Source organism: Trachypithecus francoisi, unplaced genomic scaffold (genome assembly GCF_009764315.1).
Source record: "Trachypithecus francoisi isolate TF-2019V2 unplaced genomic scaffold, Tfra_2.0 Contig01440, whole genome shotgun sequence".
Taxonomy (NCBI): Eukaryota; Metazoa; Chordata; class Mammalia; order Primates; family Cercopithecidae; genus Trachypithecus; species Trachypithecus francoisi.
The window spans coordinates 9,573,828-9,638,997 of NW_022681431.1; the positions used below are offsets into that span (position 1 = coordinate 9,573,828).

The 65,170-nt window shown below is 57.4% G+C and overlaps 5 protein-coding genes across 45 annotated transcripts in view; 2 read left to right on the plus strand and 3 right to left on the minus strand.

Annotated features, from left to right (window-relative positions):
• Nucleotides 1-3,166, plus strand: part of DMTN (dematin actin binding protein) — a 34,026-nt gene extending 30,860 nt beyond the window's left edge. For 23 of the 32 annotated variants that reach the window (XM_033227594.1, XM_033227488.1, XM_033227618.1 and 20 more), the window contains 6 exons: nucleotides 829-893; nucleotides 1,061-1,109; nucleotides 1,268-1,275; nucleotides 1,455-1,520; nucleotides 1,763-1,843; nucleotides 1,995-3,166. In XM_033227594.1, the coding sequence (XP_033083485.1) occupies nucleotides 829-893; nucleotides 1,061-1,109; nucleotides 1,268-1,275; nucleotides 1,455-1,520; nucleotides 1,763-1,843; nucleotides 1,995-2,108 (383 nt within the window). In that variant the 3' untranslated portion in view covers nucleotides 2,109-3,166. The remainder of the gene's footprint in view (nucleotides 1-828; nucleotides 894-1,060; nucleotides 1,110-1,267; nucleotides 1,276-1,454; nucleotides 1,521-1,762; nucleotides 1,844-1,994) is intronic. The other 9 variants (XM_033227550.1, XM_033227542.1, XM_033227681.1 and 6 more) reach the window with 1 other exon arrangement.
• Nucleotides 3,167-8,148: 4,982 nt separating this feature from the next.
• FAM160B2 (family with sequence similarity 160 member B2) lies at nucleotides 8,149-23,266 on the plus strand. 3 transcript variants are annotated; one of them, XR_004440987.1, is made up of 18 exons: nucleotides 8,149-8,301; nucleotides 13,247-13,325; nucleotides 15,130-15,302; nucleotides 16,304-16,408; nucleotides 16,506-16,628; nucleotides 16,857-17,099; nucleotides 17,212-17,408; nucleotides 17,733-17,841; nucleotides 18,075-18,151; nucleotides 18,495-18,684; nucleotides 19,394-19,539; nucleotides 19,648-19,776; nucleotides 20,309-20,399; nucleotides 20,577-20,720; nucleotides 21,046-21,186; nucleotides 21,399-21,499; nucleotides 21,664-22,055; nucleotides 22,830-23,266. XR_004440987.1 is itself a non-coding variant. In XM_033227411.1 (17 exons), the coding sequence occupies exons 1-17, from the start codon at nucleotides 8,257-8,259 to the stop codon at nucleotides 21,800-21,802; spliced, it is 2,232 nt and encodes a 743-aa protein (XP_033083302.1). In that variant the 5' UTR covers nucleotides 8,149-8,256; the 3' UTR covers nucleotides 21,803-23,266. The 3 variants fall into 3 exon arrangements, 1 of the variants encoding a protein (XP_033083302.1); XR_004440990.1 differs by having other exon boundaries at nucleotides 22,955-23,266; XM_033227411.1 differs by having other exon boundaries at nucleotides 21,664-23,266.
• Nucleotides 23,267-25,778: 2,512 nt separating this feature from the next.
• On the minus strand, nucleotides 25,779-28,435 carry NUDT18 (nudix hydrolase 18). The gene is made up of 3 exons (XM_033227717.1): nucleotides 28,036-28,435; nucleotides 27,037-27,250; nucleotides 25,779-26,801 (listed from the first exon to the last, which is right to left on the minus strand). The coding sequence occupies exons 1-3, from the start codon at nucleotides 28,195-28,197 to the stop codon at nucleotides 26,206-26,208; spliced, it is 972 nt and encodes a 323-aa protein (XP_033083608.1). The 5' UTR covers nucleotides 28,198-28,435; the 3' UTR covers nucleotides 25,779-26,205.
• Nucleotides 28,436-33,273: 4,838 nt separating this feature from the next.
• HR (HR lysine demethylase and nuclear receptor corepressor) lies at nucleotides 33,274-51,816 on the minus strand. 5 transcript variants are annotated; one of them, XM_033227740.1, is made up of 20 exons: nucleotides 51,696-51,816; nucleotides 48,866-49,485; nucleotides 47,001-47,648; nucleotides 45,484-46,276; nucleotides 44,038-44,188; nucleotides 43,767-43,960; nucleotides 42,098-42,265; nucleotides 41,240-41,329; nucleotides 40,953-41,068; nucleotides 40,066-40,147; nucleotides 39,521-39,684; nucleotides 39,172-39,414; nucleotides 38,799-38,964; nucleotides 38,561-38,630; nucleotides 38,216-38,346; nucleotides 37,956-38,075; nucleotides 37,742-37,857; nucleotides 35,702-35,866; nucleotides 35,128-35,256; nucleotides 33,274-34,610 (listed from the first exon to the last, which is right to left on the minus strand). In XM_033227740.1, the coding sequence occupies exons 3-20, from the start codon at nucleotides 47,604-47,606 to the stop codon at nucleotides 34,548-34,550; spliced, it is 3,567 nt and encodes a 1,188-aa protein (XP_033083631.1). In that variant the 5' UTR covers nucleotides 47,607-47,648; nucleotides 48,866-49,485; nucleotides 51,696-51,816; the 3' UTR covers nucleotides 33,274-34,547. The 5 variants fall into 5 exon arrangements, with proteins under 5 accessions (XP_033083631.1, XP_033083642.1, XP_033083623.1 ...); XM_033227751.1 differs by lacking the exon at nucleotides 51,696-51,816 and having other exon boundaries at nucleotides 42,098-42,262; nucleotides 48,866-50,301; XM_033227732.1 differs by lacking the exon at nucleotides 51,696-51,816 and having other exon boundaries at nucleotides 48,866-49,627.
• Nucleotides 51,817-56,745: 4,929 nt separating this feature from the next.
• Nucleotides 56,746-60,636, minus strand: REEP4 (receptor accessory protein 4). 4 transcript variants are annotated; one of them, XM_033227800.1, is made up of 8 exons: nucleotides 60,139-60,633; nucleotides 59,316-59,388; nucleotides 58,862-58,938; nucleotides 58,653-58,773; nucleotides 58,102-58,215; nucleotides 57,613-57,748; nucleotides 57,329-57,483; nucleotides 56,746-57,242 (listed from the first exon to the last, which is right to left on the minus strand). In XM_033227800.1, exons 1-8 carry the CDS (start codon nucleotides 60,168-60,170, stop codon nucleotides 57,177-57,179), a joined length of 774 nt encoding a protein of 257 aa, XP_033083691.1. In that variant the 5' UTR covers nucleotides 60,171-60,633; the 3' UTR covers nucleotides 56,746-57,176. The 4 variants fall into 4 exon arrangements, with proteins under 4 accessions (XP_033083691.1, XP_033083669.1, XP_033083680.1 ...); XM_033227778.1 differs by lacking the exon at nucleotides 57,329-57,483 and having other exon boundaries at nucleotides 60,139-60,635; XM_033227789.1 differs by lacking the exons at nucleotides 57,329-57,483; nucleotides 59,316-59,388 and having other exon boundaries at nucleotides 60,139-60,636.
• Nucleotides 60,637-65,170: the final 4,534 nt, after the last annotated feature.

Sequence of the window (65,170 nt, forward strand, 5' to 3'; positions counted from 1 at the left end):
CTACTGAGGAGGCTGAGATGGGAGAATCACTTGAGCCTGGGAGGTTGAGGCTACAGTTAAGCTATAATCACACCGCTGCACTTCAGCCTGGGTGACAGACTGAGACCGTATCTCAAAAATAAATAAATAAACAAATATGAGTACTAGCTGAGCAGGTGGCCCGTGCCTGTAGCCCCAGTACTAGGGAGGCAAAGGCAGGAGGATCACTTGAGTCCAGGAGCTCAGGTTCAGCCTGGGCAACATAGTGTGAGACCCTATCTCAATCAAAAATTTTTGGCCAGGTGCAGTGTATTTTTTAATAGAGACAGGGTTTCTCCATGTTGGTTAGGGTAGTCTTGAACTCCCAAACTCAGGTGATCTGCCCACCTTGGCCTCCCAAAGTGCTGGGATTACATGCATGAGCCACCATGCCTGGCCAAAAAAAAATTTTTTTTTTTTTTGGATTTGATTACTAACATTGTTAATAATATTATAATAATGTAATGATTGTGATTCCATTTTAGATTTCTTTGTGTATCCCAGAGGTTCATTTTCTGATGTGAGCCTTGGCTTCGGCTGACTCAATTTTCACATCAGGCATTGGGCCCAATTGTATATTTGGGCCACTTCTAGTTGGGATGGTGGTAGAGACAACTGAGAATCGCCAGCACTGTATTGCTTGCTGAGGGTGACCAGTCAGAGCTGGGAGCTAGCAGAAGCCTGCCAGGTTCCCTCCAGCGTGACCCCTTCCTGCCCTGCCCCAGGTGTGGAAGGCCAGTGAGGGAGCTCTCTCAGAAAGGGCTGTCAGGGCCAAAGGAACTGAACCCAGGACCTTTTGCTCTCTTCCAGCCTTGCACCAGGGAACGTCTAAATCTTCCTCTCTCCCCGCCTACGGCAGGACCACCCTGAGCCGGGTAAGGTCTCGGGACCAGAGATATAGACTATGTGGGAGGGGCGTGCATATGGGGTGCTGAGAGACTGAGCCACTTGGGCACCCTCAGGGAGCGGGGAGGCCCCCAAAGTGAAGGGGACCAAAGGTGAATATCCCCAACTGCCTCTGATTCCTTTGTGTCCTTTCTAGTTACAGTCCACAGAGTTCAGCCCATCAGGGAGTGAGACTGGAAGCCCAGGTGAGAAGTGGGCCCTGGTGCTGGCATCTGGGGAAGGGACTTAACGCGGGTCCCTGGGCATCCGGGGTCTGGGCTGTGGGCAGGGGTCTGGTGAGGTCAGATGTGTTGGCCTGCTGACCTCAGAGCTGCCTCTGAACCATGCCCGTTCTCTCCCACAGGCCTGCAGGTGAGTGCCTCCTGGAGGGGAACAGGCGGAGCACCAGAAGCCGGGTCCTGGCGCCTGGAAGTGTCAGGGGAAGGGGGGTGTGGGGCCACAGAGTTGCCTGGTGAAGAAGAAGAAGTCGGGGTAAGGCTGGGAAGGTCTCCCTGCCCCACTCTGGCTCACTGCGGCTTTGGTCTCCCCAGAACGGAGAGGGCCAGAGGGGGAGGATGGACCGGGGGAACTCCCTGCCCTGTGTGCTGGAGCAGAAGGTGAGGGGCAGGGGACCCAAGCGCCTATAGCGGGGCGGGAGGCTGGGGAGATGCCAGGCAAGTGGAATGCGCTGCGGGGTCTTCCTGGTGTTGAAGATGGGAGGGATGGCAGGGAAGTTGGGGGAGACAGAGGGCAAGATGGCATGAACCCCAGTGGCCTCTGCAGGTTGATGTGGGGGGCCTAGGGAGTCAAAGGACAGGACATTCTATGAACCTAAGATTGCCCCTCCCCCCACTCCCAGATCTATCCCTACGAAATGCTAGTGGTGACCAACAAGGGGCGAACCAAGCTGCCACCAGGGGTGGATCGGATGCGGCTTGAGGTAGGCAAGGAAGATGCCCCGGATGGGTGCGGGGCTGTCCACGGGCACTCTCCTGCCTGGGAGAACACCCGGGGCCTCTTTGAGTGAGTGTCCCCTAGGTCACTGGGCACAGCCCCCACCCCACGCTGAGCTGCCCGATTCCCCCATGCAGAGGCATCTGTCTGCCGAGGACTTCTCAAGGGTATTTGCCATGTCCCCTGAAGAGTTTGGCAAGCTGGCTCTGTGGAAGCGGAATGAGCTCAAGAAGAAGGCTTCTCTCTTCTGATGGCCCCCACCTGCTCCGGGACAGCCCCCTTACCCCTGCTGCTTCAGGGTTCTTCCCCGGCGGGTTGGGAGGGGCAGGAGGTGGCGTGGAAGTAGGGTGGGTTCCTTTCCTCAGGTAGAGGGGGGGCCAAGACCTCTGCAGTCCTGGGCAGTGAGCTACGGACTTTCTTCCCCCTCACAAGCCTGGGGGTCTCCTGCTCTCGTCCCTGACCCTCCCTGCACAGGGCAAAGCCAGTCGGGGTTCCGGCACACAGAGTTCATGTTTGCACCATCTCCCCACCTCTCACCCCACAGGGTGAGGAGGAATGAGGGGCATTGGTGGTTAGGCCTGTTGGCTGTCTTGAACAGCTGGAGGGAAGATGCAGGGGTGGGAAGCGGCCAGGCAGAAAGAGCTCCAAGCTCTGGTGTCGCCCACCCATCCCTCCCACACTCACTCCTGACAGCTTTCCCGCACTGCAGCCTCCTGCTCCTCTGATTCTAGTGGGAACAGGCCCCAGCTCAGCCTCCAGCAGGGAGGTCGCCTCCCCACTTCAGCTTGCCCTGACCTCTGCTCGCAACCCCCGAGCTTCGAAGCCTCTTGCTCCAGCCCTGCGGCTTCCCCAGAAGCCTGGACTTAGGGTGGAGATGCCGCCTACACATGACCCTGGCCCTCCACCTGCCTCCGGGCCACGAAATGGGAATTCCAGCACCAAGCCAGGCACCGGGCAGAAGCTGGGCCTTCCGCCTCCCTTGGATGGGGTCAAGAGGCCAGGCCTGGCACATTTTGGAGTGTCCTGGCTACCAGCTCTCACCCACACCCACGCACCCCCCACACACTATGCTCTCTCAAGAATGTAATTTATTGGGGCCCCCCAGCTGCTTTCCTCACCTGCCCCTGCCCTACCTTACACCCCCAGCTTGACTTCTTTCCAGTCCACGTGTGTATATAATGATATCTATATTTTTGCCCAGGTCTGGGTATTGCTCCTGCCCAGACCCTGGCATCCCTTTCCACTGTGTGTGTGACCATGCTGGGGGAGGGGACTCTGCTTGGAATTAAAAGGTTGCATTGGGTCCCTACATCTGTCTTTTCCTTATGAGCCACTAGACCTGGGTGAACAAGACAAGCCATATCAGGCGGAGGGAAGCCCTGGGAGTCAGGGTTCCAATGCAGGCGCCACCTAGGGCTGGAGGGGTGGAGACGCAGTCCCTCAGTACTCTTCCTCCAAGCCTGGGCCCAGAAGCAGGGGCCATCTAGACAGACCTGTCTGCCTCTCCTTCAGGGACTCTGTGATGGGGGCAGGAGCCCTTGAGTTTGGGGCCAGAGGGAACTCACACCTCAGGGAGGGGCCTGGTAGAGAACTGGCTGGGAGGAAAGACTGCCCCAGCGCTCCACCAAATCCCAGCATGCTTGCTTTGGTGGCCAAGCTCAACATCGGACATGGTTGTCCCTCCCAAGGGACAGGGTGCTCATGGTTCAATGGGGAGGCCAAACACAAAAAGTCAGCAGATATGAATGTGTGGTGAGCTGATCCCCAAGAATCAGGCAGGGGCAACTAAGGAATGGAGAAATGGCAGTTGGAGGATGAGTCAAGTGGAGGCCAAGGGAGGAAGACGGGAATCTGGTCTTGGTTGACTTGGCAAGGCCTCCCAAGGGGAATAGACAGGGAATTGCGTGTTGCGGGCGGGGGGTGGCAGAGGGGCTGCAGATCGGACGTAAAGACCAGAAGGAGGACTGCCTGCAGCTGTGGGTGCTTATGTGGAGAGGGGCCGCCCCCACCTGGCTGGAGCAGAACCATGTGTGGGCACATGAAGAAGCGGTAAGAGGGACCAGGTGAGTTGGAGGGCACGCAACTTGTGAACCTGAGACTGGAGTTGCGGCCTGGCCTGAGTCCCCTAGTTGAGTTCCTAGCCCCTGCAGCTGAAATAAGCAAAGTCGATAAGAATCCCTCAAATGTGAACGATTATTTTACATTGTAGGAGTTCTGTTGCATCCACAACATCATTTTATCCCTTCAGCAAACCTGTGAGGTCAACAGGACAGATCACTGTCATCTTCTTAGCAAACGAGAAAATGTTGGGACAGAGACATTTCCTCTGAAGCCCAGCACAGCAGGAAACCAATGAGTGGAGAATGGAGACAGCATTCAGGTTTCTAGGACTTTCCCAATAGGCACTGTTGTCTGTGAAGGAGAAGCAGAGGAGGGCAGACTAGGAGGGGCAGAAAGAGAGAAATGGTTTCTGCACACATACCCAATACTAGGCATTCAGAAACTGCTGGGGGCTTACCCTGCTCTGAGCATGGGGAACACAGCAGTGACCAGGCTGGCATGCCCCTTGTCCACAAAGAGCTCCCAGGCTGTTCGGGAAAATGTCAAGGTCATTGAACCCTAAGGGGTGCTGGAGACAGGGTTTGGGAACCGTATATAATAGGGGCAGGTTTGACCCTAGGTCCTAAAGGATTTTCAATTCATGAGAATTTAGAGCATATATATGATGGGATACTACTCAGCCATAAAAAGGAATGAATTAATGGTATTCGTAGCAACCTGGATGAGATTGGAGACTATTATTCTAAGTGAAGTAACTCAGGAATGGAAAACCAAACATCATATGTTCTCATAAGTGGGAGCTAAGCTATGAGGATTCAAAGGCATAAGAATGTCACAAAGGACCAGGCGCAGTGACTCACGCCAGTAATCCTAGCACTTTTGGAGGCCAATGCGGGAGGATTGCCTAGGCTCAGAAGTTCGAGACCAGCCTGGGAAACATGGCGAAACCCCATCTCTACTAAAAATACAAAAAATTAACTGGGTGTGGTGGCACACACCTGTAATCCAAGCTACTCAGGAGGCTGAGGCACGAGAATCGCTTGAACCTGGGAGGTGGAGGTTGCAGTGGGCCGAGATCATGCCACTGCACTCCAGCCTGGGCGACAGAGCAAGACTGTCACAAAAAACAAACAAAAAGGCCGGGCGCGGTGGCTCAAGCCTGTAATCCCAGCACTTTGGGAGGCCGAGACGGGCGGATCACGAGGTCAAGAGATCAAGACCATCCTGGCTAACACGGTGAAACCCCGTCTCTACTAAAAAAAGTACAAAAAACTAGCCGGGCATGGTGGCAGGCGCCTGTAGTCCCAGCTACTCGGGAGGCTGAGGCAGAGCTTGCAGTGAGCTGAGATCAGGCCACTGCACTCCAGCCTGGGCGACAGAGCAAGACTCCGTCTCAAAAAAAAAAAAAAAAAACCCCACGATGGACTCTGGGGACTCGGGGAAAGGGTGGGAAAGGGTCGAGGGATAAAAGACTACAAATTGGGTACAGTGTATACTGCTCGGGTGATGGGTACACCAAAATCTCACAAATCATTACTGAAGAACTTATTCATGTAACCAAACACCACCTGTTCTCCAATAACCTATGGAAAAAGAAAAAACAAAAAAAAGGCTAGGCGCGGTGGCTCACGCCTGTAATCCCAGCACTTTGGGAGGCCAAGGCAGGTGGATCCCCTGAGATCAGGAGTTTGAGGCCAGCCTGGCCAACATGGTGAAAACCCATCTCTACTAAAAAAAAAAACAAACAACCAAAAAACTTACAGCAGCTCAGAGTGGAGTTCTCTGTCCCTAAAACAGGAAGTGCCTCTCAGTGCCTTCTCCCCACAATACATACATAAATAAAAAATAAAAAAATTAAAGTGTGAGCAAATTCTTTCACATTGAGAGTCATTGACTATATGGCTTTTTTTTTGAGACGGAGTTTCTGTCTTGTCACCCAGGCTGCAATGACAATTAATGCTAATTAATACAAGCTAAGTGCTAATTAATACAAAAAATTAGCCAGGCGTGGTGGCAGGCACTTGTAGTCCCACCTACTTGTGAGGCTGAGGCAGGAGAATGGCATGAACCCGGGAGGCGGAGCTTGCAGTGAGCAGAGACCACACCACTGCACTCCAGCCTGGGTGACAGTGCAAGACCCCGTCTCAAAAAAAAAAAAAAAAAGAATACATAAAACCCAGTTTACCATGAAATCGTCTTCAAGTCTTCATTTAAGCTAATAGGAGAGGCTTTATTCAAAGATCTTCCCCTAAATGGGCTAACCTGACATCTGAATTTAATAAAATTTAATAAAACATCACGGTCTCTGATACTTCTGGAATATAACACATGTAGTGTGTACACTGACTTTTATTAGAGTTGTTAAAATAACATTTAAAAAGTTAAGTCGAATAAAAGGTGATGAACTCCTGATGTACTTTCATTATCCCCTAGAGTCCTCTGAGTCATGCTGAAGGGAAGCAAGCTGATTTGATCTATCCAGCCTGCGTCCTTTACCTGTGAGGAGGTGGGCCTAGAAATCTGCAGAGACTGGGCTGGAACTCACACCTGTCAGAGAACTGAGGTCCCAATCAATTCTCACTCGGCCTGGACTTGGCCGAACCCTGGCCCTCCCTAGGGCCTGAGGCCCAGACCCTGGCCACCCTGGCTCAGAGTCTGGACTGCAGGCTCCACACCACAGCACAGAGCCCACTCTAGGCAACTCAGCATTTCCTGTGTCTCGGCACCACTGGGTCCTAAAAGGTGAGGTGGGTCCTGTGAAGCCGGAGACCCCAAAACTCTAGATTCTATAATTCTGACAGGGGCTATTCTTCCTTCCCAAGGGAAAATGATTCCTTTCCTTCTCGTCATATGTCAGTGATTAGCAGAGACACTATGTTTTTGTTTTTGTTTTGTTTTAGAGACACTATCTTGCTGTCACCCAGTCTGGACTGCAGTGGCACGATCATAGCTCATTGCAGCCTCGAACTCCTGGGTTCAAGTGATCCTCCTCCCACCTCAGCCTCCCGAGCAGCTTGGACTACAGGCGCATACCACCACACCTTGCTAATTATTATTATTTTTTTTTTTTTTGTCGAGACAGGATCTTGCTATGTTGCCCAGGCTGGTCAACAGTCCTGGCCTCCTAAAGTGCTAGGATTTCAGGCTTGAGCCACCACACTCAGCTGCAGAAACTTTCTTTTTCTTTTTCTTTTTTTTTTAGACGGGGTCTCACTCTGTTGCCCAGGCTGGAGTGCAGTGGCATCATCTTGGCTCACTGCAACCTCCGCCTCCCGGGTTCAAGTGATTCTCCCCCCTTAGCTTCCCAAATAGCTGAGACTACAGGTACTTACCACCACGCCTGGCTAATTTTCTGTATTTTTAGTAGAGACGGGTTTCACCATATTGGTCAGGCTGGTCTCAAACTCCTGGCCTCAAGTGATCAACCCGCCTTGGCCTCCCAAATTGCTGGGATTACAGGTGTGAGCCAACGCCCACAGCTCATAAACATTTTCTGATAGCCATGTCAAAAAAGTAAAAGCAACACGTGAAATTAATTTTAACAATATACGTTATTTAACCCAACACATCTAATAGTCATTTCAATATGTAATCAATATAAGCCATGATTATTGCAGTTTCACACTTTCCTTTCTTACTGTATCTTCCAAATCGGGGTGTGCTTGGCATTGCACATCTTGGTTGGGACCAGCACATTGCAGGAGCTCATCAGCCCATGTGCCTGGGGCTACCTGAGACTTCAATTCAGGAGGAATTGTAATTCCTCCTCGAAAACACCCCCCTTAGCTCCCGCCTTAATCCCAGCTACTCAGGAGGCCCTGGCAGGAGGGTCGCTTGAGGCCAGGAGCTCAGATCAGCCTAGGCAGCACAGTGAGACCTCCCCTCCTAGGAAAAAACTAAAACAAAAACAATTGGCCAGGCGTGGTGGCGCGCCTGTGGTCCCAGCTACTCTGGAGGCCAGGGTTGGAGGATCACAAGAGTCCAGGAGTTGGAGGCTGCAATGAGCGGAGATCGCGCCACTACACTACAGTCTGGGCAACCGAGTGAGACCCTGTCTCGAAAGAAAGGAAATAAAGAAACAAACAAACAAACAAAAAAAACCCCTCCCAGCCAACTCTCAGGGCCCACCGCTGGCGGTCCCCAACCCCCTTCCCCGGCCCGACCCGGCGCCCCCAGCCCGGCTTAGCCAGCGCCACGCAGCCGGGCCGGGAAGGGGCGGAGCGGCCGGGCCCCGCCTCCCTTGCCGCGCCGGGGCCGCCGGGGCCAAGGGGCTGCCTCCTCCGCCTAGAGCGCCGCCGCCGACGCCTTCGCCCAGGAGCCGGAGGGCCGGGCGCCATCATGCTGAGCCGGCTCGGGGCGCTGCTGCAGGAGGCCGTGGGGGCGGTGAGGCCGGGAGTGTCAGGCCGCCGGGGGTCGCGGGGCTAGGCTGGGCCGGGCGGGCGCGGAGCCGGGCGCGGCCGGCGGGAGGGCGGGCGGGCGCGGGCCCCCTCGGGCAGGGACACCCGGGCCGCGACGCCCCTTCCCCGGCCTCTCCTCGCCGGCCGCGCCCCACTTCCCCTCGCTCCACTTCCCCTCGCTCTTCCCAGTCCCGCTCCCAGACTCCTCCCGACCGCCCCACCTCCCCGGCCTTCTCCCGCGTCGCTTCCTGTCTGTGCGTCCTGGCCGCGGAGTCTCCCAGTTCCCGAACTCGCCTTCGCCGGGACGCTCCCTGTCACCCCTTGGGGTGTTTCCTGCCCCCTCGGGCCCTAGACCGCCTCCCCTAGTACCAGTGGGCCTGCCTCTTTCCTCCGCTCCACCCCGCCTGGGCTTGAAAAAATCGCCGCCCCTTCCCCTCGGTCTGATCTCCCAGACAACTCCAGGACCTTGTTGGGGTGCAGGACGCCCTTCCCGTCACCCCGGGGCACGAAGTCCCCACGAAGGGTAAAGACCCGGGGCAGGCTGGTGGGCGCCCAGCCGGGGAAACCGCCTTCTGCAGGGTGCAGATGTTTCCAGCGTGGCTGTCACCCCTCACAAGCCAAATTGCCTTTGAGTTAGGGACAGGCCGCCCGTGGTGGGGCCTGAGTGGCCTGTGGGGGGAGGAGAGTCCGTTGATGTTTCACATGCCGTCAGAGTTTGTGTTTTTGCCATTTTTTGTTGGGGCTGCAGGCTGGCAAGCAGCCCACTACTAGGGTTCCTTCAGCAAGATGTAGTGCTGTGTAGGGAGGGCGGGGGTATTCCTGGTAGGGTGGGGGGGGGGGGTGCCTGCTGTTGAAAGTAACTCTGCCAAGAAGCTGTCTGTAAAGTCAACAATACTTTTCTGCCTCCAAGTATAAATCTTCCCCCAATTGATGCGTTGAGTATCAGATTTTCTCAGGAGAGAAAGCCTTGGGTTTCACCCTCCTTCCTCCCCACCACCTCCTCCCCCACCCTCATGGGAGCGCCTGTTGAAGGAAGTTTGCCTTAGGCAAACTTGGGAAGAAAGTCAGAAACTACGACTTCCTACACCTTCCCAGCCCTGCTGTTGACCCAGGTCCAGGGCCTTGGGGCATCCAGGTAGAGAGGGTTCCAAAATGATTTTTCCTCCCCTTCCCTCATCCCCAAAACAGCTGTCATCTTAAAAAGTGATCTGATAAACTAATTCATACCTCTGAGGAACACTCCATTTACAGGAGGTGAGACAGGCCAGACAGTTCCTCAGTCCTGAGGAGTGAATTTCTTTTTCTTTTCTTTTTATTATTATTTATTTATTTCTGAGTCCAGGCTGGAGTATAGTGGTTCGATCTCGGGCTCACTGCAGCCTCCACCTCCTAGGCTCAAGCAATCCTCCCACCTCAGCCTCCTGAGTAGCTGGGACTACAGGCATGCTGCACCACGCCAGGCTAATTTTTGTATTTTTTGTAGAGACAGGGTTTCATCATGTTGCCCAGGCTGGTCTTGAACTCCTGGTCTCAAGCGATCCACCCGCCTTAGCCTCCCAAAGTACTGGGATTACAGGCATGAGCCACTGCGCCTGGCTAAGGGTCAATTTCTAAGGCTTCCAATGAGGGACGTACACGCATCAGTGGCAGGAGGAGATTTTGGCAGTGGAGGGACATCTTTTTAGCCAAGTGATCTTCTGGGCCCTTTAGTATTGAACATATCGGCTATGTCCAGGAGGTGTGGCTGGCCCTACAGGGAGACGGGAATTCCTCTTTTCTGCTCTACCCCCAGGTCTCCAGTCTACGTCTTTCCGAAGCTTGGGTCACCAAGTAATGTGTGATCCCAGAAGTCAACTGACTCCTCATTGAGGAGGAAGAGTGCTCCTCCCCACCCTCTTCTGATCCAACAGATTAGGAATCATTATAGCTCTTTTTTTTTTTTTTTTGGACTACAGGTCTGCGCCACCATGCCCAGCTAACATTTGTATTTTCAGTAGAGACGAGGTTTCACCATGTTGGCCAGGCTTGTCTCAAACTCCTGACCTTAAGTGATTGACCTGCCTCGGCCTCCCAGAGAGCTGGGATTATAGGTGTGGGCCACCACTATGTCCGGCCACTAATAATATCTTTAAAGAGAAATTGTTGGGTTCAGTGCCTTTGGTTTGGAGTTACCATAGCCGGTCATGGAGTCAGGTAAAGATCACACACCTGTGCCACCAGCTCTCTAATGGCTTGTGCCGGTTAACCCGCCTCTCCCATGTCTCCTGTCGTACTGGAGTGTTCTTTTTGGTTAAAGCCCAGCTCAGGGTTTTCAAAGACTAAGTCAATTTTGAGGCTAAAGGAGACCCCATCACAGAAATGAAGAGGTAATTGTAGGGCTGCTGAAGGGCCAGAGGACTTTCTGAAACAAGGAACTAGGGAGTGAATGTCTCCAGGAGTTTCCTGAGATATTTGGTAAATATTCATGGGGATTCGCTATGCGCTGAGCCCATCGACGGCAGGCTAGCTGTGAAACACAGAACCCTGGCTCTCAGGGAGCTCATCGTCTAGCAGAAGAGACGACTGCTCAGCACAGCAGGCACTGTCACATGGAAGGTGGTGAGATGCCATCACTCCACAGGGATAGAATATTTGGAATAACTGTGGGTGGTGCTGCTTTTGAGAAGGGTCATAGCCCCTACCAAGTAGCTTTGAAAGAAGACAAGATGCCCTGGGGACCGTGGGGAGTTTCCAGTTCTCTGAATGTCGTCCCTCCCCGTGTTGCAGTGGCCTTCTAAGCATATTCTTCCTACCTTTACCTCCTCTCCCAAGCTCAACTGCCAGATGAATCGTCCTAAAACACTGCTCAGACGGTGCCAATGGCTGGGTGTGGTGGCTCACGCCTGTAATCCCAGCACTTCGGGAGGCCCAGGCGGGCAGACCACTTGAGGTCAGGAGTTCGAGACTAGCCTGGCCAACATGGTGAAACCCTGTCTCTAATAAATACAAAAATCAGCCAGGCGTGGTGGCACACATCTGTAATTCCAGCAACTTGGGAGGCAGGAGAATCACTTGAACCCAGGAGGCGGAGGTTGCAGTGAGCTGAGATGGTGCCGCTGCACTCTAGCCTGGGTGACAGTGAGACTCTCTTTTTATTTATTTATTAAAAAATAAAAAAGCTGTCATTGACCTGCTCCCTGCTGCCTGCAAAAAATGATAGAGGCTCCAGAGTCTCACCAGCCCTTCCCCAGACACACTTTGCAGAGTTCCTTCCGGTTCTTCAAGTTTTAGTTCAGATGTGATCTTGGTAAAGCCTTCCCTGTTCCAGCCTGTTAGAAGTTACCCCTTTTTCTGAGAGGTCACCACTTTCCACCTTTCCTGAGGCCTCACACTACTTCCTTGTAGCTTCATTATTCAATGCAATTTCAATGCAATTTTATATTGTCTTCTCCATGGCACGTTTCTTGACTGGGTGTTAGTCATCCTCATGTTGCTTGTGGCATCCAGCGTAGTGTCTTGTACATAGTGGGCGCTTGGAATGAATGAATGATTTCATGAGTGGCTACTCAGCTCTGTGGTGCAGTGAAGTGTGAGGTCAGAGAGAGGTGTGGGCAGGCAGGGACACTGGAGAGGGCTTGGTGGAGCTGCTGGGGACTGAACCTCACTGGGGACTCTCAGGATCCAGACAAGTTATCGGGATACAGTGCACCTTGGGCAGAGGAGTGGCCCCAGCAAAGACCTAGAGGCAGAAATGCACAGCTGTGGGGAGGGATGATTAGAATTCTTTCTTTTTTTCCTGAAAACATTTACTCTGCAAGAAAAGCGAAGGAATGGTTTTGTTTGTTTTGTTTTAGAGAAGTTTTCAGGGAAAGTGGTTGTTCTCAGTGCAAGGCCAGTATCAGCCATGGTGTAGAGATGGAGAGAGCGCTTATGGAAAAGGGGGAGGTTAGGGGCTTTCCCAGAGCAGAACCAGAATTTTCCAAGGCTTAATAGAAGGAGCCAGTAGAGGAGGAAACGAAAGCAGCACTGGCTAAGGAGTTGGGGTTGTGCAGGCTCAGGCTTTGGACACAAGATGAAAGCATGTTAGAAGGAAGGCACTTTGTTAATATCACGCTAATGATGTTACCTACCCATCAAAATGAACAGAGCCTGTGGTGGTCTTGAACAGATTTTCATAGACTCTCAGATTGAGAGGAATGGGAAAGCTTTGTCTTTTTTTTTTTTTTTTTTTTTTTTGAGATAGGGTCTCACCTTGTCACCTAGGCTGGAGTGTAGTGGTGCAATCACAATTCACTGAAGCCTTGACCTCCCCGGGCTCGGGTGATCCTCCCACCCCAGCCTCCAAGGTAGCTGGGACTATAGGCACACACCACCACGTCCTGCTAGATTTTAAATTGTTTATAGAGACAGAGCGTCATCATGTTGCCGAGGCTGGTCTCAAACTCCTGGACTCAAGCCGCCTGCCCACCTTTGCCTCACAGACGGTTGGGCTTAGGGGCCTGAGCCACTGCACCTGGCCTTTGCCACATTTTCCATCTGTATCATTTTGCTTTTCTTTGGGGGACTGCGTTCCTCTATGTTCCTCTACTGTAGTGTAACCATGCTGTGTTGAAATAATCTGTGTCTGTTTCCCCCAGCAACATTCTTAGCACCTCCACGACAGAGACGGGACAGGATTGTGACATATAGCAAGAAAACAGCATTTCCAGGAGGGAGGGGTATTTAGGGAGAAGTGCCTGTCAGGAGATACTTGGCTAGATATGGAGACAGCGCCAGTGTGGCTGGGAGGAAATGTGTTATTCCTCCCTTTGAAAGGCAGGGAGCAGGGTGCCTCCTCATGAGGAGGCCTAGCATGAACCTGACACTCAGCATGGAATGTCTGTTCCCATGAAGGCAGGGACTCCCTGGCCTTTGTGGCCCTCACCGAGGCTGTATCTCTGCCCTCTCCGCAGCGCGAGCCCAGCATTGACCTGCTGCAGGCCTTCGTGGAGCACTGGAAGGGCATCACGCACTACTACATCGAGAGCACAGGTGCGGCCTGGCCCTCCCCAGCCGGGGGACCCTGGAGGGAGCGGGGAGGAAGGAGTGTGCAGAGTGTCACCATGCAGGTGTCCATGCCCACTCGTGCAGAATTGGAGCCGAGTTCATGGAGACAGAGAACCAGACAGACAGAAGACCCAGAGGCCTGGGCCACTCTGCTCCTGATGATTTAGCTGCCGGTCCCACCCTGACCTTTCGGAAAGGGCTGTGTGAGGGAGGAGTAGCCTCAATGGGGGTCTCACTGGCCTGACTCTGCAAGGAAGAGGTGGCTGCACTTCCCCCAGCTTCCAACTCCAGGCCTTCAGGCCCCAAGAGCATGTACCTAGGGTTTACTGATCAAAAGAAAAGAGTTTAACAACCTCCCCTGTCCCCTGAGCCAACTTAGGGGCATTTTCCTTGTAGAGATCTGGGGTAGGAGGAGAACAAAAACCAAGGTGGGTAACATGCCTGGGTCCCTCTCCCCAAGCTAACACCCCAGAGAGCCAAAGCCTTGGGTCACCTGGTCCCATCAGGATCGCTCACTGAGGGGACGGCATCTAAGTGGCTGCTCTGCAGTCATGATGCTGCCATGGGCGGATACAGACTTGTTGTCAGGTAACCATATCCTGCATCCCTCACTTTCTCCTTCCTGGAGTTCAGACTGGGGCTTGATTCCAGCCCACACCTTTCCTACAGGCTTTCTTTCCAGCCCGGGCCAGCCCAGGAAATTCAGAAATCTGTGGGACCCTCTGAGGGTTCTGCTAGATCAGGTTTCTCAATCTTGGCACAGTTGGCATTAGACCTGGAGCCTTCCCTGCGCGGGGCTGTCCTGGGCAGTGTGGGATGTGCAGCAGTAATTCTGGCCTCTACCCACTAGGTGCCAGTAGCACACCCCACCCGCGAATTGGGACAACCAGCAATGTCTCCAGACATTGCCTCATGTTCCCTGGGGGAGAAAAGTCCGCCCCCGGTTCTGAACCACCTCTTCAGGCGAAAGGTCTCTTGAAGGAGAGCCTCAGTCCACCAGCTGAGTAAGATCAGATCAGAACTGGCTTAAATTCACCTGAGGCTCCCCCACCCCCAGCCCTTTCATTTCCTGAATGGTCCCTAGACTAGAAGGCTTGGAAGTGCCTGGGGCAGGCCACCCTACTCAAGCTCCTGTTCCTTAAAGGAAAGCTAGGGGGTGCTCCAAGGCCAGTCCTGGAGCACCAGAACTTTCTTTAAAAGACACACTGAGACTCTGACTGCAAAAGCCCCAATAAGTAGCTTCCCTGTCAGGGCCTTGGTACAGAGAGCAGGACTGGGTCAGACCTGAAGGTGGTGATGCAGATTTTTTTTTCTCTTTGTGAAAAACAGAGGCTTGCCTTCTCTGAGTGTCAGTTGGGGAGGCCCCGTGAGGTTCTCTCTCAGGCAGCTGCTGGAATTACAGCTTCTAAGTTATGTGACAAGAGCCCTGAGCCCACAGCGTCTCACTCAGGCCCAGAGCTGACAGCAGCCTTCTGTGGGCCCAGGACCACGTGTGCCTGTCTCTGTACCTATCCCAGGATTTGAAGGAAGCTGATGCTACTGCCCCCAATAAAGTGCTGGGCATGCATGCGTTTTCAGAGGACTGTGTCCTGAGCCTGGAAAGACTTTTGTCTTCTTAAATATTGAAGCATCCACTGTCAACTTCCATTTCCCAGTTGCCCGCAGCTCTCTCCCCCACCTCTCCCAGACAGGACCTCCCCTTTCTGGGCTTTGGCAGGAGACGGTGAAGTTTTCAAGCTAGGGTGCCCCTCTTCACCCAACTTACCCTCGTTTCCCAAACATCAATTAGATGAAAACACCCCCGCCAAGAAGACAGACATTCCCTGGCGGCTGAAGCAGATGCTGGACATCCTGGTGTATGAAGAGCAGCAGCAGGTGGCCGTGGGTGAGGCAGGGCCCTGCCTGGAGTACCTGCTGCAGCACAAGATCCTGGAGACTCTCTGCACACTGGGCAAGGCCGAGGTGGGAGGCCCTCTGCGCGCTGGGCCAGGCCGAGGTGGGAGGCCCTCTACGCGCTGGGCCAGGCCGTGGTGGGAGGCCCTCTGCGCGCTGGGCCAGGCCGAGGTGGGAGGCCCTCTGCGCGCTGGGCAAGGCCGAGGTGGGAGGCCCTCTGCATGCTGGGCCAGGCTGTGGTGGGCAGCCCCGGGCTCCCTGGATTCCAGGCTGAGGTGGGCAGCCTGGGGTTCCCTGGATTCCAGGCCTTTCTGCCTGTGCTCTTCCCAGTCCTGACACTGAAAGTGGCAGCTGGGGGGAGAGGAGCAAACAGGACAGGCACTATGGCTGTCTCACTTAGAACACTCCACCATCCCAGCGCGCCTGTTCCCAGTTCACTCCACAAAGATGGGCCTGCCACGTGCCAGGCTCTGCTCTAGATGCTGGGGACACAGTAGGGCTTCAGACTGACAAGAGCTAGGCATGGTGGTGCGCGCCTGTAGCCCCAGCTACGTGGGAGGCTGAGGTGGGAGGATTGCTTGAGCCCAGGAGGTGGAGGCTGCAGTGAACTGTGATCATGCAACCGCACTCCTGCCCAGGAGGCAGAGCAAGATGCTGTCTCTTAAAAAAAGGAAAGAAAATCCGACAAGAATCCTAGTGGGAGAGGCAGGACCATCCTGTGATGGATCAATAATGACCCAGTTATGGAGCACAGTGACGCAGGAAAAGGGGTTGCGAGTGCCAAGAAGGCCAGTTTCGAACAACGTGGTGAGGGAAGCAGGCCTGTGAGAAGGGGCCCTCTGAGCCAGGATTGAGGGAGGAGTTGAGCCTGGGGCTCTCTGGGGGTGCAGCGTTCCAGGTGGGGGACACACCTCTGACAGGAGCTCCTTCCCTGGCCTCAGTCCCCCCAAGACTTGCGGCAGGCAGGGGACATAGCCTCTGACAGGCACTCTGTCCCTGGCCTCAGTGCCCCCCAGGCATGCGGCAGGCGGGGGACACAGTCCTGACAGGCGCTCTGTCCCTGGCCTCAGTACCCCCCAGGCATGCGGCAGCAGGTGTTCCAGTTCTTCAGCAAGGTTCTGGCGCAGGTGCAGCACCCCCTGCTGCATTACCTCAGCGTCCACAGGCCTGTGCAGGTGAGGGGCCCAGAAGCCAAGGGGTGTCTGGGTGTAAGGCCCCGCTCTCTCCCCCGCCACACCTCTCCCCAATGTTTCTGTCCTGCTACTCTTCCAGAAACTCCTCCGACTTGGTGGGACAGCTCCCGGATCCATTACAGAAAAGGAGGAGGTGCAGTTCACTACCGTTCTCTGCTCCAAGATCCAGCAGGACCCAGAGCTGCTCGCCTACATCCTGGAAGTGAGCACTCCCATCGGGAAGAGGAGCGGGAGGGCCTGGAACCCCAGGGCAAGCCCCCTCGGCCCTCCTGAGGAGGCAGAAGCAGAGAGCAGGTACCCAGGAGGCACGCAGGCAGCTTCCCCTCCAGCTCCAGGCTGAGGCCCTGCCAGCAGCCCACCCTGCAGTCCCAGTGGGGGACCCTGGGAAGTGGTCCCCACCAGGCCTGGCCTCATCTCACCCTCTTTGCAGGGTAAGAAGATTGTAGGTAGGAAGAAGGCATGCAGAGAACCCACTCCCCTGCCTAAGGACACAGCCAGCCACAGGGACAAGGACTGCTCCCACGATGGTGCTCCTGCCAGGCCCCAGCTGGACGGGGAGCCCTGTGGGGCCCAGGCCTTGAACAGCCACATGCCTGCTGAGACCGAGGAGCTGGATGGTGGGACTGCAGAGAGCAACCTGATCACCTCCCTGCTTGGGCTGTGCCAGAGCAAGGTGCTGGCAGCAGAGATGGAGAGGGTGGGGGCGGGGGAGGGGTGGGTCGACGGCCAGGAGGTGATTTGTGGGCTCACATTCATGTCCCTGAAGTCGCGTCCTCATCCTCTAGAAGAGTCGGGTGGCCTTGAAGGCCCAGGAGAACCTGCTGCTCCTGGTGCGCGTGGCCTCCCCAGCAGCCGCCACCTACCTGGTCCAGAGCAGCCCCTGCTGCCCTGCGATTGTCCAGCACCTCTGCCAGCTGTACCGGTCCATACCTGTCTTCCTGGACCCCGCAGACATTGCTGCCTTAGAGGGCATCAGCTGGAGGTGGGTGCCCAGCCCGGGAAGGCTGGCCAGCATCTTCAGTTGCTGGCAGCCGTGCCTGTCTTTGGTGGTCAGCTCCCCTGGTGTTCCACGTTGCTAGGGACCTCTGCTGGCCACCCTCTCCCCAAGGCTGCAGCTGATCCCCAGGGGCCTTCTTGCCCTCCAGGGAAGCACTGCTTTTGCTGCCTCTGTCCATAAAACCCCCAAGATAACTGATGCCCAGCCACAGAGGTTCCACAGGAGAGGGGAAGGGCCCAGTTTTGGGAGACATTGAGGAAGACCTTGAAGCTCCTCCCCCACTCTCTGAGACTTCTCTCCCCTCTTCAGGTTACCCAGTGCCCCATCTGATGAGGCTTCCTTCCCTGGGAAGGAGGCCTTGGCTGCCTTCTTGGGCTGGTTTGATTACTGCGACCACCTTATCACAGAGGCACACACGGTGAGCAGGGGCGGGCGGGGGCCGGGCTCTCATGCTATTCCCTGTACCGTCTCCATCTCGAGGACTAACTGGAGCAGGGACATGGAAACATGGGGTCCAGGAGCTAGGCAGGGCCCCAGGCAGGCTGGGAACCCTCTCCTGTGGCATCAGGCGCTGCGCAAGGACATGGTTATTTCTCAGCGGGAATTGTGATGAGCGCAAAACACGTTGACCACATGCTCTGTGGAACCCAGGTGGTTGCAGATGCCTTGGCGAAGGCCGTGGCTGAGAAGTTCCTCATGGAGACCCTGCAGCCCCAGCTCCTGCATGTGTAAGTGTCCAGTTACCTCAGGCATGACTGTGGTCTACAGCAAACCGCCTACCCCACCCAGCCTCATCCTGTCCCTAAGGCCAGACACCTTCTTAACCAGAATCCCATCTGTGGACCCCATTGGGTGATGTTTGCCAGGCCTGCCCTGTGATGTGCACATGGCTCTGAGCTACGTGGGCTAAACGAAGGCCTCCTACCCTTCCCTGCAGGACCTCAGCAGGGGTGGGCAAGTGACCACAGACATGCCAGCCAAAGATGAGAGGCAAGCAGGAAGGGTTCTGCCACCCACACTCATGTGCTGTCTGCACACACCGGGCCTGGCTAAGGTGCCCTCTTCCCATAGGTCCGAGCAGAGCATCCTGACCTCCACCGCCCTTCTCACAGCCATGCTGCGCCAGCTCCGCTCCCCTGCGCTGCTGCAGGAGGCCGTGGCTTTCCTCCTGGGCACAGACGGGCAGCCTGAAGCCCCCAGGCACAACCCCCATGCCCTGTCCGCTCACCTCATCGGGCACTGTGACCACCTCTCTGATGAGGTACGGAGGGGGACCTCCATCTCTGTTCCTCTCACCACCCCTGCCAGAGGGATTTCCTGAACACTTCCCATTTCACGAGTGTTCCCAGCTAACTCCACCTTTGAGACGCTGAACTGCAAAACACTGCCGAGCCGCTTTCGTCACACACTAATTTTCTATGATCATATGCATTTTTTTTTTTTTTTAAGAGACAGGGTCTTGCTCTGTCACCCCAGGCCCTGGAGTGCACTGGTGTGATCCTAACTCACTGCAGTCGCCAACTCCTGGCCTCAAGCGATCCTCTCACCTCAGCCTCCTAAAGTGCTGGGAATGCAGGCATGAGCCACTGTGCCCAGCTTATTTTACAGTGTTTTATATTTTGGACAGTGCTTTTATACTCACTTGGCTTGCGGGAGGGCTAACACCTAGTCCGTGAGGTAGGCGAGGTTGATACTCCCATTCCTCAGACATGGAAAGTAAGGCACAGAGAAGCGAATTGGCTTGCCTGAAATCGCACATCAAATTAGTCACGTACCAGGGAGCACCCAGACTTCTTGATTCTTAGGCCCACACCCCCCCCCCACTCCCCCCAAATCCTGCCACCATAGCATCCAGCCAAGGGAGGTGACTCTGCCTCAGAGGCCTTTTCTTATCTGGGTTAGCCATGCCAAGGCACCCACGGGAGCTGGGTGGGGAAGGGGCTATCCTGCCGACCCCCTTCCCGCTCCAGATCAGCATCGCAACGCTCCGGCTGTTTGAGGAGCTGCTGCAGAAGCCCCACGAGGGGATCATCCGCAGCCTGGTCCTGCGCAACCTTGAGGGCCGCCCTTATGTGGCCTGGGGCTCACCAGAGCCTGAGAGCTATGAGGACACACTGTAAGTGAAACCGGCGCCCTCTGGACCCAGCCCAGCCCTCAGCACTCGCACGCACGCTCACTCTGTCCATTCATTCATTGGTGCCGCACCATTCTGTCCTGGCCATAGAGATCTGGAGGAAGACCCCTACTTTACCGATAGCTTCCTGGATTCCGGCTTTCAACCTCGTGCAAAGCCTCGCCTAGCTCCTGCCACCAGCTATGATGGCAAAACAGCAGTGACCGAAATCGTCAACAGGTGGGGGGAACAAGTTAGGCAGTCTGAACCACTTGAGTTTTACTTTTTTTTTTTTTTTTTTTTGAGATAGTCTTGCTCTGTCACCCAGGCTGGAGTGCAGTAGCACAATCTTGGCTCACTGCAACCTCCACCTCCCGGGTTCTGAGTTCAAGCAATTCCTGTGCCTCAGCCTCCCGAGTACCTGGGATTACAGACATGCACTACCACACCCAGCTAATTTTTATATTTTTAGTAAAGACGGGGTTTCCCAATGTTGGCCAGGCTGATCTCGAACTCCTGACCTCAGGTGATCCGCCCACCTTGGCCTCCCAAAGTTCTGGGATTACAGACATGAGTCACTGTGTCTGGCCTGAGTATTTTTCTTTGGCCACAGCCCTGGGGTCCAGTCGGGGAGGGAAATAGGGGTCCCACGAGCAGGGGAGAGCAGGAAATAGGGGTCCCACGAGCAGGGGAGAGCAGGAGATAGGGGTCCTACGAGCAGGGGAGAGCAGGGTGAGCCGGGAGCACCTCCACACCAGCTCCTGTCTCTCAGTTTCCTGTGCCTGGTCCCCGAGGAAGCCAAGACCTCTGCCTTCCTGGAGGAGACGGGCTATGACACATACGTCCACGATGCTTATGGCCTGGTGAGTGGCTCCTGCTACCAGCTCCCACTTCCTGTCCTTCAGAACAGCTGGGTGATAAGCTCTGGGTTCCCCCTCTCTCATCTGCCCAAGGACCCCAGCCCATCCCTCCTGCGTGGGGCAGCGTCTGCTGGTTCCCAATCCCTGGGCCCGCTGCTTCTACTCTCCCGCCTGTCTTAGTTCCAGGAGTGCAGCTCCCGCGTTGCGTCCTGGGGCTGGCCTCTGACCCCCACACCTTTGGACCCCCATGAGCCTGAGCGACCTTTCTTCGAGGGCCACTTCCTCCGAGTGCTGTTTGACCGCATGTCCCGGATTCTGGATCAGGTAGCCAGTGGGCCTGGGCCAGGAGAACTCCAGGCTGGTGCCTCTGGGGTCCTTTGAGAGCAGGGGCTGGCCACAGGGTTGCCTCCACTTCGGTTCTTTGGTGCACAGCACCCCTGTCCTTTCCCCAGGTGGGAAGCCCCGTCGCGCCCCTGCTCCACACGTCCTAACATGTTCTGGCCCTCAGCCCCATGGAATCCATGACACACACATCACGTGAGCCTCCCACCCCCACACACGTTCACACTGGCCAGGCACCTTGCTGGGGGAGTGCAAAAATGCTCACCAGCCCTGCCAGCCCTCGGCTCTGTCCACCATGTTCCTACAGCCATACAGCCTGAACCTGCAGGTGACCTCGGTCCTGTCCCGGCTTGCCCTCTTCCCCCACCCCCATATTCATGAGTACCTCCTGGATCCCTACATCAGCCTGGCCCCCGGCTGCAGAAGCCTATTCTCCGTGTTGGTGAGGGTGAGGATGCCTCGGCCTGAGGGAGTGTGCCCAGTCGGGGTGGAGGGAACAGCAGGGAAGGGGAATGGGGCAGGTGGTTGGGGGCTGGAGGGGTGGGCACCCTTGCCAGTGCCAGGGAAAGCAAGTCTCCCATGCTCTGCATGGTGTGGCAGGGCCAGGGGACCCACTGGTGTTGCTGGCGCCATCTGAGTCCCCCGTGGTTCCTACTCTAGGTAATCGGGGACTTGATGCAGAGAATCCAGAGGGTACCCCAATTCCCAGGCAAGCTGCTCCTGGTGCGCAAGCAGTTGACGGGCCAGGCTCCTGGGGAGCAGTGAGTACCAAGGGTGCCAGGTGAAGCCTGGGGGTGGGAGGGTAGAAAGTGCCTCTGGAGGAGAGGTGGCCGGCCACAGGGTCAAGCCTCGTGGATGCTGGGCTGTCATGCTGGGCACAGTCCTGCCCCCGCCCAGCCATGCCCCCTGTGCCATCTCCCCTCAGGCTGGACCACCAGACCCTCCTCCAGGGCGTGGTGGTGCTGGAGGAGTTCTGCAAGGAGCTGGCTGCTATTGCCTTCGTCAAGTTTCCCCCGCATGATCCTCGCCAGAACCTCTCCCCAGCCCCGGAAGGGCAGGTCTGAGCCAGGACCAGGGCGGTGGGAGACTCCTGTCCACACCTCTGCCCCAGAGCTGCCTCCTGCCTGGCACTGCCGCCACACTCCCCTCCTGGGATGGGGCTTCTGCTCCTGGCACATTCAAGGAGACTGCGGCATGTTGACCACACCAGACTGGGTTTCAGGGAATGGGCATGCCAGGTGCCAAGGAGCCAAACAGATGGCTTTCCAGGCAGCAGGGTCCTTGGGGCCTTCTTGGAGGAGCTTGGGTGACAGCCAGGTGAGCACCCAGGCCCCAGACCCTCATGTACTGTGTGCCTGGCCCCCTCTGTACTGGCCATTTGTGGCCAGGGCCAAGACCTGTGACTCAACTCCAGGGGCAAGATGGGGAGTGAGCTGATGGCTCTCTGAGACTGGTCGGGAGCCCAGGCCAGGGAGATGGGGCCTGGAGCCTTGTCTGTCACATTAGGTACCATGGGAGCTGCTGAGACCTGACATTTTGTCCCTTGCCTTCACGGCTTGGCCCACTTGGCCCATGGAGGAGGAGCAGTGAATAGGATCGTCGGGGAAGCCCCCTTCCTGCTCTGCTCCCCTGGAAACTGTTGCAAAAGTCCCAGCCGCCTCATGGCAAATGCCCAAAGCATGTTCCGCACCCAGGCGGGGGCCGCTGCTAATGAGAACCTTGGTGCAGCTGCAGCCAGGAGGGGAGTGGGCCCGGGAGCCAGGCTCAGGTCCAGCTAGTTCCTCTCTGGCGCCTTCTGAACCCGTCTCAGCAGGTCCATAGCACCTGGGCAGAGAGGTCAGAGACCAGGGGAGGCCAGAAGGGACCTGCCCTCCCTTCTGCCCAGGGCCCAGTGTTCTTGATAGAAGACCCTTCTGGGTGGCCAGGGAGCTCATGGGACAGATAAGGGCAGGACGCCCCCTGACTCCAGGCCCCTGTGCCTGGCGGGGAGTGGCTGCGGCCCAGGCAGCCAGTCCTGGTGTTGTTCTCCCTGCATGCCCTCTGTGGCTGGGGCTGCCACCCCACCCGGCCCGAATCTGTCTTGACCTGCAGGAATACACGGGCGGCGCCAGGCATTACCTCACAGCGGGACTACACAGTGGCTGGCTTTGCTCCTGGGCAAGGAGGAGCAGGCCAGAGCTTCTTTCGCTTCCTTTTCTTGCCCATGCCACTTCTAGAAGCCAGACACAGGTTGCCAAGAGGTGACATGAAACAGGAGGAAACTCAGTGACCTCTGCCTCTCCCGCATTCCTCCCCACGGGGGAGGACCTCGCCACTCTGAAGAGCACTGTGCGCATGTGCGTGCACGAACGTGGGTGTTGGTGTGGACAGGGCGCAGATCTCCGTGGATGAACTGCGTCTGGACTCTTAGATTCATAAAATATTCGAGGGTCTGGGAGTCACAGACCCTCCCCTCTCCTCAATGCACTTTGGCGTTTGCATGGTGTCTTCCCCGGACAGCACAGCAATAAATGGTGTGATTGCGTGGACATGGTGGCTCTGTTCTTGGCCAAGTTCCCCCTCCTTCTGCCCAGGACTCCACTGCTAATTTGGGCCCATCTTCCTCCCCAAGGAAGACAAATTCTTTTTCTAGCACTGGAGCAGGGAGGTGGGGTGGGCGGTAAACAGACAGGCTCTGGCAGTGCAGATCTGCTGATCCTCAGAGCCTGCCAGGAGCCAGACTTGGCAGAGCAGTGCCACTTCTGCTGGGCTGACCTGCAGCCGAGAGCCTGCCCGCCCCGGAGACACCGTGAGGGAATGGACCACGTGGGAGCATCTGTGTGCAAGTCTCACTTGGGTGTGTTTATGATGCGTGTTGTATGCCTGTTTTAGTTGTAAAGTAGGCCTGGTATTTAAAACCTTGTCTTTAAGTTCAAGGCTGCAGTGAGCTGATTGCACCACTGCACTCCAGCCTGGGCAACAGAGTAAGACCCTGTCTCTAAAAAAAAAAATAGTAATAATTCACAGGTGTGTTCTCAGGGAAAAAGAAAAGTTAACACATAAATAAATAAACCCTTTGTCCTTAGGTGTGTGTGGAGGGGTGGGGGATCCTCTGAGGGGGCTCCCCAAGAGACTGCGGGAGGGCAGGCTGAGAACTTGGAGGAAAAGGAGCCAGACGTAGCTCTCAACTTGTGTTGATCACTGGGTGGCTTTTTAAAATCCCAATGCCCAGTGTCCCATCACCAGTTAAATTATTGTTGCTGGCGGTGGGCCCAGAGTTCAAGCTCTCCAGGTGGCTGTGCAAGGTGGCTCATGCCTATAATCCCAGTACTTTGGGAGGCTAAGGCGGGAGGATCATTTGAGGACAGGAGTTTGAGACCAGCCTCGGCAATATAGCGAGTCCCCCATGTCTACTAAAAACTTAAAAATTAGTTGGGTGTGGTGGCATGCGCCTGTGGTTTCAGCTACTTGGGAGGCTGAGGCAGGAGAATCACTTGTCACTCGAGCCTGGGAGGTCAATGCTGCAGTGAGCCAGGATCACACCACTCCACTCCAGCCTGGGTGACAGAGCAAGACCCTGTCTGAGAAAAAAGAAAGAAAGAAAAATAGAAACCCAGGTGACCCTAGTGTGCTCCCAGGGTTGAAAACTACTAGGCTAAATAATGGGGGCAAATAGCCAAACGTCATTGCCCGGCTGACTGGATGTGGGCCGGTGGGTCCCTTCGACACTGAGAGAAATGAACTGAAATAAAAAGGTTTGGTCCCATCATTTGCGAGGCATTTGTCCTCAGAGGGTACAAGGATTCCTACCACCTTCCAGGGGCCAGGAAGAGGGCAGCCAAGAGAGGCAGGGAGGGGGCTGGAAAAGGGGCCTTGGAGGTTATCTCGGCCCTCAGGAGAAGGGGAGCCCGTCCAAGTGTTTCCTTGGTCAGAATCAGAAATCTCTACCGTAGAACACTTGATATATTTTATTTGTTCATTTCCTTTGATTTTCGCTTAAATGTTCTTTCTTTTCTCTTTTTTCTTTTGAGAGAGGGTCTTGCTCTTTTACCCAGACTGGAGTGCAGTGGCCTGATCATGGCTCACTGCAGCCTCCACCTTCGGGGCTCAAGCAATCCTCCTGCGTCAGCCTCCTGAGTAGCTGGGATTTACAGGTGTGCGCCACCTCACCTGGGTTTGTTTTGTTTTGTTTTTTTTCTGTAGAGACAGGGTCTCACTATGTTGCCCAGGCTGGCTTCAAGCAATCCTCTTGCCTTCAAGCGATCCTCCTGCCTTAGCCTCCCAAGGCACTGGGATAACAGGTGTGAGCCACCGTCCCTGGCCAAAGTTCTTTTTTTTTTTTTTTTTTTGAGACAGTCTGCCCAGGCTGGAGCTCAGCTCACTGCAACCTCTGCTTCTGGGGTTCAAGCGATTCTCCTGCCTCAGCCTCCTAAGTATCTTGGATTACAGGCATCTGCCAACATGAACGGCTAGTTTTGTGTATTTTTAGTAGAGATGGGGTTTTGCCATGTTGGCCAGGCTGGTCTCAAACTCCTGACCTCAAGTGATCCACCTGCATCAGCCTACCAAAAAGTGTTGGGATTACAGGCGTGAGCCACTGTGCCTGGCCACTTATTAAAAAAAAAAAAAAAAAAAAAAAATTCCTACCGTGATTCAGCCAGGCTGAAGGGAAATGAAAAAAAGGTTTGGTCTGGTGTGGGCTGAAGCTGTGAAAAGGCAGAGGCAGGAAAGCCGGGGAAGGGTCTGTGCCAGGGAGGCTCAAGGAGAGAGCAGAGGCAGCACCTGCAGCCTGTCCCACGTGAAGTTCCTCTGGGGCCGCCCACTGCCCAATCCTTGGAGGACTCAGCTGTGTTTCATTCGGGATGGGTCCCCTCAGAGTCACATCCCGGACCAACAGGCCAGCTGGAAGGAGCCCCGGGGGCCATGCTGGACAGCAGACTGGCCCACACTGTCAGTGCACTGGGAAAGGCATGGGTGGCTGTGGGTAACACGAGGGGAACAGCAGCTCCTGGACAGCAGTCCCCAACACTTGCTCCCCACAGAGACGTTTAGGCAGGGAGGCAAGGTAAGTAACACCTCTTTACTCAGCAAGGGGCTCCTCCCTCGGGAGACCTTCCCCAGTGCCCCTCCAGGCTCCAAGGGCGTGGAAGGATCAGGATGCAGGCCTTTCCCAAAGAGGGCACAGAACATGATGAGGAGATGCCACTGGTGGTGCAGAAAGCTCCCCATCCCCCTGGGGAGAGGTGTCAGTGTGCCCTCAGGGTTGTCAGGTCCTGAGCTTTGGACTCCTTGCTTGGTTAAAGGCACTGTCCCTTGTGCAATGTAGAGGAATGCTCCTCAAAGCATCTCTCCTGGGAACCAGGAGAGCCGCCCCTGCTCCCAATGCAACAAGATCCCTGATCGCCAGCCTCTTGCCTCCCTCAGAGGGAGACACGTCTGCACTGGAGGGAGCATGGCTGCCTAGCTCCTTGTCACCTCCTCCACCTCCCTATCTGTTCACTGGGACAACAGAGGATCCCTGAAGCCGCTTGAGGAGCTGGCTTTGCAGGTCTTCCTCCGTCACCTTCCACCAAAAGAAGTTCTCACCCCGAATCTTTGGGGGTTCATCCTGGATCCCTGGGCTCCGAAAAGCCACGGTCACCAGCACATTCAGACAGATGCCATCACTGTGATCTCGGCCCAGGTGCTGCAGTCCAAGCAACCCCTTGATCTCCACCACCAAGTGGTGCAGGGTCAGACACTCCTGCAGCAGCCGCAGGATGGCCATCTTCATGCCACCCCTCTGCTCCACAGGGTCGAGGCCACAGGCAGTGACAGGCAAATGAGGAATCCCCACTGTGCCCACCAACACCCACACTGTCTGGGCGCTGGTAAAGGTGACCACGAGCCGCTGGCAGACCAGATCACAGGGTAGCTCTTGCGGCAGAATGACAGGGTGCCTGGACTGCTGGCGATACTGGGCGGCTAGCTCAACCAGGTGCAGGATGTCATGGGCTCGCAGTGGAGTGGGCAGGGAGCTCCGTAGGTACCAGGCAGCCTGCAGGGACTCCGCATCGGCCTCCTTGGAAGTCTTGAGAATTCCACCTGGGGGAAATGTGGGGTATGGGGCAGGGACAGTCTGTGTGGAGAGAAGTGCAGGTGTGGCAGTCAACAGACATCCCTGACCCAGAAGAGAGGCCCCCAGCCCAAAGGCTGGAATCTGCCCATGCCAGCCTGTGCCAGTCATAACAGGACTGGCTGTGGAGGGGCTCACCTCACGGAGGAGCTGGGGGAAAGGTGTCAACTGGCCCTGTTCACACTGCCTCCAGGTGGGCCATACCTGTGGGGCGAGCGAGGAACACGAAGCGGACCCAGGAGGGGCCCCGCTCCTCCACGGACAGCAGTGTCTCGGGCTCACAGTGCAGCCCCGCCTCCTCCTTCACCTCCCGCTGCAGCGCCTCCACGATGGTCTCCCCCGGCTCCATTCTCCCCGCAGGCAGGTACCACGACCCCCGGCACTCCCTCTTGGCCTCCTGGATCAGTAGCACCTCATCCTGAGGGGACAAAGGATCCTCACTTCCTGCCACAGCCTTCCCTCCCCCCGGGACCAGGGGACACCTCAAACACAGTCTCCCAAGACTCCCTTCTGGGTGGACACCCTCAATCCGGCTAGCGCTCCAGGAGACCTGCCCTCGTGTCGCTGGGGGCTGCAGCCCTCTCCTCCTTGCAATTCGTCCCTCTCTGGATTTAGGAAGACTTCCATTTCAGGAAGGGCTGAGATTCCTGGAAGCTGCTTCAGGGGCTGGAGATGAGGCCCCAGAGTGAGGGTCACCATGTGTCTTGCACTGATTTGCGTCTGTACATGTCACTGTGTATCTCTCGCCTCCAACGGCGTGGTTTACACACTGTGATGGGTCCTCACACTGGGGTCTGGCTTTGAAACACGACCCCCCACCTCCACTCTGTACAACCCCATGGCCCTGGCCCTGGTCCTTCTAGTTGTCATTACATCGCCCACTACAGGGATCAGCACCAAAGGCCTGAGCGTAAAGTCGGGTTGAGCCACTGCTACCCGGGGGACCCTGGGCATTCCACTAGACTCTGGGGAAGGGAAGGAATGAGGCCTAGGGATGAGACAAACAGGCCCCGGGCCTCAGTTTCCTCTTCTGCATATCGGGACGAACGCAGGGCATAGATGCGAGTGGGAGTGGGAGTGCTTTGCAAAACTGGGAAGCGCCACGCACGCGGCAGCGCTGGCTGTGGCCGTTGGGTCTTCTGTCCCCACCTGGGCTGGCTGCACGCTCCCGAGGCCCAGCGGGCCCGGCGGGCGGCCGCTCACCTGCTCGCTGAGGAACACGGCCAGCACCACGTAGCACACGTTCTTCCGCAGCCGCACGGGCACCGGCGGCTCCCCGGCTGGCGCCGAGTCGCAGCTCTGCACGCTCGGCCCCTGGCCCGCCAGCACGGCAGCCAGCGCTCCCGTCAGGCCCTCCGAGGCCATCGGGTCCCCTGCGGGGCGGCGCCCTTGGGTACTCGCAGACTGCCTGAGCCGAGCCGCGGGCGAGCGTGGGCTCCGGCGCCCTCTCCCAGTCCCTGCGGCAGCAGGCCGGTCCCGCACGAGAACGCGGAAGCGCACGCGAACGCGGAAGCGCACGCGAGCCCTGGCCACTGATAGGCTGCGCGGCGCCGCGGCCTGCCCGGATTGGCCGGCCCGCGGCAGTCTCCGAAGGGGCGGGGCCACCCGGGGCCGCCCGGCAACTGGGTGGGCGCCGGGCCGGATCCCCGAGGACCCCGCCCGGGTTCTGCCGCCTGTCACTCCCGCACGCTCAGGACGTCTCCCAGACGCCCCGGACTCGCCAACTCCTCGAGCGCGCACTGGGCTGCAGGAGCTCCGACCGTGACGTCATCCTTCCTGCAGGGCGCGTTGCGCCGCAGGGGCAGGCGACTATGACGCGACAAGCCCGGTGACGTCACGGAGGCCCGGGGCCGCCCCTTGGACCCACTGCCCCGCTGTTGCCGTGAACACACGATGGCATTGCCGGAGTTGATCGTCTCCCAAATAACTTTCTTCTCACTCCATTCAAGAGTAATAAATGTCACGTGGCCTGTGGGGAGGGGCACGTAAACCCCTGCCTTTAAGGAGATTCTGTTGTAGTTGGAGAGATGGACGGAGTCCTAGATGAGGAGTCAGCTGAAGGTTCGAGACTAAGTGCTAAATGCTTGGTTTGGGCAGGAAGAGTGACAGGCGCTGGGAGGAGGGAAGGGGAAGGACTGGGGATGGCGGGAAGGATGGGGGCTGAGAGAGGGCTGCCGTCAGCCGGCCCATCCTCATCAGTGTGCCTCTGCCCACCGCATTTCCCACGCAGCTCAAGGCCCTCTCCGCTGCAGATGGTGCGCCCGGGGAGGGCGGGGGTGGGGCCCCGCTCCTCCATCCTTGTCGTCACCCTCCCACCTAGCGTGCAGGACCTGGCGCGTGGAGAGCAGGGTGGGGGTTGTTGTGGCGAGCGCCTGCTCCTCTCCCAGCTCGGCCTTTCCTCCTTCACCCGCCCCTCAGAACTGGAAGGCAAGGCCAGCTGGAAGGGATCTGCGAAGCAGGCCGTCTGGCTCCTCACCCGGCAGAGGCCACCCGTTTCTTCTCCCTCGGCTGGTTTTGTGCGCCTCCCTGCTTGATGGTGTGGACAAAGCTCAGGACCTGGAGCCAAATGGCCAGCCCCTGCTGGCTGGCTTGCTCTGTGCTCCTGGGTGAGTTGAGCCTCAATTTTCTTATTTGTAGAGTAGGGTCATAACAATTCTTGTTTTACGGGGGTGTTGGGAAGGTACGACAATCGGAGAGGAGCTGTGTGGATTGTCCAGTACTGGGCACCGTCCCCAGGCAGCCCACCAACCCTCAAGGGTGGGCCCTCTCCACCACAGCTCTTCTTGCTACCACACGCAAGGCCCGCCTTCATGAAATGTGCCTTTTGTTACCCGCTAGAGACAGAGTTTCACTCTGTTGCTCAGATTGGAGGTGCAGTGGCATGATCACAGATCCTACTACAGCCTTGGTCTCTTGGGTTTGAGCCATCCTCCTGCCCCAGACTCCTGAGTAGCTGGGGTTGCAGGTGTGCACCACCATGCCCGGCTAAATTTTTAATTTTTAATTTTTATTTCTTTGTAGAAACGAGAGTCTTGCTATATTGTCCAGGCTGGTCTTGAACTCCTGGCCTCAGTGATCCTCCTGCCTTGGCCTCCCAAAGTTCTGTGGTTGCAGGCATGAGCCACCGTGCCTGGTGAAATGTGCCTGTAGAGAGAGCTGCCTTAGAACTGGACTCAGGAACTCCAGCAACGCAGGATGTGTCTCTTTAGGCTTCTCTCACCTGCTGATACCACAGGCTCCCTGGAGGCAGGGCCCTGTGTTAGGCTGTGGGATGTCCCTACAAGGCCCATGAATTTTGAGGCACTTGCTGAACGCAGCTGGGCTAAGCCCTGTCCTGGACCTCTCACCTCCCAAATAACTACAGACACAGGACCCCAGGACTGCACAGCAGCTTGTCAACATATTTGCTGTGTGTGTGTGTGTGTGTGTGTGTATGTCTTGTGCGTGCCCGCACATGTGTGAATCCCTCAGTTTTCCCACCTGTGAAGTGGGGGCAGGTTGGTCCCAGACTCCTGTCTGCCTCGCAGGGATGATTTGAGAGAGTGAGATCATGTCTGGACAGGGCTCTGGGAGCTTCAGAGGCAGCCTAAGGTAAACAACAGAAAGCCTCACTGCCCAGAGAGCAGAGACCGCAGCAAACCAAGGCTCCATGCCTCCCATTATCCACGGGGGGAAAGCCCTCCCCAAAAGCCCCTTGTAAACTGTGAAGGGAGTGCTGAGACAACAGAGAGGCAGGCGTTCCCAAGACCTTGGGAGAGAATAGCAGCCAGACAGAGGTTGGAGAGGCGCTGAGACAAGGGAGACAGCTGAGGGAGGATGGGAGGCTGGATAGGAACCACCAGGGTCCCCATCAAGTCAACTGTGTGTCCTCCAGTCCCAGAGAGGGAAGAACCCTGGCCAGTGTGGTGGGCCACACAGCATGGTGAATGGCAGTAACCTAATGCTCCCAGCACCCATGGGAGCCAAGCCAGAGCCAGCCATTTCAGGGCATGTGCCGGGGGTAAGCGGGGGGAAGCACATGAGCAGGAAGGCCTGGGTAGGTGGCCATGGGGATGGGGACAGGGACGGGGCAGGCAGGGCAAGGTTGTATCAGGGCATCTGTGATGCTAGAGTCATGGACAGAGCAACAAGACCTGTGTCTTGACAAGGTAGGAAGGTGAGGAGGGCAGGAACCCAAGCTACAGTGGGAGAGGGAGGGCTGGCCACAGGCTAGCTCTCTGAGGGACCCTGGGGATGCCACATCTACCCTCCGGGCCATCTGTCAAATGCAGGCATGGTTGGATCCTGGAACAGAAAAAGGGCATTCGTGAAAAAACTGGTGAAATCCCGGTGAGGCCTGTTGCTTCGTTAGTAGTGTGGTATCAATATTAATTTCGTAGTTTTGATCAAGGCACCATGGTTATGTAAGATGTTCACAATAGGGGAGGCTGGGTGAAGGATAATTGGGAACTTCCTGTGCTATCTTTGTGACTCAGCTGTAAATCTAAAATTATTTCAAAATAAAAAGCCTGAGCATGTATATTCAGGGCAGCTTGAATCTATGCTCCTGGGTAAAAAGGGAAAAAAAAAAAGTCTAAGAATTTTATCAGAGAAAAAGGAAAGAAGGCATTGGATATGCAACCCTGCGCTCACTTCCAGCTTGGCTGGTTGTATGTCTGGGATTTCTGAGCCACAGAGGGGCTGCAGCAGAGCACAGCTGGTAGACCCTGTGAGCAGTAGAGGCCCGAGGGTCTCTGTGAGGAACAGTGCCACCGAGTGCCCCATGAGGAGTCTCGGGCTCAGTGCCTACCTGGCCTGGCTGCATTCTCAGGAACAATGCTGGGACAAATGAACATTGATTCGCTTCTGTTTACAAAGAGACCAAATATATCCTCAAGGGCATTGTGACCCACCTGGAAGGACAAAGGGGGTGAAGAGGAGATAAGGTCTTTTGGGGAAGACAGAGGCTCAGTGATGCACTGTCCCCACCCCTAATGGGTAAAATTCAGAGAACTGTCTTCCCACAGGAACGACCCCAGATTTGGGGTTCTGAGGTGACATCAGAATATGACTATGGAAGATGAAGTGAGGCATGGTGGATCACGCTTGTAATCCCAGAACTTTGGGAGGCCAAGGTGGGCAGATTGCTTGAGCCCAGGAGTTCGAGACCAGCCTGGGTAGTGTGGCAAGACCCTGTCTCTACGAAAACTACCAAAATTAGTCAGGCATGGTGGCACGCACCTGTAGTCCCAGCTACTCAGGAGGCTGAGGTGGGAGGATGGCATGAGTCCAGGAGGCAGAGGTTGCAGTGAGCTGAGATTGCGTCACTGCATTCCAGCCTGGGTGACGGAGTGAGACCCTGTCTCAAACGAAAGGTGAAACGTAGGTAGGAATGGGTCATTCAGGACCACTTGGAACATGATCAGCTATAAAATAAAGCACATACATTGGAAGAAGAAGGACAGAGAGGAGGGCAAGCCTGTCTTTAAATTCCACTAAGAGTTAAAACTATAATGTGAACAAGGTGGCTTGACTCAGAAAACCTGGTTCAAATCCTGTTCTGCCACTAAAATTGCTATACGACCTTGGGTAATTTACTTAATTGTAGTTTGCCTGTTTCTTCTTCTGTAAAATGGAAATAAATCCTATCTGTCTCAAAATCATGATAACGGATTAACTGAAATCATTTTAATGAAAGGGGTGAAATGAGATTAATAATAATTATTATTATTATTATTTTAGAGACAGGGTCTTGCTCTGTCACCCAAGCTGGAGTGCAGTGGCGTGATCTTGGGTCATTGCAATCTCCACCTCCCAGGTTCAAGCGATTCTTCTGCCTCAGCCTCTGGAGTAGCTGGGATTACAGGCGCCTGCCACCATGCCCGGCTAATTTTTTTTTTTTTTTTTTTTTTGGTATTTTAGTAGAGACAGGGTTTCACCATGTTGGCCAGGCTGGTCTTGAACTCCTGACCTCAAGTGATCCACCTGTCTCTGCCTCCCAAAGTGCTAGGATTACAGGGGTGAACCACCTCGCCTGGCCAGATGAGATCAATTAAATGAAAACAATAGCAAAGTAAACGTAGAGTTACCAGTTTTTTCTTTTCTCCTCTTTATCCCATAAAAAGATGAAAATAACTGAGTTCTCCAAACAATGAAGAAAGCCTTTTTTTTTTTTTTTTAAATAAAGGATGATTTTGTTAATCATGGCAAAGCCACTTAATGGAATATAAACAGTCATTTAAAATGAAGGTTAGGTAGCAACACAGAAAATGATGATGATATGGTGTTGAAAGAAAGAAAACAAAGACAAAACACAGCAATCCAGCCACGTGTACAGCAAATCCTTGGGGAAAGCACTGGGAGGGAATACGCCAAAATACTCATAGTAGTTGGAGGTGTGTAATGATAGGCTTGAAGGTGACTTTCTTATTTTCTAAATGTTCTGAAAGTATATTACACTTATAATAATAATAAAAAAAAAACTTTATTTAATAAAAAAAATTCCCCAAACCACAGCAGGAACAATTAGGTACGACAAGAGTGGGAGTGCTTTTCTTTGTAAGGCTGAGATACACAAGGGAAGCCGGAGAGGGCAGAGCGCCACTGGAAGGTTGCAGGCGTGGGGTGGGGACAGGGAGGGGTCGGCTGTCTGAAGCAGTCAGGCTCAGTCCCAGGGTGGCTGGGCCTGGCATCGGTCACGGCCACCAAGGGCAGACAGATGGGGCAAGGGCTCCTCTGGGCCACACTTCTGGATCTCCAGGAGAGGTGGGGCGGCCTGGAGCTTGCTGGGTGGAGTAGGGCTCCGGAGTCTCTGCACAGGGAGGTCACCTCGTGGCTGTGCCCCAGGACTCTGCCTTGCCTGCTGTTGCACTCAGGAGCATCTTTGGGGAATAGCCGTCCACCCCACCCAAAGGTTCCTCAGTGGGAGGCAAGGACCCAGGCCCCGGAGGAAGGAGGAAGAGCAGGCAGTGGTGTCCTGTCCCTCAGGCCCCAGCTCCGGGCTGCCCTACTCCATTTGCCTCTACTCTAGGGCAGATTTCCATGTCCCCCTCCCTCCCTGGACCATGTGGCCTGCAGGGGCAGGGCCAACCACACTGGCAGCAGTCACAAAACAACAGACTTTAATGGAAATCATGAAGGAGGGAAGGGGGCGGACCTGGAAGGGGCTGAGTGACATCGCCCATGCCGCTCCCTCACCCAAGCCTGAGCAGCTCCTGATGCCACCCTCTTCTCACACTCCCCAGATCTTTTGGCAGGAGGACGGAAGGTCAGGGACCCCTTGTTCAGCATGCCTGCAGTGAGCCCAGTGGGGATGCGGTGGTAGAAGTGGAGCTGGGGCAGTAGAGCAGGCTCAGCAGGAGTGAGCAGCAGGAGGAGGTGTTGCTTAAGCCAGAATGATTCCCGAGGTCCCCCAAGGAAGGGCTGTTTGTCTCCTGGGTCGGGGAGGAGTAGGGGTTAGAGGAAGTCAATCGACCCCAGTGCAGGCCTGGTACCATGGAGAGGGGCACAGGGTGGGGGAGGTGCCAGCCTGAGAAGGACAGGTGTGAGCTAGGTGGCACTGTGGTTGTTGGTTTAAGGGGGAGGGGAACAGGGTGCCCTGCTTGTGCCCAGAGTGGTGCTTGTGGCGTTGACCAGAAATCCTCAAGTCCCCTAGCATCATTCCCTGCTAAAGTTGTACCTGGGCTGAGCACCTGGTCTACCTGTCCCCACTCCGACCCCAAACACCCAGCATCCCTCTATTTGGCCTCCTGCAGTGTCCCCACGGCCACCTTCACTGCTTGGAACACAGCCCAGTCCATCTAGGAAAAAGAGAGAGGACAAAGCATTTTCAGCCACATTCCTGGACCCCCCACTGTCCCCCACCCTACTTAAAAGGAATACTCTGGCCAGGTGCAGTGGCTCACACCTGTAATCCCAGCACTTTGGGAGGCCGAAGTGGGTAGATCATTTGAGGTCAGGAGTTCGAGACCAGCCTGGCTAACATGGTAAAACCCCCACCTCTACTAAAAAAAAAAAAAATCAGCCAGATGTGGTGGTGGGCACCTGTAATCCCAGCTACTTGGGAGACTGAGGCCAGAGAACCGCTTGAACCCAGGAGGCGGAGGTTGCAGGGAGCTGAGATAGTGCCACTGCACTCCAGCCTGGGCGACAGAGCAAGACTCCGTCTCAAAAAACAAAACGAAACAAAATAGAAAGAATACAGAGTAACTGTCTGCTTGGCACAGGGTGGGATCTACTATGTCCACCAAAGCTGTGGCACAGGGAGGTGGGAGGCTTGGGCAGCACACCCAGCCTGCTGGCCCATATCCCACTCACCTGGGCACAAAGCAGGCGGCAGTCAGGGTGAAGGCTGGATCCCTGGTGGCAGAGCTGAGCAGAGAGGGCAGAGGTCTCAGGGGAGAGGAAGTGCTGAGTGACGCTGACTGTGCTCACCAGGCCCTGCACCTGTGTCGGGGGAACATGGACAGTGAGGCTCAAGATCACACATCCTCTCCCTGTCCCCCTGGTCCCTGAGGTTCGCTTCCTCTAATGACACCCACTCCTGACCCCTAGCTCTGAGAGAGCAGATTCCTGGATGCACCACTGGACACCTCAAAGGCTGGGCCAAAACCGGGCCTCAGGACTGCCGGAGAGACCCCGAAGTCTCCCCGCGAGCCCCCTGACTTCAGCATGCCCAGGAAAACAGGAGTGGACTCTGGCGCCAGTCCCAGTTGGGCTCAGTGTCTTCAAGGCCTCTTGGCTCCCCAGTTTTCTCTTCCCCACAGCAGCGTGTGGCTCCCTGCCCTGCCTGGCTCTTGGGTATTGAGGGGATGTTGGACGCCTGCGGCCTTGATAGGGTCGCTCCTGCCATCCTGATCTCCCCGCAGAGCCCCTGCCCGCTGGGAAGCACCTGGTGGGGAGCCCCTGCAGGCACCAGCACGGCCTCTCCGGGGGCCTGGAGCAGGGTCCAGCAGCTCACGCCCCACTCCTCCCGCAGGCGCCGCCGCAGCCCTGCATCCAGGTAGCAGCTGCCTGGGGCGCCAGGCTCCAGGGCGCCTGCCCCGGCCGGGCACACCTCAAAGAAGAGAAGGGGGAATGAGCAAGATGGGGAGGGAAGGGCAGGGCTGCAGGAGGATGGGACATGGACTTTCCAGAGGCCAGAGGTGGAGAAAAGAGCTGAAGGGTGAAGTCTTGAAGGGCTGGCAGGGAGGGTATGGTTGGGTTTGTTTGGGGCTGGGGCAGCTCAGGTTGGCAGAACACACATTTGGCTGGAAGGAGCTTAGAAGGAAGGGGTTCAAGGCCCTACAGGTGGGCAGACTGAATCCCTGCTTTTCTGGGGCTGGAGGCCTTTAACAGCCTCTGTGACCTCAGCCCCTCTGCTCCCTCTCTCAATGATGCCCCTTTCTGCAAAGCCAAGGGAGACGTCCTGCATAATCCCAGTTCATAAACTGTCTACCAGGACTTCTTACTCTGGAATGGCCAGAATTGTGTGCTAAGTGGTAGGTGAGCAGGGAGCTGTATGTCCCTGGGGAGACAACTCAAAGCGTTCATCAGGGTCTCCCTAAGATTCTGGACGCGGAAAAGGGAACGACCACTGTGAGGCTGTGAGTGCCAGCGAGTGAACAGGCTTTCGGGCCAGGCCCAGGTCTCTGCAGCAGCCACAGCTACGGGGACCTCACAAGCCCAACCAGAGCAGGGAGCTCTCTGGGCAGGCAGGGACTCGCGGAGGCCAGAGGTGCCCAGGGAACATGTGCAAAGGGGACGCCGGCATCATGCTCCAACCTGCCACCAGCCCAATCCACCCCCTTCAGCAAGGACCTCAGCCATTGCCCCTGGGCTTAGGGCTGCAAGATGGGGCCATCAGGGAAGGGAAGGCTAGTGAAACCAATGGGACCCTAGAGGAGTCCTGGTTGGGTGCCAAGATTCCTTTGCTCTTGGAGATTCAGGTCCATCCTGGAGCTGAGCAGTGTTTCCCAGGCCACCCAGGGAGACTGTGCCCCTCAGCCCTGCCCCATGAGTCACTGGGTTGGGCCGTGGGGACTGCCCACGGCCAGCCACACCCAGCCCGGAAGAGGCCATCTGCGTGTGGAGGTGTGCGCCCCTCTGCATGTCCCAGCATCTGTGTGTGCATCTACACGTGTGTATGCCTGTGGGCAGGAGGAGTGCACACCATGCTGGCCTCTGCAAGTCTCCGTGTGTGTGCTTTGGCGAGGGGTGACACTAGGTGGAAGTCTTTTCCCCAGGATAATGAGGGCCCAGCTGGACTTGGGAACCACGGGGCTGCCCTCGCCTTACCCCTGGGCTCTCCTCCCCTGCGCCTCAAGCTTCTTGCCTCCATGCCACCCCATCACTTTCCCCTTCCCTGGCTCCTCACCTGACCCATCTCTCCTTCCACTTCCCTCAGCCCCCTTCCTTGCTAGCCCCTCCAGGAGCACCTCGTCCAGGCAGTCTCCCCTAACAAGATGCAAATACCAAAAGAGGGGCAGCAGGACGGAGTCTCCGAAGGGAGGGAAGGCTGCCTGCCTCCAGGAATAGCACAGAGTAGTGACCTGGGGCCATGACAGACAGAAGCTCAGATCCCAGCCCTGCCACTGAGCCTCGGTGTTCTCATTTGCCAATGGGAAAGGAGCAGTACCTGCCTCATGGGGCAGGGGACTGAGACAGGTAACAGATATTACGCCTAAGGCCCTGGTACCACGTCCAGCCTCAGGCAGCTGGTGCTGTCATTTCATCCTCAGGTCCAGGCTCTCCTGCCACAAACCCCTGCCACTTCTCTGAGCCCCATGGCAGAACTCTGGGTCCCCTGTGCCTTCTCTGCACCTGTCTGTGCGAGTTGGTCTGTGCAGTTCACCTGAGGGCATGGGGCGGGGAGCGAGCACACTAGGGTGGGACTGGACGAGCTTCTAGGGCTGAGCAGGGGGAAGGGTAGGGCTCTCGGCTGCCTCCTCACCATCTGGAGAAAGCGGCGGATGCGCTGGGCGTCCTGTGCCCGGAACACGTGCCACACAGTGCTGACCTGGCTGCCCGGAGACCAGAGCCCCTCCCCGTCCAAGCCTGAAAGGAAGTCTGAGGAGGAAAGAGCAGTCAGGCAAGCCCTGGGCTGGTGGCAATGGACACTCGCCTCTGTATCTTGTCCCTGCTCCTGCCTCTGGCCAAGGACCTACCTTTCTGTGCCCGGTGCCAGGCAGGCAGTGGTGCCTCGGCGTGCACCAGGATGCTGACCAGGTCAGCCACCTCCACACAGAGGTTCTTGGTCCCCAGGTGTCCCCGGTGTGGGCTCACACCTGCGTGGCAATAGAGAAAGAACAGTTAGAAATGGAATCAGAGAAGCACTTGAAGTCCCAGGGCCTTGGCACAGATGCTCGTGTGCCCCGAGATGACAGGCACGGGAGTAGGGACTGAGCAGGAGTGGAGGGACACTCACCATAGGCTGCCCAGAGTTGGGGCTCCAGTGGACGCAGGGCAAGGCCAGGTGGGAGGTAGGAAGCCAGGTTGAGTTTTCCATGGTGGGCGCAGTACTCCGGGAGTGGCAGGCTGGCAGCTAGGTTCTCCACCCTATGGGGCGAGGGGGTCATGCCCAGCAGGCCCAACCCGCGCACCAGAGACCCCATCAAGGCCCTCCCACTGCCAAGGTAACTCCCAGAGGGCAAACATGAGAGTACCGGGGGGGACAGGGTGGGGGTGGGGGGCAGAGGAGGCGGGGAGGGCTGAACCAGGTGGGGCCTGCAGTGGCTGGGGAGGTAGGGCTGGCCCTTGGTGACATACACACCTGCTGGTGTCCTCATCCCCCAGAGCTCGATGCAGCAGCAGGACAGAGCCCTCGTCTGACTTTGGGCGAACTACAGGAGAAGATAGAACGGCCACTGGCCTCCTCGGCTCCAAAGCCCCTGCCCCGGTAGCAGCAACACCTGCTTCCAGCCCCTCAGGGTTACTCTGGGACTCCTCTGCCACCCGGTCCCTAGGGCTTGGGCTCCCAGATCCCTCTCCCCTGTGTCGGGGACACTTACGCTCAGGCCAGGAGAAGCCCTCCCAGAATGCTGTGCTGCCCAGGCTGGTGGGCTGGGGAGGCCCGAGGGGACTCAGTGCCTGCACCTGGCCTCCAAGCGCCCCAAGAGCTTCTGTCCCCCACAGGTTGCCCTGCAATGTCCTTTGGATCCCTGACACCAACACAGGCTGTGGTGGGAAAGGAAGGAGGCCATGAGGAGAATGGCCAGGGTGCCCGCCGTGGCCAGGCAACAGTGTGTTGTAAGGGCAGTAGAACAGCTCAGGGACAGCCCTCTTGCTCCCTCTGAGCCATTAGGTCTGTCTGGGCCTAGGGACCAAGGCCCCAAGTGGCAGGTGGGGTGGCCAGGGCTGGGAGGGGGGCGCAGAGTGCCTCACCTGGCCCTGCCTCCAGTGCTCCTGGAAGAGGCGGAAGCCACGCCGAGGCCGAGGCCGGGGCTCCTGCAGCCACAGCAAAGCCCCCGGGGGAGGCAGTCGGGGCCGCACTGGAGAGAGAGGCAGGCCCAGGCCCTTGCGCAAGCCCGGGCCAGCTCGAAGCCCCGGCCCCAGGGCTTTCTCCTGGATCTTCCGTTCCACCACCTGTGCGATAATGCTGTCCAGGATGTTGGTGATGCGGTCGTCCTGCAGGAAGGGGTACAGTGGCTCAGGACCCGCTGGGCCCCGCAGGGAGGGCAGGCCCAGCCTCTGGTCCCCTGGCTCCTAGCCCTCCCTCCATGCCCTCACTCACGCTGGGCAGGGCCGGAGTGACGGGGGCGAAGGCCATATGTATTCGCTCATGGCCCAAGCAGAGTTTGACCGCGGTAGAAGCCAGCAGTTCGCAGAGAGAAGGACAAGGCAGGGGTGCTTGGCCAGCACGGTCCTCTGCTGGGGTCTCAGTGGAATCGGGGGTCTCTGTTGGGGGGGAAGAGGGTGGGGGGCTTCGTGTTTGGTCCTTCGCTTCCCCTTGAGGCCCTGTTGCCCATGCTGCTCTTCCCTCTCTTCCTGGCCAAGCCCACTCTCTCCCCAGCCAGCATCCCCCACCGCAGCTCTGCACTGGGTCTCCCCACTCTACTGCCTTTCCTGCTGGCAGCTCCAGAGCCTCTAAAAAGAGGGGTTCGGGGGGGTCTGGCCAAAGAAGGTGTTTGGAGGCGTGTCCTGAGGGGAGTGGTGGAGATTATTGGGGGTGGGAGGGTTGCTAAATCCCTGGAGACTTCTGCTGGTTGTCCCCTCCTGCCTCAAACTCTGGCCCAGCCTCCCTCCTGCACAGGCCGAGGGGCAAGAGGAGCCGCTCACCCTCTTTGATGCTCTTGGTCCTGTGGGTGTCGCCATTGCACGAAGGTTGTGGAGTTGGGGGCATTTTCTGTGTCAATTCCTTCTGTTAAACCCATCCACCACCCCCCAATCCAACCAGAGATTTTAAAATGGCAGACACAGTTCAACACAACCCACAAGAATGAACAATGGACTCTTGTCAGTCCTAAAATTGTGTTTATAGGAGCAAAATGCTATAGGATATAACATTAGGTGGAAAAAAGTTGCTCATAGACTTCTACCTATGGTAGGGTCTATAGTCTACTAAAATAGACAAATGGCTGGAAAGAAATATGTCAAAACTAATGGTGGCATTAAGGTCATCGTCATTTTCTTCCTTATACTTGTCTGTATATTTGGAAATTTTTCCAAATTTTCCACAATGGGTATATAACACAGTGTCTGGCACCCAAAATGCATTCAATGAACGATTTATTTTGAATGGATGACTTTTATAAGAAGAACATGAACTTCATAAAAACTTCAAATGCACATTGAGCGCCTGCTAGGTGTTAGGTGCCGGGGAGACTGAGAAGGTGGGCCAACACTCCACCCAAAGGAACCCATGGCCTGGGGACCGGGCCATACCAACAAGCACCTCTAGCGTGATGTGGCAAGCGCTGAACTAGAATACACACAGAGTAGGGCAGATATGCTCCAGGAAGGCAGGGGGTGAGGACCTCCGGGTGGGGGGAGGCAGCGCTCAAGATCGTGCATGGCTCCTGCTCCCCAAGGTGGGAATTAGCCTGATTCCACAGGCTTCTCTCTTGCTCTTCATCCCCACCAAAAAAGCAAAGGGGGCCAAACCCCTGCAAAGGTCAGTCATTTGCAGGCATGGTACCCAACCGGTGGCATTCCCTGGGTCTTACCTGCTGGCCTGCATCCCCGGGGGCCCACACCCGGGCATCAGCTTGGCAGGGGCAGTGCCCCCGGATATCAAACTTGACCCAGACCTGGTGCATTGCAGTGCTCAGCTCTGCCAAAGCTGGGGGTGGGGGTGGGCAGGAGAGGGAGGTTGGTGGTGAGTGTAGACCAACAGGCAGCTTGGCCTTGCCAAGCAGAAGGGCATGGCACTTGGGGGAGGGATAATCAGACAGGAAGCTGGTCTCTCTCAGGACCCAACCTCTGCACGCCCCACCCCTCCAAGACGGCTCACCCTGGCTGGAGACAAACTGGGTCAGCATCAGGGAGCAGGCAGCGTGCCCAGCCTCCTGCGTGCACTCCTCCGTGGACTGCTCCCGAGAGCCTGTAGGGCAGGAAGGGAAAAGCTGCAAGTCCAGAAATCAAGGTAATCACAGGTTAAGGTCAGAGAAGGTCAGGACACGATATCTAAATCAGGGGACTCAATAGTCCATAAAACTCGTGCTTTCTGGGAAACCTGGGTCACATAGAGACACAGCACTCTTTGCTCGTAGAATGACAGCCTTTAACGTGCTCAGATGCTTTGCAAGCCCTTAGGCTAACCATGTGGAAGACAATGTTCTAAAACGTATCTGACCCTGGAGCTCTTTTTGGTCATTCCTACTGGAACACAGGGAAATTTCAAGCTCTCACATGGCCAACTTGAGCCAAGGGGGAGAAAGCTGAGAACCATGAAAAGAACAGGACAAAATCAGAAGACCTGAGTCTAAGTCCTGGCCGCAACACTTTACTAACTGTGTGACCTTGGACAAGTCACTTATCCTCTGAGTTTTTCTTATCTGGAAAGCAAAAGCAATAATACCCACTTCACAGTGTTACAGCAGGTTTTAAAAGGTGCCCGCTGAACAGAGTGGGAGACAACGAGTAGGCACATTCGTCTTTGTTTAAGGGTGGTCAAGGGCACAGGCATGGTCCTCTGATCTGCAGAGAGGGGAAGTCTGCTCTAAGGGCATTGAGCCACCATGGCTGAGGCTGGGGCTGCTCAGGGAGTAGGGGGCTTTTTGGGGAGAGGCAGTCAACGAATGACCACAGGCTTGCAGCAGTCCCCCTGAGGGCTCCATCCCGCCCTCCCACCCCCAGCCCCTCTCCCTACCTGCTTTCTCCCTGGCCCGCCCAGCGCCTGCCACACAACCGCAGGCCACACACAGGCGGTGGCTGCAACGGGGACATCGCCAGTGGGTGTTGAAGAGTCCGTGGTGGCAACGGCTGCAGCAGCATGGAATGCCTGGGTTGTCCTCTGTCACGGCTGGCCCTTGGCCTGCTGACCACGGAGAGAACAGGGTCAGAGGGTGAAGGCAACAGGCCCCAGTGGAAGGCTTCATGTGGCAAGGATCCAGGCAGGGGCAGGAGAAGCAGGGAGCAGCTTCCATGGAGGGGCCCCCCAGGGAAGGGAGACAAGCCCCTCGACAGCTACCCACTGCTTACTCCTCAGCCCTGTCAAGAGCCTCGCTGCAGAAACCATCCTGTCCAGCAAAGCTCTCCAGGGATAGTGGAGGCCTCAGCTCCACCATTCCTGCCCCACACCCAGCCCTGCCCCAGGGACTTCCCCACTGGCCCTGCATTACTAATCCACACCGCTTCTAGCTCACGCTTTCCTCCACCTCCTTCCCTCCAAGCCGTATGTGCTACCAGAAATGGTAACCATGCTCAGGTGCCATTTCCTCCAGGAGACTTTGTTGTCGTTGTTTTGAGATAGGGTCTCACTCTGTCACCTAGGCTGGAATGCAGTGGTGTGATTACAGCTCACGGCAGTCTCCATCTCCTGGGCTCAAGTGATCCTCCCACCTTGGCCTCCCAAAGTGCTGGGATTACAGGCATGAGCCACTGCACCCAGCCAGGAGTGGGGTTTTCTAAGAGCCGAGTATCAGACTAAGCCATTGTTGGTAGGTGGAAAAGGTGCCACTGAGTACAGTTCAACAAACGCCTTGCCTTTGGGTGCAGGGGATTCAGAGGTGGTCAGGACTTGGCCCTGCCTCACAGTGCACACATTCTGGGTAGGGAGATGGACCCATAAATATGGCAATGACTGTGGCACCATGAGGCGGGTGCTGAGGAAAATGCCAGGGAAGGGTGAGGATGGGAATGCAGGCGAGCTTCCCAAGACGGCCCCAGAGGATGAGTAAGTTTTCATTCACCAGGTAGAAAGGGAGGAGCAGGGCATTCCAGACACAGGGACAGCCAGTGCCAAGGCCTGAGGGGATGACAAGCTCCAGGGAGCCGGGAAAGGAAGGATGGGTGGCGTGTGTGCTGGGAACCCAGGCTGGGAGTGGCAGGAGCTGACAGGGAGCAGGGAGCTGGCTGAAGATGCACCAAGGGGTCTGGCCTGTCTGAGGCAAGAAGGAGCCCCGGGGGTCTCCACCCAAAAACTGACCGGCAGCCCAGGGCTGTGTGCTTACGAGGAACTCCCTCTGCTGCGGAAGGGCGACCAGAGAGAGCGCCTGCAGCCAGAGGGACCTTAGCCCAGGTCCTGCCAGCCCTCCAGGCCCAGGAGCTTCGCCTGACCCCCAACCCCTCAGGAGCTCCCCCACCTCCCAGTGCCTTGCCGATACTTGGCACTCATTCTTGTTTTCCCAGCAAGCCCAAAAACTCCCAGAGAACTGGGCTGTACCCAGTTTGACACCTTCCTGATGTCCCCACCCAGGCCAGGAGCTCTTCCGAGGTTGCCTTAGGTCGAGGAGCCGGCAGTGTGGGTGGGGTCAGGGGAGGGACACCTGGGGCTCCCCCTACAGAGACCCCATGCAGACCCAGGAGGTCCTGTTCACCTTCCCGCTGGGCCCAGGCCAGGGCTTCCCGCTCCCTCCTCAGCAGGCGGCACAGTCGGTCCCCCAGACCACTGAGCAGATGCTTGGCGAGGCCTGTGCTGAGCCCGCCATCAGGGCCGGACCCTGGGCCTTCCTCAGAGCTGGAGTTGGCGGCTGTGTCTTCCTCCTGCTGCAGTTCCCCTCCCAGAGGTGATCTGGAGAGAGGGCAAGGGGAGATGAGGAGGGAGCCCTGGCGGGAGGGCACTGGAGGCGTCCAGGGGCAACGGCTCACCTCCGCACTTGCTGAAAGTGGCCGGCAGGCCCTCCTCCCTCTCCAGCTGCCTGGGCACAACTTTGGCACTGAGCCAGTTTTGCAGGGAGAGCCAGGCATGGTATGTCCTGAAGTCCTGGGTCCTGGAGACTGGCCTGGCCATCTCGGGGTCCTGAGGAGACAATGTGGAGGTCAGGAGTCTGGGCTTCCTGGGCTGCTGAGAACCCCATCCCAGCCTTAGCGCCCACCCCGTCCACACTCAGACCCAGCCCAGTTCCTCGCCCGAGGCCTCTGAAGCTTAATTCAGAACCAGCGAGAGTGGACCAGGCAGCTGGAAGGCTCGCACACCAGGCTGAGCAGGGAGTCTGAGGATGCCCTGACAGGGACCGGCAGCCGAGGGAAGAGGTTGTCTGTGTGTTGAGCCCAAGGCTTTGGGCAGCTGGGGCGATCGTCCTGACACATGTGCAGGACCCAGTCAGTGTAGACTTTGGATAGCTCCACTGAAGGCTTAGTGATACCGCTGGCTGTGTGACATGAGGAGATAATCCCAAAGTGGACGGAGGGCGCCGGAAGGTGAGAAGGCCGGAGAGTTTCGACACAGGCCACAGGTGCAGTAACCCAAGAAGGCGAAAGGGCCAACTACCCAGCCAGGGCAGAGGCCTGGGAGGGCACACACAGGCCCATGCCAGGTGCAGGGGCATTTGAGCAAGGCCATGGAGAGTCCTGATCCACACCCGGCTATCCAGGAAGCTGAAAAACTGAAGTGATCCCGAAGAACTGAGGCTGAGGCCGGCAGTGCCAGGCCTTCCGTGGAGGGCACAGTGTAGCAGATGACTCCAGGGTGTGCCCAGAGCCCTAACACTGGCAGAGTCCAAACTGAGTATCCAGTTCCCTCTGGCCAAGAGAGCAGCCATTCCTGGGACAGGACAAGGGATCCTTCAGGAGAAGCAATTCCCCAAACAGGGATTTGTGGCACAAGCAGTCATCGCAGTGAACATTTACTGAGTGTTCACTGGGTGCCAGGAATTCTTCCAAGCCCTTGCTATGAATTATTCTAGCATTTAACTTTTACAGCAGTCTTCCTGAGGTAGGTGCCATCTTCATCCCTATTTTATAGATGAAGTAACTGAGGCCCAGAGAGGTGAAGTTGCTCATCCTAGGCCACACAGCTACCAATCAGCAAAGTCAGGGACGAGGTGCTCTGGCTCCAGAGCTGTGCTCTGAACCATGTCATTATACTGCTACCAACACACCAGGGCTTGGGAGGAGACAAAGATAGAAGCTATTTGCTAGAAGGCTCTGGCCTAGAGATGCTGAAGAACTCCCAGAGAGCCATCGCGATCCAGGTGGGAGGCTAACCACTGGCTGTGGTCCATTCATAAAGCCTACGGACCCCGCCCCATGTGAAGCCCCAGCCCCGGCTGCCCCCTCCCATGCAGGGCCTGCAGCCCCTCCCGGCCCCCTTACCTCTCTGGTCATCATGCTGTCCCGAATCCGCCTCCTTGTTCCCTATCGATGTGTCCCGCACCTCCTGCCAACCCCCAGCCCCCTGTTCTGCAGTGCCTGGGAAAGGGTCCGGTGGCCGCTTGGGGGCTGGGCCGCCCACTGCTCCTTGGATCTCGGGGCTGCCTGCCCTTTTGAGGGCCCGGAGCTGAGCAACCGGCCTCTCCTCGGCCTCAGGGCAGCCGCGTGGACATTCAAACTGCTCCGAGTGCCGTGTGAGCCATGTCTTCTTCAGTTTGGTGTGGTGGCTGGGGGGACAGGCCCTGGGGCCAGAGGCCTTGTTCACTTCCTCACTGGGTTCGCTGGCTCCACTGGCACCCCCCTCCAGGCCCTCCTGGCACTTCCCACAAGAGCCAAGACCCCCATCTTTAGTGGGTGGATAGGATGAGCAGCAGCCCCGCTGGGTGATAGGTGGCTCGGGAGAGGGGCACCTTGGTGTGGCTGGTGGCCCCAGCTGGTACCCAAGGCTCCCACCGCTTGGTCCAGCCCAGACATTGCCAAGAGTATGAACGAGGCCTGGGTGATAAGCGGGCCAGGGGGTCCGGGGCACAGTGTCTGGCTGCCCCAGGAAGAGTGGGCAAGGATTCTGCTGACGGCCAGCTCCCATCTCTCCATCCCTCTGGTGCAGTGAAGGACATTCAGCCTCGCCGGCTCTCTGCAGGTGCCCCCCAGGGTTTAAACCCAACAACCCTGGTTCCGCAGCTGCCAAGGGCTCTTTTGCCAACCTGAGAATGCTCGGATCCTTGTGGTAAAAGCCCTAAAGAGGGGAGAAAGTGTTACGCCTGGGCTGACTTGGGCTCCCCGTGCCTAAATGTATGGGCAGAACTGACAAGTAAGAAGGAAGGGGAGAATACTGAAGCCCTCACATTCTGATTAATAAATGGCACTGCCCTAGGTCTCTGGAGTGCCTCCGACACTGTCCTGGCAACCCCCACCTCCTCCCCCAGGATTTCTCAGACTTCCTCACAAGGAAGTCTAAGAACTAAAGGGTCCTGGCACAGCCAAAGGGCATCCAGTGTCTGTTTGGGCCGTTTGGCGTCCTGTGCCATACTGAGTTTTAAGTGTTTTAAAATCTCATCCCTGGGAGTGGGAGTCATCTATGGGGGAGGTGCCCTAGACATGGGCCATGGGGTCCCCTGCACATCCCATTCTCAGATAGAGGGGCCTTCTCTGCCCGCCCATCTCCTCCCAGGACAAGCCACACATTCCAAGGCCACAGTTCCCAGGACCTTATCCTAGGCAGACAATGGGTGAGTCAGTGGCTGCAATGACCTGAGGGCATGGGAGGCCTAGAGAGATGGAACTGCTCAGGGGAGGGCTTGCTTGGGGTTGACTGTGGGGTCCGGGACAGCTCCAAGCTGATAGACCCCTCTACCTCGGTGCTGCCTTCTCTTTTCATGACAGTGGAAGAACAGCTTGGGGACCACCGAGCCACTTTGCAAGGCCAGAGCCACAGGTACCCTCTCTGCCCCTGCACTCACCTTGCTGCCTAAGCTGAAGGCAGAGGGCACTTTGGGCTGGCCCCCGGAGTGTACCCAGGGGTGTGGGGCCAGGGGCCAGTCACGTGGACGCTCTGGGGTCAGGCCAGACACTAGGTAGGGTGGCAAGCAGGTGGGCACCCAGAAGGGAGCTCGCTCCAGGATCTTGGTCTCCAGAAGGAAAGGGCAGCTCCAGGGCCGGAAGGCCACAGGGTCACTCTTGAGATGGCCACCACTATGCTCAGGCATCAGGGGGCCACAGCGAGGTGGGCACGCTGGCCCGCAGAATGCCAGCGGATGGGTAAGCATGGCCTCCTTCCAGCGCAGTCCCTCTTTGCTGCCCAGCCAGTTGACCTTCCTCTCCCCATTCTGGGGGCCCTCGCCCTCCACGAGCGGGAGCGTGTCCTTGGGGCCCTGGGGGAAGCCAGGGGGAAGCCAGGAGTCTGGGGTGCTTGGGAAGCCCCCCCAAAAGGGAGCAGGCTCTCCCAGGCACAGCGGCCCACGGTGCAGGCCATCTGGAGGCGGGCTGCCGGGCTCCTGTCTGACGATGCGGTTCTCTGCGGCCGTCTTCTCCCAGGTGCCCTTCAGGAAGCTGGGCGTACTCTCCATCACTCTCCTGCCCTCATGGGGCTCTCCCAGAAGGGGGGGTCCCTGGAGCATAACCATCAAAGCATGAGCTTCTGGGGCACATTCCCCAAGCACCTTACTGCCTGGCACAGAGTGGGCACTGCCCTGGCAGCACCGAGGCAGCTCAAACTAGTAAGGCAAGTGCCAGCCCACAAGTGGGCACCGTGCTGCCTCTCCACATGCAGCCAGACGCATCTTGCTCCTCCAGTGTGGGGATATCATCCCTTCCCCAAATTCCACCTAGGCCAGTGCACCTCAGCAGAGGCTGCCATCGCTAGTAGGGCATGTCCTGGCCTCACGGAGCTAGGAATCTGCTCACGACCCATGAGGCAGGACAGAAAGTGGAAGGCCCTGAACGAGGAAAAAGGCTGGATCCTGAGCCTGACTCTGTCCTATGCTGCGTGGCCCCGGGCAAGTCATGTCACTCCTCTGGGCCTCAGTGTGCCCTTGAGGGTTGAGTCCTCTCAGAGGATTCTTCTCATCCTGCAATCAGTGGTTTTGGGGGTGCTGCTAGCCCAACCCTAGCCTACAGCCCCAGCCAGGTTTGTAGCCGTGGGAAGTGCAGGCCTGGCAGGCTGGAGTCACTGGGGAAAGCTGCCAGCCAGGGCCGGTGGCTGTGTCTCTCTCTACACCTGGGCGGCCCTGAGTCAGCCTCTTCCCAGAGCCCTGCAGTTTCTCGGCTTCTCAAGCAGAGTCCCAGGACAACTGCAGGAGGCTAGGAACCCCGCCCTGGCCCCCAGCGGGAAGAACGCGCCGGCACAGGGGAGGGGGATTAAGAAGCCTCAGCTGGATGGGTCAAATTGCCCTAGCCCCGCCAGCAGTGACAGGGCAGCCGCCACCGCCGCTGGAAACTTCAACTTGGCGGGGAGGGGAGAGGGAAGGAGGCGGGGAAAGCGGGCTGGGCCCCAGAGAGAGGCAAGGGAGGGAAAATTGAACGTGCGTACAAGGGACCAGGATGACAGGTGGCACTAGAGCGGCAGCGCTCTCTTGGCGCGGTCCCCTCGGCCAGCGCGACGAAGCCCCAGGCAAGAGGTGACGGCGCAGTGGCAGAGGGCGCCCAGGTTTTCTGGAGCCACGGCTCCGCCGTGGTCTGGCCGCGTCGGGGGTCCTAACTTTCAGGTGTCAGAATGGGTGGCCCAGCCCAGAGGGGCACGGGGAACTCACTCCGTACCGGCACCGCAGGCTCGGCTCAGAAATCCCCCGACACGAGTGTCCCCAGACGGCGCGCTCCTGGTGCTTACCTGGGCTTCACCGGCCGGTCGCGGCGCAGGCGGTGGCGGTCGTCGTGGCCGGCACCGGGCGCCTGCTCCCCATGGGCCAGTTTCGGGGCCTCCCGGCAGGCGGGCGAGGATACGTTCTCTCGCTCTGCTCAGCGCGCTCGCGCTCTCCTTTCCCCGGGGCGGCGGGGGCGCTCTAGGGCCGCAGGTTGGAGGGGTCGGACTCCGGGATCTGCAGGATGCGGCACACCGCGCGGATCGGCCGCACCAGCTTCTGGGCCGAGGCCGTGGGTTGCGCCATGGGACGCCGAGACTCCGTGCTGCGCCGCGGGGAGGGCCGGGCCGGGGCTAGGGAGCGGGTGCCCCCGGAGGGAGAGAAGGCGCCGGGCCGGGGGGAACACGCGCCCCGGGTCGGAGATGGCCGAGTGGGGGGAAAGGCCGAGGGGCCGGGGGAGGGGGTCGTGCCTGGATGGGGGTGCCGATCCTGGGAACCAGGAGAGAGGCACCGGCGAGGGCGCAGTACCGCGCAGCGCGGCTAATGGAGGTAGAGCGCGGCGGAGTGCGCAGCAGGACCTCTGATCGCCATCGCCAGACGCGCAACTGAGAGTGGGGAAGCTGCTCCGCCGGTTTCCTCCTCCAGCACCCTGCGGGAAACAGGAGCCCGTGATTCGGCGGCCGCGCCTGGGCCTGCCCCCTCCCGGGCCCCGGGGGCTTCCGCCAACGCCCCGGCGATGCCACCGGCTGCGCACGGGGAGAATGAGCCCTTTGTTCCCCCTCCCCCCCGCCGCACCCGGGCGCCTGCCGAGAGAGGCTCCCCCGGGGCAGCGTGCCAGCTTCCCAGCCGCCCCACCCTCCCGTGGGCCCGGCCCCGGAGCCTGGCAGGCGGGCGGCACCCCCACTATAGGTGCCAAGCCCGGGAACTGGAGCAAAGGGCGGGAGGGGCCGGACCAGGCCACGGTGGGGCGGGGTGCCCCCCAGGGTGCTAGGGCGGGGTGGCTGGGAGGGGACAGTGCCAGAGCTGGCAGGGGCAGACGAGTTCTCACGGGTCAGTGATGGGCGCTCTGGCCCACGCCAGCCGTGCTGTGCCTGCCGGGCCACTGGCTCCTGGTCCTCTCCAGCTCTGGCACATGGCACGCCCCACTGGCCTGTGTCTGCCCTGCCTCATCCTCACCTGGTCAAGCTGATCTTTGCCGTCTTCCACCCCAAACCTTTCCTAGACCCCTTCCAGAGCCCAAGGGCACAAAGGGTTGTGGCCTAGGACCTCTGGGAGGGCCTGGGCTCGGGTGTGTCCCTGGTCTAAGGGCCTTGATTTCGCCAAATGTCTGGAGAGGTCATGGGCCCAGATGAGCTCCCACACCGGCTCCAGACCCCGGGCTGTGAGTGTCTGCCCCATCCCCAGGGTTCCTGGTGCTTCCAGGCCCTGGAAGGGGCTGGAGAGGCGCCCATGGGAGTGGCTCCCGGGAGAGCACAGAGAGGAGGAGAGGAAATGGAAAAGCAGGGCACCCTCCACCCGAGGAAGCATCCCGGCTCCACTGCGGGGGTGGTTCCAGTGCAGACACAAACAGACAGATTCAAACACACACAGACAGATTCAGACTCACACAGAAACCCACACGCCCAACGGGCGCTTCCCTTCCCCTCAGGCACCCACCTCCCACCCTCAGCTACCCTGGCTCCCTGAGGAAGCCATCCTCAGCCTGCCTGGGACAGAAGCTGCACTCCCTCTTTCCCATCCCATGGAAGCGATGGGTTCTGGATGCCTCTAGCTTGGTCCCAAGTCACACCACCATCCCCGCAGAGGGAAGCCCTGAAGAGCCAGGAGCCTTCCTCCTAAGGGATGAGCAAGGCCTAGAGCCTTCTACCAATTGAGAAGAGTGGGGGTCCTGGGGAGCGGGGGCCTAAAGGAGTGGGCACTGGGCCGGACTTGGGCTGCGTTGGCATCGATTCACCCTGCCCCTGGCCTCCCCCCAGAGGCCAGTTCTGTGGGAAGGCAGGCTGGTAGGGGTTGTTTACATGACTGAGTAACACTCCCTTCCTCCCCAGCTCCCCTGAGGGTGGCTGGGACCTGAGTGTGCCAGGGGAGATGCTTGTAGAGGGTCTAACATGGACTGGAGGCCCCAGGCTCTGAGGCCCGGCCTCCCACTTCCAGGCTGGCTCCAGGGGTGAAGGTGAGGGACTAGGGTGTGCCTGTGGTCCCCCATCTGTGTCCTCTGGCCTCCCTCCTCAGCAGCCGAAGCTTGTGGGAGCGCCAGGGGGAGATTCCTGCGGCTTGGGGCCTGGAAGAGGCCAAGATGGGAGCCTGCGCTGTTCAGAACCCTGAAAGCCTATCGCTCACATCCCCAAAGGGGTTGGGGACTATCCCAGGGGTGTGGGGCGGATACCCCCCTACCCCAGTTGCCATGTCTGCTTTGTGAGGCCACAGTCCCTGGACTAGAGCAGCAGGGCTCTTGGGGACAGGCTGCTGAAAAGCCCAGGGGCTCGTGGGGACTTGCGGGGTGGAAGGAAGGACCTCTTCCCCACCCTCACTCAGCTCCCCATCCCGCTTTGGGGCCCATGCCACAGGCCCACAGAGTCCTTGTAGCCGGCTGTTCTGTGCCTGAAGACGGAGCAGAGCTGAGGAGACACACAAAAGACACAAACACAGAAGGAAAGCCACACGGCGCGTGGACACAATGCCAGACTCGTGGACAAAGGCAAGCTGACCAGCACCCCCAGCCATTCGTGGACCGAGCCCCAGCCCCTCACCGACCCCTGGCGCACTGACACACACTCGCTCGCTGACATACGCTCGTGCTGACGGGCACAGCAGCACTCACGAGCCGGCGGCCCTCATGCCATCCCCAGAGCCCCTTACCTGGGCAAGCACAGTGCCCCCCGGGCAGAGCAGCCCCCGGCCCAGGGGAGGGCAGCAGGCGGGGGCGGGGGAAGGAGCCCCGGAGAGTCAGGCCAAGCTGCCACTAATCTGGGCGGGGAGAGGGGGGGCACCCACGTCAGAGCGGGGACTGCCGGGTGGAGGGCATCTGAGGACATCCCCTCCCACACACGCGGCCGTCTGGGCACCTAGCCCTGCTTCCCCAGCCCCTCCATCCTTCAGACAGCTGAGGCTGGCCTCCCCCCACCCCACCCCCACCCTGTGGCAATGCCTGGGGGGGATGGGGGAGGGGAAATACCAGGCGAATTCTCTGGGGACCCGTGGGGGTGGGGGCAGGGGGTGGGGAGGAGGGGAAGGAAACTGTGGAGATGCGTTTGGAACCCAGAGGAAGCTCCGAAGCAGATGCCACCCTCCCCTCTCGCCCACCCACCTACATCCCTGACCTAATTCCTCTTCTCAGTCTGCACCTCCCAGTGCGCTTCCTCCTCCCCCCACCTCCCCTCCCCTCCAGGTTACCCCCACAAGCTACCCACCCGGGAAGAGGAAGCCAGCTCCACTCTGCCCTGGGCTTGGGACCTTTGTGCCTACCTGGAAACACCAACTGTGGCCCCCAGGATTTCTCCAGCAGCAGAGAATCCTCCTGCCCAGGCATCTGCCCCCTACGCAGCTCTTGAAACCCCTGATCCCTGATGCTGGGTAGAGGATGGAGCCAGAGCCTGGGTGCCACCTCCTTAACCCCCTCAAGGTGGAGGGCAGTGCCAACCAGCCCCGACCCAGCTTGGGCCAGGACTGTGTCAGAACTAGAGGCTAATCAGTGGTGGCTAAAAATACAGCCAATGCATGTGGCACACATGGAGGCTGGAGATGGGGAAGGGGACCAGGACACAGAGGGCCCCAGGCCGAGAGGGAGAGTGATGGGGGCTGAAGAGGCAGGGAGGGAACGGAGCCACCTGGAAGGGCCAAGGGATGGCGGTGGGTGGAGAGGAGAGGGAAGAGAGGGGCAAGAACAAAGGGCCATCTGCACCCAGAAACCAGGATGGATGTGGAGGAGCCCCTCAAAAGCAGACAAGCTGCCGGGGTGGGGAGGAGTGAGACCAGGGCACGAACTGAGTGGGGCAGGGGCCAGGACCCAGCGGAGCTATGCAGCTCTAAGGGGGCTGGCTGTGGCAGCTTTATGTCCCCACCAGCCCTGATCCTGCTGGTGGTCCACTGTCTGGTGGGGAGGAGAGGGTTGGGGGTGCTTAGGCAGGCTGGCACGCAGCCTACTCTTCCTAGAGAGGCCAGGCCAGAGGAGGTGGAGGGTGGGACAGTAATCTCCTCCAGTGTACAACCATGCTGGGCAAAGGTGAGGTCTCAGGGGTTCTCAGAGAGGCAGGGCTGGCTCTCAGGGAAGCCCAGTTGACAACCAGTGCCCTGAGCCTCCGGGTCACATGTGTGCTCACCCAGAAATGCTCCAGAACTTGGACTTCTGGCTCCTTCCTCTCTGTCCCCAGCATGTGTTGGACTTCATACAACTGCAGGCAGCCGTTCACCAAACCCGTGTTCTCCTTGGCATGTTCAAGGCTTGGCGGTAGGCCCCAGGTGATGCAGAGTACAAAGGCAGAAATCACGAGGCCATCCCACTCCCACCCCCACCCCCGGCCTCCCCCACCCAGAACTTATGGTCACTTGGTGCATTTGTTCTTTCACCAGCAAAACTCCTCCAGGCCTCTTAGGTGCTGGCCCTGTGCTGGGCGCTGGGGGTGTTGGGCTTGTTCATGAATGATGACAAGATGCTTCTAGTCCCGCCCTGGGGAAATCAGGGGAACTTCACGGAGAAGGTCAGAGAATGAGCAGGACTTCACCATCCAGTCGAGAACTTACAAAAATATTTCACTGTGGTTAGACCATTTGTTCCGGGCTGAGCTACAACAGCATGTAAAATACGTCTGTTCTTTATGAAGTCACAACGCAGTGGGGGAGAAAAGGCAACGTGCTCAAGGCAAAAACAGAAGTCTGTGCAAGAACAGAGGTGGTGTGGTCCAGACAGCAAACCACTCTGAGGTGAGGGAATGCTTGCAGAGGGCTCCCTGTCTGAGTGGGGTTCAAAGGGCAAGTAGAAATGGGACACAGTTGGATGGTGGAGGAAGAGCATGTCAGAGGCCAGTATGCATAGGGCCACACGGAGCCACTAGACAGTCTGATGAGGTGGGGAGGAGAAGGCATCATGAGCTCCGCCAAGGGGCTTGGTAGCCCTGTGGCCCTCTCCAAGCACCCATCCTAGGAGGGAGGGCAAGTGAAGCCCCCGCCCCAGTGAAATCTTCCTCATCACCCCACAACTTCAGGCCTCTCCCCAACTCTTGTTTTCTTTCACTCTGTTTTGTTTTGCCATTCATCACATGCCCTTCTGGGTTTGTTATTTATTTATTTATTTTTTGGAGGCGGAGTCTTGCTGTGTCGCTCAGGCTGGAGTGCAGTGGCTCAATCTCGGCTCACTGCAACCTCTGCCTCCCCGGCTCAAGCAATTCCTGTGCCTCAGCCTCCTGAGTAACTGGGATTACAGGCACGTGCCACCTTGCCTGGCTAATTTTTGTATTTTTAGTAGAGACGGGGTTTTATCATGTTGCCCAGCTGGTCTCGAACTCCTGACCTCAGGTGATCCATCCGCCTCAGCCTTCCAAAGTGCTAGGATTACAGGGGTGAGCCAACCCTTCTGGTTTTTTCTTTGTTTGTTTGTTTGTTTTTTGTTTTTTCTTTTTCTTTTTTTTTTTTTGAGATGGAGTCTTGCTTTGTTGCCCAGGCTGGAGTGCAATGGCGTGATCTCGGCTCACTGCAAGCTCTGCCTCCCGGGTTCATGCCATTCTCCTGCCTCAGTCTCCTGAGTAGCTGGGGCTACAGGCACCCGCCACCGTGCCCGGCTAATGTTTTGTATTTTTAATAGAGACGGGGTTTCACCGTAGTCTCGATCTCCTGACCTCGTGATCCACCCGCCTCCACCTCCCAAAGTGCTGGGATTACAGGTGTGAGCCACTGCACCCGGCCAGTCCCTCTGGTTTTGTTCCCTCAGTTTGAGTACATGGATCCTGCCAGCCCGCCTCTATCAACGCAACACCCAGGCAGAGGTGCATCAGGAGTCAGGGCCCCCGGCTCACAAGCAGCACAATGGTACACAAGTTGTTGTGGCTCTCCAAGCCTCGGTTTTTCATCTGTAAAATGGGTATAGCCCTGTGGGTGCGGTGGCTCATGACTGTAACCCCAGCAGTTTCAGAGTTCAACGCAGGTGGATCACTCGAGCCCCAGAGTTCAAGAACAGCCTGGGCAACATAGGGAGACCCTGTCTTTACCAAAAAAAATATGGTAATTAGCCAGGTGTGATGGAGAGTGCCTGTAGTCCAAGCTACTCAGGAGGCTGAGGTGGGAGGATCCCTTGAGTCCGGGAGTTCGAGGCTGCAGTGTACTATGATCGTTCCGCTGTATTCTAGCCTGGGCAATTCAGTGAGAACAATGGATATAGTCCCTACTTGGTAGGGTTGTTGGGAGGATTCAAGGAAATGATCTCTGTAAAATGCCCAGTACAAGGTCAGGCACACAGCAAATATTCCATACGTGTTAGTCTCTGTGTCCTTGCCCCCCAAGCGAGAATCATCTCCTTCACTCTGGTACTGCTTAGTGATTAAGTGCACAGACTCTGGAGCCAGACTGCCTGATTCCAAGCCCTTCTGCTACCTACTAGCTTTGTCACCTTGGGCAAATCACTTGCCCTCTCTGTGCCTGTTTTCCTGTTTGTAAAATGGAGACTATAAGACTAGTATGTACCCGCCCCCCACAAGATCGTTATGAGAATTAAATTAATATATGCCAGGGGCTCAGAGCAGCGTCTGCGTGGGCAGCCACATTCTGGGCGCCAGCCGTTACTACTCCCTGCATCCCTGCAGTCTGGCAACATGTCTGGTACCTGCTCGAGGCTCAATATTCATTTTTGAATGAATTAATGAGGAGATAAGACAACCCCACGATGCAAAGGCAGGCCATGTTGGACGCCAGTGAGCCCCCATATGTGAGAAGCTAAATCACCGCAGCAGATTAAGAGCCTCCCCCAAATAAAACCCGGATAATCCCCACACCAAGAGTTAATCCACACTGTCTGGGGCCACTCCAGGTTACCACCCTGTTTCCCCTCTTCTCATCCCACACTCTCACCCACCTCTTTGCTTAATCAAAAGCAGGGAGGAGGAGCAGGTGCGGCAGTGGCAGAGGGGTGCACCCTGGGCATCGTGGCGAGACCAGCATCAGGGGCAGGAGAGGGCAGAGCTGGGTACCCCAGTTGCCTCAGGGATCCGAGGAGTTGGAGTGGAGCCAGCCAGGCAAAGAGCCTCGGTCTCAGGAGAGCAGGAGACTCCTTGGATGGGGCAGACCAAGGACCAGTGACCACAAGCAGCAGGCAGGGCCACTGGAGGCCTTCTGAATTCCGCCAGGCCCGGCAGGGTGAGGCTCTGGCCAGTCTCCCAACCCCACCCTCCTTGACCTGGAAGCCAGGGGGCAGCCCAGATCCTGGCCACTGCTGCCCTCTCGTGGCCACTCCTCGGAGGTGCAATGGCGCCCCTGCTGTTTCCTGAGAGTTTACAGAACTAAATGTCCCCAGAGCTGCCCCAGGGGGCTCCTTCCTCAAGGCTCCTGGAGGAGATACTCCTCCCCAGGCCTCCTCTGCCTAGCTTCGACCTCTCTATGGGAATAATGTGCTGCCCTCAAGCCCCTCCTGCCTGTGCTCCCACTGTAGAGACAGCTGCACCTTCCTGCCAAGGCCTAACTTCTGCCTAACTGAAGTTTTGGGTTCTGACCCATCCTCTGGACTGGTCCCCACTTTCCCATCAATGCTCTCAAAGCTCCCCAAGAGCTCCTTTGTGAGATCATGTGCTGCACTGCAATTCTCTGTCAATGGTTCTCTCTCCTCCAGAGGACTGGGCTCGTTCAGCCTTAGACCTAGGCTGGGACTGGGCTGTTCAATTTCAAGGGAGTGATGTGAACAATGGGAGTAAGATCAGCAGAGACAGAACCCCTTTATGTATTTATTTATCAAAACATTGGCAAACCTGACCTCACTCACCAACACACACACACAACCAGGACACACGTGCCAGGCCTTATGAAAGGCTATCAAGTACTTTGAAGGACAGGAAGGAATGAACACAACCAGGTGGACGTTTCATTTGCAGGGGTTCAGGGATGGCTCTTGTCCCACAACTGGGGAAGGGAGAGGGCAGAGCAAGGCAATAAATAGAACCCTGGGCCCAGCCTGCTTTGGTACATTGTGGGTGCATGTGGCCTTGGCAGCATCTGCTCCTGGCCGTTGACCATCAGCAGGAGTCAGGAAGGCGGGGCCCAGGCAGTTGGTGCAGGCAGGCCAGATGTGCTGCCAAAGGTTGCTCCAAATAGCCCTGGAGCCCTGCAGGGCACGAGGTAAGAAGGGGCCAGATGCAGCAGACCCTAGCTGTCCATGTCTGAGGGCACAGTCTTTTTCCTCGTCCGAACCTTCAGGGAGCGCGAGGTGCCCTGGGGAGAGAGGAGACACAACATGAGGGTGTGGGGAGCACCAGCCAGCAGAGCCCTCCTCCCTCCTGTCGTCCTCCCACACTGACCTCCCGCACTGGTGGCTTCCTCTTGACCACACGCAGGCTCTGGCTACGGATTAGGGGCTTCTCTCGGGGCCGGGCTGGCGCCCGGGGGACTGCCTCAGTATCCGACCAACACTCATCCTCGGTGTCGCTGTCCTGCAGGCCCCCAGCCCGGTACCCTGTGTGGAGGAGGTGAAGCTGAAAGCCTGTGGCCAGGCCAGCTCTTCCTCGAGCCTTGGGAGAAGCCATGGTGCGAGTGACGGAAGCCATCCCTCCTGGCTTGGCTCTGGGTCCCTCTGCCCACTCACCAATGGGTGGCCTCCGGTGGGACACCTGGTCCTCCAGGTAGAGGGGGTCCTGGTAGGCAGGGGCAGGCACGTCAGGGATGGAGCGCAGGTCCTGCATGGAGAAGCTCCGCAGCCTGCCGGCCAGCGCCCCCTGACTCTGTAAGGGGGAAGAGGCTTCAGCGGGGAGACTGCCCAGGGAAATCGGCCAACCAGCTAATCACTGGGGCTGAGACGCAGAAGTGAAAACTGCTTAGCAAGCTTCTGGCCCCGCGCCAATGTGGCACCAACAGGAAACCAAAGTCAGAGAGCAGGAGCCGCTGCTCACACTCAGTGCCAGAGCCAGGAAGGAAGGTTTGACTCCAGTTCCACGCTTCTGCCAATATCCCCTGTCACCTTCTCACCCCTGCTCCCCAGCTGCCATCTCTGGGCTCCCTGGCAGAGGAGCTGAATGAGCCCAAAGGGCCTTAGCGGTGGGATGGGGGCTGCTGGAGGGCTGGGGGCCTGGAGCACCTTGGTGGCAGCCTGCACAGCAGCCGAGGCGGCAATGTTGAGGCCCCGCTTCCCGAAGGTGAGCACGGTCTCGTAGCTGCGCTCCTTGGCCTGCACGATGTACGCATCGATCTCCTGTGGACCCAATGGGGAGGAGAGCTCAGGTGGACCGCCAGAGTCCCTCTTCCTCTGCAGATTCTGAGAAGCCACTGATTGTGGCACCACCCAGCCCAGCCCAGCCCAGCCCCACCTAGTGCCCAGAGCCACAAATCTGGGCCACAAACACACACCAAGAGCAGGGCCGCCACCCATTCACACCTCAGTGACAGGCCATGCTCCAGCTGCTGCCACCACTACCCCCAAACCAACTTCCATCCTCATAGGTCATTCATATGCACCCCACCTGATTATCCCAGAAGATGAGGTAGGCTGGGCCCTGTCAAGGTCCTGCACCTCAACAGCAGCAGGACTGGGATAGAACCCTGGTATCCCCAGCATCCTAAATCCCAGGTTCAGGGCTCTTTCCCTCACACCCACCCCTAAGCCTCCCTTCCCGCCTCCCCCTGGGGTACCTTCTCATGGCGGGACAGGGACGGGTGGACAAACTTGCGGTAAAGCAGGCTGGCGCCTTTGGTGTAGGGTGAGAGCAGCCACAGCACAAAGGCCATCTTGATCTCATAGTAGAAAGGGAACCTGTCACAGCGCAGGGGACAGGGTGAGCCAAGGAGCAGGGCTGGGGGGGGCCACCCCGACCCATGGTTTGCGGACCCTGTGTCCATACCAGGAGATAAAAATGTCTGTAACGATCTCTGCTGCCATGAAGAGTGCAAAAACAATCCAGTACATCATCCACCGCACCTGTGGGGTGAGAGCGGCAGAGGTCAGCATGGGGCTGGCAGCACCAACTCCCAACTCGGGCCAGTCTAGCCCAGAGATTCCAGGGAGCCTGTCCGGCTGCATAGCTGCTTTCCCCCACGCATGGCTGGACAGGAGCTCTGAGAAACTGCTGCTCATTCCTATGCCCGCCTCCAACAAGCTTCACCCACGAGGTCTTCCACAGGCACCCCAATAGCTTGCCCTCTATCTACACCCTCTTGAACAGGGCCCATTCTCTCTCCCTCCCCAGTCCACTCAGGATGTGCCACATGACCTTGCCCCTGGAGGAGGGAGAAGCCAGCTCAGACCCTCCCCACCTCACCGAGTCCTACTACACACACCCAAACCCCCACGCTCACATATTCACGAATGTTCTTGGTCTTCACAGCCTTATAAGAAGCATAAGCTGGACACAGCATCCCAAACACCAGCCTGGAAGAGCAGCCATGGGGAGTGTGAGGGGCACTACGCCCCACTCCCACCTTGCCAGGTGGCCATTTCCCCCTACTGGGGTGCAAGGTGGCAGTACCCGCCCTGTTTTTCTCGCTTGGCTTGTACAACCTGTGCCTGAGTCAGAGCCCTGGAGGCCACCTCCCCACCCTGCTGTTTACAAACATCCAAGCCTGCCCAGGCCTGCACCGGTGGCCCATGGGTGTGTGACGGAGCAAGAGGACAGCCACTCCACGAAGTAGGTGAGAACACCAGACTGTCCCCTCCCATGGGCATGCAATCAGGCCCAGGTCACCAGACCTGGCACTGCGGGGCTGCAGACGGTGCTATGGGAGCCAGGTGTTGGCGTACTCAAAGGTGAGGAACAGGATGGCAAGTCATGTGACTGCTCAGATGGCAAGCAGGCACCTGGATTCTCCGCCCACAACGTGCCATATCACCTAGTGTTTGCCAAGGGGCAGCAAAGTAGGCCTGTGGCCCTCGGCCCCAGGCATCTGTTTGCAGTGTGTGTGGCCTGTGGCAGGGGTCGTCCTCAGCCAACGAGGCTTGGTGGGGCGGGGAGTGGGCGGTACCCCAGACACCGCGTGCAAGCCCACAGGTCCGTTAACCCTGGTATGGAGTGCTGGAGGGTGGAGCTCAGAAAGTTCCCCCTCCCATAGACTTCCACAGCTTCCACCACAGGGGTGGGACGGCACCCCGGGGTAGAGGAGGTCTGAGGGCGGCCATACTCACACCACCAGACGACAGATCATCCAGGACACCATCTTGCCGGCCTTGGGGACGTGGGGAGAACCCCAGGAAGGCGCTCAGAAGGACATTCACTCAAGGGCTGGAACGGGGGGAATCCGGGCAGTTGCGGGAAGCAGAGGGGCGATCCGGCTGTCCCTTGGCGGAGGCAGAGCCCGCCGCCCACGGCCTCCGACTGTGCAGTTCAGGGGACCTGGAGAATGGGGAGACCCAAGGCAAAGCGGCCCCGGCGGGGAGGAAGCCGACTTGGGAGCGGGCGCGCCCCGCGGCCGGGATAGTTACAGCTCCCACCCGCCCTTCCTGCCGCGGAGAACCCGGCGCTTGGCCCTTGCTGTTGGTCCCGCGCTGGAGCTGGTCGCCGCGGTTCCAGCGCGCCGGGCCACCAGCACCGGCCTGCAGGGCGGAGTTTGCAACTCACTTGAAAGTTGCACGGAACCGAGTGCTGCCCAACCCCAGGGCTCCGGCTCGCCACGCAGGCGCAGTGTGGCTGCGGAGGGGGCGGGGCGAGGTCAGGGAGGCGAGAGGCCGGGCCCTTAAAGGGGCGATGTGCCGCGGGACTCGCGCGTGGGTCCCACAGTGGAGTCACCTTCCCAATCGGAAAGATTAGAGCGTGGGAAGCTGTAACGAAAAAGCAGGGGGCGTGTGGGGGTCGGCACACAAAGAAAATCTGGATTCCAGAGTTTTCGCGACCCTTAACTGGCTTTTCCTGGTGTCTTTCCCTCTCGCCTCATTTTCCCCTCTGTGAAATGGGTAAAGGCATGAGATGCAGTTGGTGGGGTAGAGGGGAGGATCTCTGCAGGCTCAGGCAGGAAACTTGGCTGAGCGCCCCCAAGTCCGGGTCTCACACAAGTAGGTCCAGGAGAGAAAGGGGGGAGGCGTGGGGGGAGAGGGAACCTGAGGGACTCTTCGCCCCCGTAGGTTTCAGGGGTTCCCTTCCCTCTGGGATGCCTTTCCAGAGCCCTGACTCCGGGGCAGGCTGACCGCGATGATTTGAGGCATTCTGGGTAGAGCTCCCAGCTCCCACACTCCTTCTTCAGCAGAAGTTTGAAATTCTACCTATTCCTCTGAGCCAAATACATAAATATCACTGGGCCCTTAATAGTAGTATCAACCATTGCCATTTTGTAATGCATGTTTGCACGCAAGGTCTTAGTCTTTGCAAACATCCTTTTTACCATGTAGGAAATAGGACGCTCAGTGGTGAAAAGTAACTTTCCCGGTATCACCCAGTGGTATTTATTTCCGGCTGGTGGCTACATGCTTGGCTCAATCAGTCTTCTGAGAGATCAGCAGCTGCAGGCTGAGTGGTCCTGCAGAGGGTCGTGGAACCGGAGAAGTTTCTCTGGGCGGGAGGCAGACACCAGGAAGAAGGGAGAAGGCTCTAGAAAAGAAGGCAAACGTTGCTGCTTCTACTACTTGCCCTGTGAGGTTTCATTCTTTTTGACATCTTCAGCTTACTGCCTCTGTTGTTCCCTCTGAAAATCGTGTCCCCCCACCCTGCAAAGGGTGGGAGCAAAGCTGTCCGGGCATGTGGGGGTGGAAACACAGGCAGTTACTGCTTTTTATTGGAGCCACAGTTAACGCCCATCAGCTATCATAAGGATGGAATAGGTAATCATGGGACCAGGGAAAGGAGGCTTCTGGGGGATAAATAAACACATGGTGATTATATGGTCTTAATTATTATCATCAGTTTTATTGGTTTTGCTGGGTGTGAGAGCTAGCAGTGAAACCAGCCCACAGCAGAAACTCCCCCGAGGCCCCATGTCTCCCTCTCCTCTCTTAACCACCCCCTCACATTTGCCTGCCCCCCTTACACACACACATTGGAATAACCAAAAAGGCCAAGGGAGGCCGGGCGCGGTGGCTCAAGCCTGTAATCCCAGCACTTTGGGAGGCCGAGACGGGCGGATCACGAGGTCAGGAGATGAGACCATCCTGCCTAACACGGTGAAACCCTGTCTCTACTAAAAAATACAAAAAACTAGCCAGGCGAGGTGGCGGGCGCCTGTAGTCCCAGCTACTCTGGAGGCTGAGGTAGGAGAATGGCGTAAACCCGGGAGGCGGAGCTTGCAGTGAGCTGAGATCCGGCCACTGCACTCCAGCCCGGGTGACAGAGCCAGACTCCGTCTCAAAAAAAAAAAAAAAAAAAGGCCAAGGACCAGAGGAACCCCTAAGGAAGGCCCCAGCCCCTGTCCATCTTTAGGCACAGACATGGTTCTCTAGGTGAAAAGTGTCCTGGGTCTCCCTGAAGGAAGAAAGGTGTGACTGACGAGGGGAGCAGCTCAGGAGGAAAGGGACATCCATGACTCAGGAGGTCACTGCACATGTGAGCCTCGGGTCCTTTGGTGCGTGCTGCAGAACTGTCCCTTCCCCGCTGGCTGCCTTCTGGGGCCACATGCCTGACCTTAGCATCACAGGCCTCTGTCTACCCCCATTTGCTGGGAAACGTTCCCTGGGCTCACCCAAAGCCCACTCAGCTGGAATGGTCTCACGTATGAAGACTCCTGGTCCCAATGTCTGTGCTTGGGAAATCTAAGAGAAGAGATGTCAGAGGTCTGCACTGACAGCAAGGCTCAGCATGGAGGGCAAGAGGCTGGCAGCCGAGGAGTGTCACCATCCCTGGTCTTGGCAGAGTGAGTGGACCTTGCCTCTTGCAGCCTTTGGTCCTTAGCTGTTGACACAGTCACCCAGTTCTACTGGGTTGCTAAGCAGCACTCTGGACGTGGACAAGCCCCAGGGCAAGTGACCCAGCAGGCACACACAGAAAGCTGGGCACTCAGGCCAAGGGAGGAAAGTGCCTCCCACCCATCAGTAGAGCTCCCCCCGGGGGCAGCAGCTGTCAAAGTGATATTTATCTTTCTACTGGGCAGCAGAGTGCCAGCATGTCTGGGAGATTCAACCCACTTCCCCTGGCAACCTCTCCCAAGCACAGGATAAGGGCTCGTTTCCCGTTTGGAAAAGAAGGACAGGCCTCCCCAGGATGATGGAGGAGCCTGCTAAGCTAAGAGCATGTTTGAGGAGGTGGAAAGCAGGTAAGTCACCTATTGCTGGGGGCGAGGAGGCCAGGTCAGAGGCTACAGGTAAGATATGGGGCACAAGGGCTCCGAGACTGAGGATGTGTGAGGAACCGTCACCCACAGACAGTTCTCTCCAAAGATCCACCTCCTCCTCTTGCACAAAACACCCTTCTCTGAGCCACTTCTGTTTTCATATATTCCTATAGACCAAGGCAAAACACTACACCAATGGACTTACATATACTAATGCATTTCACTCTCATGAGAAATAACCCTGTCAGGGTAGGACGCAGTGGCTCATGCCTGTAATCCCAACACTTTGGGAGGCCGAGGAGGGCAGATCATTGAGGTCAGGAGTTTAAGACCAGCCTGGCGAACATGGTGAAACCCCATCTCTACTAAAAATATGAAAATTAGCCAGGCAGGGGGCATGCTTCTGTAGTCCCAGCTACTTGGGAGGCTGAGGCAGGACAATTAATTGAACCTAGGAGGCAGAGGTTGCAGTGAGTCAAGATCACACTACTGCACTCCAGCCTAAGCTGGAAAAAACAAACAAACCCTGTCAGGTAGGTACCACGATTATACTCATTTTATAAATAAGAAAAACCGAGGCACAAATAGACTAAGTAACGTGGCTGAGTGTTACTAGCTGGTTTCACCCGGCTGGCAGAATCAAGAACTCATGAAGTGGAGTTTTAAAATCTGCTTCACAGAAGGAGAAATTGAAGCTCAGGGAAATCAGCTGACTTGCTTGAAATCTCACACCATGGGAAGGGACTGAGCCAGAATTCACACCCATGTTATCCAGGCTCCAGACCCCACTGTTTCCAGTTCTCCACTCCCTGGGCTGGCTGTGAGCTCCCTGGGCTCTCTGACTATGACCCAATCCTCTGCGCCCAGCTGCTCACAGGTGCTCGCTGAAGACAGAGAAATGAAGGGGATTTTGTGACATGCGAGAGCTGAAACGGGCTCTGAAGGACAAATGAAAACCTGGAGACCCAGAGAAGGGATTTGACCTGCCCAGGGTCACACAGCAAGCACCCCTGCCCAAGGATCTATCATTTGCCCCGTTTCCATCTCCTGTCCCTTGCACTATCGCCAAACCACACAAGGCCACAAAAGGATTCCGTTTACTCAAGCCCACGGGGGAAGAGGAGAAGAGGGGTCCCAGCTGCTCGACAACACCTGTTTTGCCATTCAGCTTGCTGTCCCCGAGACCCCATTACTTGCACTGACACCCTGAGCACTGACCCCACCCATCCCCCATCTGATGGTCTTAGGCTCTCTCAACTCCACTCACGGAGACGTTGAGGGACCCTGACTGCCCACAGGGCTTGGGTGTGTACAGTGGGACCAGGTCACATGAGATCTTCATGTTGGGCAGAGGCTCATGGGCTTGTTGAGCAGGAAGCCAAGGCAGGTTCCTGAGCAGGGGAGGAAAGGAGGAACGTGTGTGTTAGAAAGATCAGACCGATGGCCGAGAGGGTGGCTCACATCTATAATCTCAGCACTTTGGGAGGCTGAGACGGGCGGATCACCTGAGGTCGGGAGTTCAACACCAGTCTGGCCAACATGGTGAAACTCCATCTCTACTAAAAATACAAAAATTAACTGGGCGTGGTGGTAGTCCCAGCTACTCGAGAGGCTGAGGCAGGAGAATCCCTTGAACCTGGGAGGCAGAGGTTGCAGTGAGCCAAGACAGGGCCACCTTACTCCAGCCTGAGTAACAAGAGAGAAACTCTATCTCAAAAAAAAAAAAAAAAAGGCCAGGCCACTGGCTCATGCCTATAATCCCAGCACTTTGGCAGGCCGAGGCTGGCAGATCGCCTGAGGTCAGGAGTTCGAGACCAACCTGACCAACATGGAGAAACCCCATCTCTACTAAAAATACAAAAAAAGTAGCTGGGTATGGTGGTGCATTCCTATAACCCCAGCTACTTGGGAGGCTGAGGCAGGAGAATCGCTTGAACCTGGGAAGCAGAGGTTGTGGTGAGCCG

What these genes read in the sequence shown, in the direction of transcription:
- FAM160B2 (XM_033227411.1), top strand. Translation starts at nt 8,257, where the DNA reads ATGCTGAGCCGGCTCGGGGCGCTGCTGCAGGAGGCCGTGGGGGCG. An exon ending in TGCTCGCCTACATCCTGGAA is followed by an intron (nt 16,629 to 16,856) that starts GTGAGCACTCCC and finishes CCCTCTTTGCAG; the next exon opens with GGTAAGAAGATTGTAGGTAG. An exon ending in GGCCAGGCTCCTGGGGAGCA is followed by an intron (nt 21,500 to 21,663) that starts GTGAGTACCAAG and finishes ATCTCCCCTCAG; the next exon opens with GCTGGACCACCAGACCCTCC.
- NUDT18 (XM_033227717.1), bottom strand. Translation starts at nt 28,197, where the DNA reads ATGGCCTCGGAGGGCCTGACGGGAGCGCTGGCTGCCGTGCTGGCGGGC. An exon ending in CCGTGTTCCTCAGCGAGCAG is followed by an intron (nt 27,251 to 28,035) that starts GTGAGCGGCCGC and finishes TTGTCCCCTCAG; the next exon opens with GATGAGGTGCTACTGATCCA. An exon ending in GTTCCTCGCTCGCCCCACAG is followed by an intron (nt 26,802 to 27,036) that starts GTATGGCCCACC and finishes CATTTCCCCCAG; the next exon opens with GTGGAATTCTCAAGACTTCC.
- HR (XM_033227740.1), bottom strand. Translation starts at nt 47,606, where the DNA reads ATGGAGAGTACGCCCAGCTTCCTGAAGGGCACCTGGGAGAAGACGGCC. An exon ending in CACTTTCAGCAAGTGCGGAG is followed by an intron (nt 43,961 to 44,037) that starts GTGAGCCGTTGC and finishes CCCTCTCTCCAG; the next exon opens with ATCACCTCTGGGAGGGGAAC. An exon ending in CCGGGGATGCAGGCCAGCAG is followed by an intron (nt 40,148 to 40,952) that starts GTAAGACCCAGG and finishes TGGGTTTAACAG; the next exon opens with AAGGAATTGACACAGAAAAT.
- REEP4 (XM_033227778.1), bottom strand. Translation starts at nt 60,170, where the DNA reads ATGGTGTCCTGGATGATCTGTCGTCTGGTGGT. An exon ending in ACAGACATTTTTATCTCCTG is followed by an intron (nt 58,774 to 58,861) that starts GTATGGACACAG and finishes GCGCTGTGACAG; the next exon opens with GTTCCCTTTCTACTATGAGA. An exon ending in CTGTGCAGGCTGCCACCAAG is followed by an intron (nt 57,749 to 58,101) that starts GTGCTCCAGGCC and finishes TCCCCCTTACAG; the next exon opens with AGTCAGGGGGCGCTGGCCGG.